This window comes from Helicoverpa zea, chromosome 3 (genome assembly GCF_022581195.2).
Source record: "Helicoverpa zea isolate HzStark_Cry1AcR chromosome 3, ilHelZeax1.1, whole genome shotgun sequence".
In the NCBI taxonomy this organism is placed as follows: Eukaryota; Metazoa; Arthropoda; class Insecta; order Lepidoptera; family Noctuidae; genus Helicoverpa; species Helicoverpa zea.
In genome coordinates this window covers 11,299,107-11,362,168 of record NC_061454.1, presented here as the reverse complement: position 1 = coordinate 11,362,168, position 63,062 = coordinate 11,299,107, and the positions used below count along the sequence as shown (strand labels likewise).

The 63,062-nt window shown below is 38.1% G+C and overlaps 1 protein-coding gene across 1 annotated transcript; it reads right to left on the bottom strand.

The window, feature by feature from the left end:
- Positions 1–3,541: 3,541 nt before the first annotated feature.
- On the bottom strand, positions 3,542–56,700 carry LOC124645619 (myosin-VIIa). The gene is made up of 14 exons (XM_047185419.1): positions 56,493–56,700; positions 27,109–27,157; positions 18,601–18,861; positions 17,384–17,662; positions 15,889–16,173; positions 13,949–15,544; positions 13,533–13,760; positions 9,899–10,138; positions 9,061–9,225; positions 8,562–8,846; positions 6,013–8,481; positions 5,718–5,917; positions 5,166–5,433; positions 3,542–5,006 (listed from the first exon to the last, which is right to left on the bottom strand). The coding sequence occupies exons 2-14, from the start codon at positions 27,124–27,126 to the stop codon at positions 4,800–4,802; spliced, it is 6,501 nt and encodes a 2,166-aa protein (XP_047041375.1). The 5' UTR covers positions 27,127–27,157; positions 56,493–56,700; the 3' UTR covers positions 3,542–4,799.
- Between the last annotated feature and the right edge of the window lie 6,362 nt (positions 56,701–63,062).

Genomic DNA, 63,062 nt, shown 5'->3' with positions numbered 1-63,062 from the left:
ATTATGAAAATGATTGCTGACATCAGGGGGGATTTTGCCGAATTAACAAAACCGGATCTTTGTTACCCGCGACGGAAAATGGTTTTTCCGATGTTCATCTTCGATGGTGTAATTTGATAAAAATCGTTAGTTTTCCTGAAAATTATAGAATAAACGTAATGCGGACAATATAGTAGGGAGATCATTTGTTAATTCATAATACAACGCTTGAGAGCAGCAGCTGTCACTAGCAAGCCCAATTATTGATACTATGTGTGTTGAAAACTCACAAAACGGGAAAGATCGCAGTGTCCGGATTACAGTTTTAGCTAAAATTAAGGGAAAGATTAAGACATGGTATTGAGAAAGTCTTCCCGTCTATATGAAGCAGCCTCTAGACATAAGGCGAGTGAAAACTCGGGAAAAAGCAGCTGTAGTGCTATAGGTACGACGTCTTCTTGATTGCGCTTGTCTTTGTTCTTTTGACAACGTTAAATGTGCGCCTTACTATAAAGTAGGTTTCGCTATATTTTCATATATTTGGCTAAACATTTTATTTTTGTCCCTAGTGAAAATACATATAGGTATCTCATCTATCTCAAAATGTCCATTGGCTAGAGTTGCGCCATCTATGTAACATTTATAGAAAGCTATTGTACCTACACATTTGACTTTTTTATGTTGCTGATCGCCTAGAAACAAAACTATAGCATTACTCCGAATTGTACCAGTCGGCGAATTTCAATTGTGTGGGAACTTATCACACATCTCAATAAAATAACAGACGGAATATAACAAATTTGTGAGTACCTTGCAAAATTACGAGAATCTACCTACTAAGATATCACCTAGCTCCATTCATTGCAAATTATGCATCGGTCCTAGTATAGATCCCAGGGTACCCCTGGACCGATAAGAATAAGAATAAGAATAATTTATTGTTTATAAATTACAAGCAATTGTTTTGATTCCTGAAACTTACACTAGGATTCCCTGTGTCGTAAGTTCCAGGCTCATTCGTTGTCACTTTTACAATTCATGCACAGATTTTGAGGTACTAAAGAGGAGACAGGATTTCATACTATACATTAATACACAAATCATATGCTCATCCGTTACAATAAATCACATATAAAGAAAAAACAGAAACAAAAACAGTAAGGCTTGCAGTTCGGTCTTGAAAGAATGTTGCTTATATATAGGTTAATACAAATTTTATAAATACATAAATATAGTGTAATTAATTTGTGCAATATGAATATGAATAATTGATGTATATATATCAAATAGTGTAACTATGTGCCTATAAAGTCTTCCGTCATGTCATAGTCCAATGTAAGAAGCCATTTCGTGACCACAGATTTGCATTTAGATGGTGTAAGCTGCAGAATATTGTGTCGATCATTTAGTTTTTTATAGATGTGTGGTCCCATAAAACCGAAAGAACTTCTACCTATTGTCTTGTGGCAACGAATCTTTTCCCAATATACCCTTCTACTTGACCTAATACAAGTATTAGGGGAGGTCTTGTGAAATCTTAGAGTAACAGATAAGATGTAAAGCTGTCTGACTCTTAGAACTCCCACTTCAGTGTATAGTGTGTTAGTGGGGTATCGAAAGGGTCGTCTATAGGTAACTTTGAGTAGAGCTCGCTGAGCTCTTTCTACCTTAATAAATGAGGTTTTGCCTGTTGCGCCCCATGCTGTTATGCAGTAGTTTAGGACAGATTGACAGAGGGAGTAGTACACCATCTTTAGAACTGAGTCATCTGCAATCCTACCCAGTAGTTTAAAAATACGGAGCATCTTTCGAACCCTACTCCTTAAGGCACTCAATTGTTTAGACCAGGACAAACGATTATCTACAAACACTCCAAGATATTTAATCGAGTCTGTCTGTTCTATGCGTGGGCAACTACAATTGTCTAAACTGGAGCAGGAGTGCAGCCGTAGAGAGGTAACACTGTGAGGAGACGTGCGTTTGGAGACGGCAAAGCTTATTGCTTTCGTTTTGTCTACGTTTAGAGTTAGGAGATTATGTTGTAGCCAGTTCGAAACAGTTTTAATACCGTTTTCAACACAGTGCTGAACATTATCCCACGTTTCCCCATAAAACACAATTGCGGTGTCATCCGCATAAGTAAAGATTCTGGCTTGTGGTATTTTCAAGGCGCATAGTCCGTTTATATATATAATGAAAAGGGTGGGGCCCAACACACTTCCTTGCGGCACACCAAAGTTCACCGTGGTTGTGTCACTTGCATATTCCCCGAAAATGACTTTCTGAATTCTATTATCGAGGTACGAGGTAAACCAGTCCAGAGCAATGCCGCGAACTCCCAGAAAGGACATTTTTTTAATCAGGAGTTTCCTTGAAATCGTATCAAATGCCTTGGCGATATCCAGGAAGATGCCGGTACATGCCTGCCCTTTCCCAAGTTTGAGGGAAATGAAATCGGCTAAGTCAGTTACTGCGTCCTCCGTGGACTTGCCTACCCTAAACCCATATTGACTGTCCGAAATTAATTTATTTTTCTCTAGGTAGCCAAGTAGTCGCTTGTTCACAACTTTCTCAAGAATTTTTGAGAGAGCCGTTAGTAAAGAAATCGGGCGATAGTTTGCAGGGACCTTGGGATCTCCATTTTTAAATATCGGACATATATTTGCAATCTTTACGCAGTCAGGTACTTTGCCTGTAATAAGACTTAAGTTGCATAGATATGCAATTGGGCTGACCAAGGAATGTGCACACTGCTTTAGGAAAGTATTATTAATGCCATCATAACCTGCAGCTGACGTCTTTTTGAGATAAGAAATAATATTAAGTATTTCTTTTTCATCAGTCGGAGCAAGGAAGAAAGAGTTAGTGTCAGGGTTAACGGTGCTGTACTGCTCATTATGTCGTGCTAATTCATCTTCAGTTAAGCCCAATAGACTGAGTGTTTTAGCAGCAAGGTTTTGTCCAACAGTTGAGAAATAATTGTTAACATTATTTAAAGTGGTCACAGGGTTTTCACTACATGTCAAAAGCTCAGACTTTTCAGATTTTTTATTTTTAATATTACATATCTTTTTAACTTCGTGCCATAGCTTTTTACAGTCTCCTTTAGTTTCCATAAGCAGTTTACGGTCATGTTCTTGTTTTAGATTTTTTAATAAATTGTTACAGTGATTTCGATACTTCTTATATTCATGTTGAATGACTAGATTATCACGATTTTCTTTTTTCTTTGCATTAATGTGCATTAAGTCTCGTCGTCTTATACACTTTAAAAGGCTTTTAGTAATCCATGGCTTGATAATAGCCTCTGAGCTATGGCAAACGCGGTTAGTGGTATGTTGTTTAATTTTGGCTGAGAGGATTTCGACAAACATTTGGAATGCCGTTGTGACATCTTTCTGCTCACTAAGCCATTCCCAAGGCAAGTTTTCAATATCGGTTTTTAATTTTATGTACCGATGCCACTTATTTATTTTATTTAATACTTATTTTGTGATAGTCAAAATACTGTCATGCATAACATAAGGTAGGTGGGTTTTAAGGGTGAAATGAAACACTCAAAATCATTGTGACTCATGTTTACAACCACTCACAAATGCAACTTTTAACTTTAAAGCGATATTAATAAAACAAACAGTTGAATTGTCACCGGACTCATGGCATGAAACTTGACAATCAAATCAACACAATACTTAGAATAATTCCTTTACCTATTAAATAAATACATTGATGTTACCTATGTATTTTATATAGATGTTATGCTAAACGGTTAATTTTATAAATATATAAACATCTAAATTCAATGCGACATTTGTAAATTGCTGGGAATATATCGATATTTCAAATTATCGATAGTTTAGTTTATCGACTTTAATTTTGAGTTTTATTCGTTTTTTATTATGGTTATTGATATAATTCCAACAATATTACAAATGCCAAGTGCTTTGAAAATAATCGAAGCATTGTTAATTATTGTCTTTTATGTCGGTAATATAGACATTTCTTAATCTAATTTCTGAGCTGTGAATATAACATTCTTTTCCTGCAAATAGCGCTAGAAGCTAGGCACGTAATAAGGCATTAATTTGCAAATGTAAGTAAGTACATAATTTTCACACCAAGTTATTGTTGCCGAACACCTTAAATAAGTTGTAACAGATCTTTTTGATAATTAATTAATTGTTAAATTCAAATAAATATGAGAGAATATTTTCCAATTTGGATTAAAATGAAAATTGTATTAAATATAAATATTATTTTTTACTTAATTCTACATTTAGATACGTATTTCAGTTAGCCATTTCCATGGAGAGTACATTTTAGAACAAATACCTAAAATTAGGTCGTTGTACTTAACATCTATAGTATGGATTTGGATTACCAGTAACATCGTTTTATATCTAGATACATATCAATCTTAATGTATGGACGGATACATTGATCTACAGTTGATTTTGTTTCGAAAAGAGAAGTAACGTGACCTCATTAATTGTGCATAATTTTATCTACAATGATACGACTCACTTTTGTGAATCTTGTGATTGATACAGTGAGCTCAGTATATTTTGACAGGCACCAAGGAACAAACCTTATTTTTTTTTTTCAATTTTGCAACCAGCACCATTATCTGCCTCGATATACTGAGCACACTGTATGCCATAACATTGAAAATAAGCATTCGTTTTGACTGCATGTAAATGCTACATTATGTTAAGTTAAATATACTAACCGCTAGGAAGCGTGCGAACTTAACGGTAAGCGGATAAAAATAATTGTGTCTATATTCGGAATGTTTGACTACGATAAGGTGTGGGACCTCCTTACTTGACGCGGACGGAGCGCTGCTTGTTCATGTTAGTGAGCATAAGGGAGATGTATGACGTCAGCAGGTCGTCCATTTTGTATCCCAAGGAGGTCTCGCACAGCAGCTTGGACCCCCGCACAAGATTGCCTATCGTCATGTGGAAGTACGTGTTGCCAGATGACCAGTTCGATATCCTTGTGAATGGGTGCGTTACTAAGATATCCTGAAACATGGAAAAAAATGCATTTTATGACTAACTTTTATTTTTCTTGAAGAATCACTTCTACCACAGTGGTAAAGGACTCCCAACAAAGGTGAAGTTAAAGAAAAAGAAGAAAAAATTTGAAGATAATCACTAATCAGTTTGAAACCAAATTCTCACCTTAGACTGCGGATGTATCAAGCTAACTCCATGTTTATTGATAGCAATCAGCAAGAGCTCAGGATAATTTGGTTCTGTGGTCTGCTTAACCTCGAAGAAGGCGGAACCGAACGTGGGCCAGCGGTAGATGACCTTCAGGAAGGTGATCTTGGCGTCTTCGGGCGTCATGCCGGCGTCCGTGTTGTATGAGGCAACGATCGCTCGCTTCCAGTCGGCAGAACTTTGCAGCTTTATCAGATCTGCTGGGATCAGCTCGCGGAGCATTTGCCTGGATAATTATAATGTTATTTATTTATTTAATGGTTTATGTATACAGTTGACGAGACAAAAAAATCTTGAAAAATTGTACAATCAAGTTCTGCTTATTTACAAAGACGTTAAATAATTGAATGCAGTTATTTGAAGAAGGTTATATCGAATGAATAACGTCATGTGCAAAAATTGCAAGAATATCCAACAGTTTGGTCATCAGCAGCATCATTCAGCAGGTTTGCCAAAGCATACATGAATTACTTTGTTTATAAAAAATCTCATTATCAATGATGAACTCACGGTATCGCCTGCAACTCCTGCTTATTATCTCCGAAGCGCGCTCGGTACGCCAGCGCAGCGAGGCGCGCGGCCTCGTCGCGGCCGCAGCGGTGGTACCCGCGCAGCAGCTTCGGCAACTCCTGGTGGAAGTGGAAGATCACGTCCGCCGCGCGGTCCTTACCCGGCACTGTGTTCGTCCATAGCTTCTTCATGAAGAACACCTGCGTTGTGAGAAAAAATTATGGTAAAGCTAAACATAGAAAGAAATTGGTCATATACAACAATTTTAGTTTTACGAAATGAGGTCCTGTATTACCTGGTATGTAAATTGTGGAGTGATGCCGTCACGCGTCGGCCGCGCCTTCTTGATCCAGTCCGTGAGGTGTCGTACGAAGTCAAAGAAGAAGTCGCCCTCAGGAACCGATATCACCTTATCAGCTATCTTAACGAATAAACTAAACCCTTCACTAGATCTCAGATTCAATCTCTGTGCTATGTTTTGACAGAAGTCTTTTGCTCTAGTAGACGAGTCCACTTCAAATGCTTCATCTGTATCATCAGGGAAGTAAACCTTATGGAATATCTGAGTAGTCTTATGCTGAATGGCTTCCACCTCTACCTGATGTGGAGGATATTTCCTTTGGCCATTCCTTAAAGTCTTTTGAAGTCTTTGGAGTGAGTCTTGAGCTATTGGATATCTCCTAGTCCTCAGAAACAGTGTTAATTCTCTAAGCAACCCTTGACTACATGCAAACAAACCCGTGGCTAACCACATTAGCTCCCAGCCTCTTTCTTCTGACATTCTGTTTCGGTTGTCAGTCAGCTGTTTCATTATTTGGCAATATATCTCGTCCCGCAAGATCTCGTGTTTCAGTGGACCGTCGAAGATGTGGTCTGTGTACTCATTACCAATACGAGGACGCTTCGAAGGCAGGTCGCTCATGTATTTGAGAATGGCGGTGAATGCGAAACAAGCTTCTTCAGCTAATTCTTCTTTTGCTTGCAGTTTCTTCAACAGAGGCTGTTTTATCGGCTCTCTAGAGTGCCGCCAAAGTTCTTCAGATCCTCCCCTCTTTGCAGTGGAAAGTGTAAGTGCCTTGGATACAGTGCGTTTCGGTGGCAACCGGAAATGATCCATAGCGTACTCTAGCAATGTATGAGGTTTGTCTTTAATCTCTGTTCCATTATATGTGGCGGTTGGTGCTCGGCGGCCATGTGATGCACCTTCTTGACAGAACAAAGTTAATATGTCCGGAGGCGGTTTCGTCAGCGCTGGTAATACGTAGACGGTCTCCGCGGGGAAATCACCTCTTTCCATCGTCCTTTCACAACGACCGATACACCAACCATTGTTCAAAACAGATTCCCCGGTGCTGTCTTCTTCTAAAATTATCAGATCTCCTTTGTTGAATGTTAAGAAACTAGAGCCCTCTCCCGGGGCCTTGTAATCTTGTAATGCTATAACAAATTTGGATCGTTTCTTCAGACCTTCAAGGAAATATACCACTAGGTCCCGAATGTCTTCAGCGTTCGGACTTTGGAATGTAAACTCCTCACCCCGAACCGTCGACAGACTGAAGGTTTGAGTAAACACTTTGTTAGTTTTCTGACTGGCAACAGTTGTAATTTCAGGGAATGACAATTCCAATAACACTTGTTCTTGATCATCCACAACATACACACCGGTCCAATTCACTGCTATTATTACATCATTTTTAGGAAGGTTTGGCCCAGAGTTTCTGTAAGCTTCGTAGAATCTAGAGAATAACAGTGGCCACTTGAACTTTGCATAACTTACGACGTCTTCTTTGACTCTATAAGCAGGAACTTTTTCTTTTACATAATAACTCTTTTTGTATGCTTGCACCACTAGAGCACCCCACCGATCAACCGCTTTCTCGACACCGGTTAGACAATAGTCCGGTATGTAATTTGGCAGTAATGTATACAGTCTTTCAGTGTTCATGTCTTGACCGTATTCGATGTAATACTGTTGAGCGGCTATCATAGCTAAGTCTTCTTCTTTATCACACCTGTATTCACCGAATTTAACTCCTCTGACCACTTGCTGATAAATCAGATTCGTGGCTACTTGGTCCTCTGTAGGATCATGCCATGGAGCGAATATTTCTTTTCTGAAGAAAAGTCTCCATGGTGCATTTCTTTCTTGAGCACCTTGCTCTTTAGCGTACTGTTCACATTGTGATATAGCATCCATTACATGATCGCCACCACTACCGAGGGAACTAACTTTATCGAACAGAGCAATATATAGAGAGAAACCGAATTGGTCTCTCAGACCAATTTTATCGGATAACTGATTGCATAGTTCTCTCGCAGTTGTTGCAGAGTCCGCTAACAACGTCTTTGTGTTACCATCCATGAATGTTATTGGTAACATTATAGGCTTTTTGGACTTTGTTGCTTGAAGTTCTAACCATGAGGGAGGTTGGTTCCTGGTGCCGTTATTAAATGTGCGCTTCAAACGGTCTTCACAGTACGGTGCATATCCAGGCGGGCCCTCTCTGATGAAAGCCCGCAGGTAGTTGACGAACTTTTCGCTAGGAGCAAAGCATCCAACACATAACGAAAGTAAAATCCAACCTCTGGCATGAGAGGACTTTGATGGATTATTTGTCAGTTGTTTACAGATCTGACAATATATTTCGTCTCTTAACTCAGCACGTAGAATACCGTGCCCAATAATGAAATGCAATTTTTCTAGATTTGAAGTTGGGCGAGATTCTAGCCATGACTGATAGCTGTCTGCTGTGTACTCCTCATCCTGGAAGTAAGAACATCATTATTATAAAATTACTTCATAATAAAATACTTCATTCAATTGGTGAAAATAAAATAACTAACCTGCAATTTTCTCCTCACATCTTCTCCAAGCTTGTTCTTCCTCTTAAGTGTTAAAGACACAAGCTTATGTCTAATGGATCTTGGTTTCTGTTTGTTCAGATACGCATCAGGGTCAACTCCCATCATCTGAGCCTCCTGGAACTCCTTGGACCTGATGAAGTTCCTGCCAAGGGTAGCTGTGACTTTGGACATGACTGACGTATTGTCCCGATCCATTGTGTGGTACCTTGGCTCTGGCAGATCTCCAGTAAAACGGAGTATTGTGATCCATAGTGCTTGAGCAGCCTGGAATGCGTTCAGAAATTAATTTCGTAAATTGAATTAAACTTATTGCAATCAGTGAAAGTTTGAATAGATTGGACTGATTGTAGAAGAATTCAATTTCGTTATTGATTTTTATCTAAAATGTCGTCATAATTTTTAAAAAGAACTGGTAGTTTTATGGTAGTTGCACAACATACTATTAAGTAATAAAGTTAATGAAATAATTCCTCCTTACCAACTGGTCTCCTTGCGTGTGAAGAGGCAGGAGTGGATGTTTCAATGGCTTCCTGGAGTACTGGTGAGTGACATTCCCTTGGAAGTACGTCGCTGCGAATTTCTGGAACTTGAACTCTGACAAGTCCTCTTCATCTTCTGATGTGGTTTGCATTGGTGTTACCATCTGAAGGTAGGTAAATGATGACTATAAAACTTGTAGGTACTTTTTATTTAATAAACTGGTCTGTTCATTCAAAGCACAAACTTACGATGAAAGACCAAAAAAAATACTGACTAATTTCAATGCAGACGATGATAATGAATATGAAGGCGATAGGTAGCTGTGATTCGATTGCGATGCGATATTTTTGACTGTTTGAATGCGTTTCAAAGTATGTCAATACTAGATAGCATCAATATTGATAAAAAACAAAAGACCGGGGTTTATGTGAACTTTGAGATATGCATCGATATGATAGAGATCGGAGATTGAATAGCAATGCAATGACGGGGAATTTGAATATCTTAATTAATTGCCTTTTTATAATTGGAATGCCGGCTGATAAGGTTGTGCGCTATTACCTATATACTGTATTTGCACGTTGAGTAATACAGTATCATTTTGATGACTGATGATGTAATTTTCCAAATTCTGATTAAAACAAGGTTTTATAATTTCAGTGTTAAGTTCGTTGTATCACTTTACAACTTCTAGCATTTACATTTGTTTTCAGAAGTTCCAGTACGGTATGTTAACTTGCAACTTACTTACACCCCTTCTGCTTAGATAAATAGAAGCGATGGTGCTATTTTTGGAATTGTTGTACTAATTATTTCTAATTTTAAGATCAAATTACCTCCTGCTGATCAGCTCTAGGCTGTGGCAGATCGCTGAAGACAGACGTATCTTTGGGCGCAGGGGCTTCACTGCTGGAGTCAGGTAGGAAGTCGAACATGGCTTCCACGAGCTTGCTATCATCTACAGGCTCGTCCTGTTTCCTCGCCGCCTCCTGGAGTAACGTCCTCTTGGCTTCTAGCTGCTTCTTCTCTTCCAGGGCCAGTTCTGCTTCACGCCTTTCCAATTCGTACATGCGCTCCTGTGAAAATAAAAGTCATATTATGAACAAGCGCCTTTCATTATGTATGTTTTTTCTTCAATATTATCGGTTTTCTGTACATTGCCGTTTGTTGTGTGCACCTTTTAGTATTATGAAATTATGATTTATTTTTGTAATGACTTCATTAATAGTTTATTTCTCAACAAGAAGCTAAATTCCACGAAGACGATAAATTACCACAGTCTTATCTCTATTAACATAATAGTTGCACTGTCCCTACTTCCGAGTAACATATCTACCTTCGTGAGATTAAACACCAATAACAAATACACTTACAATGAAACTGTCCACACGCTTCATGTCAATATAATTGAAATCAAATACGACATTGTGACAAAACTTCTCAAACCACAGGTTCATCATTATGGTGCAAGCAGTGGACGCGAACACACGTCTGTATACGATAAACGATTACTCCACATTACTTCATATTACAGGTACGGGTTGCGGGTTACGTTAACCTGGGTTACCGAGCTCGGTACGGCTGCGTTTGCGCAAGGCCTACGCTTGATTGATTGGACGTTATTACTCAATTACGCAAAACTTGCGCCGACATTAATATAGCATAATTTGTAGCAGCTCATTGATTTCGGTAATTAGTTGTTTGGAATTTTGTTTACTTTGTAAAGTTGATTATTTTGCAAAACCGCAAATATGTACACCGGCTTACACCGGTCTATTATTTCTTTTGTATTTCATTTTTTGTAGACAAAGTATAATTTGGAGTCCATATAATTTATTACGAAACTTTACCCTTGAAAGATAGGCTTTAGGTAAAAATATTAAATAGGTTTAATTAAATGTAGCTAGTACTTGAGTATCTCTAAAAAACAGGCAACATTCTGACGGCCTATTAATGCTACGCCGTAGCGCAGCGCGTAGCAAAAATATCACAATGAAATAATTTTGATTAAAAACATAATTAAGAATTAATCGCTCTTTCTTATTTATTTTATACAAATAACTCACCCGGTAACGTAGAATATACCAGAGGGCAGTGTAAGGCTGGCACTCCTCTATTTTAAGTGGCATATACAGAAGGGGATTCAAACATATTTCTTTAATTCTTTGATTATATTCACAATTCGTCATTGTTTACTTAAAAAATACTTTAAAACTGTCACTATATAAAACCATCGAACCACTTTCACATACACTATTTTTATAAAAAAAAAAAACTTTTTTCTAGGTATGCGGCATCCAAATGAAATCGGTGTCTAAATCAAAATGAATTCATAAAAAGTTTAGATATCTATCATAGAATTGATTATCTATGGAGATTACACAATGGCGGCTTTTCTACTTTGATTTATTGTTTGGTTAATTTAACTATCATTTGATCAGAACTGATAACTATTTATGTAACTGTTATCGAGTAGGCGCATAGACTAAATTATATATTTTTCTAGAATTTCCCCACTATTAGGTCTTGTAACTTCAAGATAAACAGAGATAATTAAATATAAAATAATATCAAGATAATAGGCATGATGACAGTAATCAAAAATCATTAAAATAATATATTTATTAAATTAAATTTGAAGCTTGGAATATAAAACGCGCATTGTTTTCTTTATTAAAAATGTGATCAATATGTATTTTTATAAAATAAAATTACGAAATAAGGCAATCCGCCATGATATCTTGAACACCAATCAGAGCTCGTGACGTCATTTCTCAAAACAACTCGCGCGAAAGCGCGCGAACGTCACATTTCGTTATTGTGAACTTCCACTGCGATCTTTGTTTTTAATTAATTAATTGTTTATAACACGAGTTATGGAGCCCGGATTTATCAAGGCAAACAGCGCTAATTTGTCTAGAATTGATATCATAATGCTGGGAAAGTTTTTGGCATCAAATAAAGATTTTTGTTCAGCTGAATTTAGAAATGTTAAAACTTCCATGTAAGTATACTAGTTTAATTAAAAAACAATGAGAGATGAAACCTAACCTCGAAATAGTTATTTACATTATAAACTATGCTAGAATCTAGAGAACTATGTAATAACTTACATCAAGGCGATCTTCACAAAAATAAAGTTGTACCCTGGGCAATATTGCTTTTGAATCTCGCCTTGCAAGTTTAAGCCACTTGTTTCGTATTTTTTTATTGTGAGGAACGTACACAAATAACTTATCCGGAGTTGTTTTGGATGTGTTCTTACACTGGGGGACCCCACAACACCTATGCCCTTTCGAATTCATATTTAATAACACAAAAAACTTAATTATTGCACGAGCGTTGTTTACTTGCGTCTTGTAATTTCAGTCGTGACGTCACAAGTGACGACATGACACTGACACGCGTTTTCGCGCCGGATTCAAAGTGGACAGAGAAAAATGCAATTATTTGATAAAAAAAACTTCGCATTTTCTTAAAATTAATAATTTTTCATATAAAATAGACGTATACCTACATCATACAAAGGAATTTAAAAATTTGTCATCATGCCTATTGATGATTGAAATGATTTAATAGTTATTGGGCCTAATCCAAAAGCTCTAAAATGTAGGTAACATTCAATAATATTTCATCCACAATGCTTGAATATCTTTTTGGGATAATCCAAAGATATCGAAGCTTTCCATTAAGTACGTACTTATTATCGGCAAAGCTACATATTTATTCAGTACCTAATAAAAAAAATGAAAGCTTTACTTGACGTTGTAAATAAACTATGATGTTTTATGATATTTATCAAATCAGATTATAATCAGATTGATTACTATAATCATAATCAGATTATCTTTTTTTATTTAAATCAGAACTTAGATTCAAACTAACAATGATCTTGATAATATTTTTTATGATTTAACAAGACTTTTCAATTGTGAAATTGCATAAAAGCGAACAAAACAATATTAATAGTTAATCTGATCGGATAAAACATCGCTTAAAATGAATAAAACATTACCAAGTTTATTATTAATTTTCCCTTTTAATTATACCGCTGTCAGACAACAAACAGTAAATGTAAAAACTTTAACCGATAAAAATGTTTAAATCTAACATTGTACTTGAACTATGCGATAATGTTAACGTTAATTAAATTGAGTCAGTTTCTTCGGGTATTTACCTAGTGTACAATTTCCTACTCTGTTTTTGGATATAATTTTAGTATTTTAGCTTTTATTGCCTATGTATTACTAGACTGCTCTTGAATTAATGAAGAAGATCAAGAGGCTCGAGACAGAAGATAGCGATTTCAACCTGAGGAAATAATCTCTTCGGGTTTTAACTAATCTTTTTGGATTAGGTAGGTACAGCTTAGTATTTCAAGCTGAACCTCTTTGGTCGAACCTATATCGAACGAATTGTAACATTGAACGGTATTTTAACATTTTCCATTTGTTTACGTATTCAGCTTACCCGATAGTTATGCTCAGCGATCTCCTTAGCGCGCGTGTTGCCCTGGTGCTGCAGGCGCTGCTCCTCCTGGCGGCGCAGGCGCAGCGCCTCCGAGTGCGCGCGCGCCTCGCCGCGCAGGCGCCGGTAGCGCCGCATGCACAGCAGCCGACGCGCGTGGGACTGGATCTTTACGATAGCCCACATCTTGTGCCCGTACGAACGACGGACGAGGTAGCCTCGGGCTGCCGCCTGGTGAAAGGTAGTTGTTTTAATTAAAAAGGATCGAAGCTATTATTTCCCTTGGTAAAAAAATAATTAAAGTCAAAGTCCTGTCAGTTAGTACTGTAAATTCTAAATGTAGGTACTATAGCGACTAGTCAGTTTAGCTCTCAACCTCAAAAATGAGTACCTGTATGAAAGTTATGCAGTTAACTTACCTGTAAAGCCACAATGTGTCCACGAAGATGTCTGAACCGATGAGCCAGCACTCGTGCGCGTATCAATGCTTGCAGTCTCGCGTACCCAACCTTCATCTTATTGTAACGAATCCTCTGCAACTTGCCTCGCCAGTGACGTTGGATCAAAATGGCGGCCGCTCGCATCTTCAAGAACCGTCTGCGGTACACCCATCCTCTAATAGACCTTTGTAGAATTAATATCTTCCGAGTTAGTACACGATCTCTTTCCTGTTCTAAGAATAAGTCGTGAGCATCCTTCAGAAAGACTTTTGTGTGACCCAACTGGTAGTCAGACTTGCCAAGGACTGTCGCACAGATCTTTGCAGTTGCCGAACGACAGTCAGTCTTGTGTGCAGGGGGGACACCAGAAATTAAGAATCGATATCTCTCGACGAATTCTTTGAAACTGTGTCGGATGGGATACCCAGCTCTCCTGATTCTGATAGTCTCCATCATACCAGAGTACCTGAGCTGCCTGCAGCAAAGACCACGGTCAAACATCATTGGTTTCTTAAATTCATTTGGTTTTATACACCTAATGAAGAACGGCTGGCATGTTCCTAATGTTCGCATCAATAAGTCGAGAGACTTCTTGAATTGAGTTGAAAGAGTTGGAGTTCTTTTCCTTGTCTCGGATCCCATCGCAATATCATCTTGGAAGATGTGCTGCAGGAATTTGTTCGTCGATATATGAATTAGTTGCAATAAATCAGCACTAAACGTGTCACGGTTTTTCTCTAAGAAACCTCGTGTATCGTAAAATACTATTCCAGCAAAGTGGTTGAGCCCAAAACTGGTGTTTATATCTGACTTTGGCTTGAGGTAGTTTCTGTGTAGACCGTGGGTCTTGTGTAGCTTGGCTAACATCGTTTGGTCAGTGCCCTTTGGAAACTTCGACTCTTCGTCAATTAAAGCCATAATGTTCAGTTGTTTCAATGCAATCAAATCTAAGGCATCTTGGTTGTCCACGAATTCGATATGCTGCCAATTAATTCCTTCATGATTATATTCTTCTTGTTCCAATTTGAATATATGCCTAACGAAGAATTGCTGCAAGTTCTCATTAGCAAAGTTAATACAGAATTGTTCGAAACTGTTTTGATCGAAGTTCTCGAAACCGAATATATCTAGGACACCAATAGCTGTTCGCATGGTCGACTTTGGTCTATAGATCGCAGCGTTGATCTTCTTAACGATGGTGACGAACAACCGTCCATAAATTCCTTTGACGAAGGCATCTCTAATGTCGACGGATTGTGTTTTGCTGAGGGTCGATATGACGGTTTCTCCGTGAGCGAACAGGGTCTTTCTGGTCAGTGCGTCAATGAGCGACTGCATCGGCACTCCAAGCAAGGTCGCCACTCTCCTAACATTAGCTTGTTCTATAATTTCAGTAGCATCTAAGTTGTCCACGACTGTCGCCTCGTATTTAATGTTACCAGTGTGTAAGACGGCAGCCAACAGTTTCAATATTTCCCATATTTCTGGCTCAGTGAACAACAGAACTTTCATGGCTGACCGTATATCAGCAAATTCGGCGGCGTCGTCACGACCTTCGCAAGTTAAACTTCCTCCCTGAAAAAGACATTACCATTAAATCCTATTTGTTAAAATCATAGCGCCAAATTACATCTCATCATTGTATGACAACATTATTATCTATTAATATAAAATTCTTATCTAAGATACAACAATCTTCTATCATCACGTGTAGTTTTTCATATCATTAGTTTGAAAGCCCAACTTAATTATGACTCATTATAACGATGGCGATTAAAACCGGTACAGTTAAAAATATCAAACATTCTTCTAGTTTTTGTTTAAACTAAAAAACAATCTACTTATACACAATGACGTCTTTATGATCGTCATCTGTTTAAAAAAAACTAATCGATTATATTGTGACAGCAAAAACTCACCCCAGACAAATATCTGTATTCAGAAGGTTCAGTTAGTTCTAACTTCTTTTTCTCTTCTTTGGACAACCCTGCGAGTAAGCAGTAGAACACATGGTAGTTCCTTTCCTCTGCTCCCTGGGACACTATTCTGGATTTTTCTAGAAGATACTGCTCAATCTTGGCGCCTTCAATGACTCCACTGTTGTTGAAGTGAATGTCGATGTATTTGCCGAAACGCGAAGAGTTGTCGTTTCTAACAGTCTTCGCGTTACCAAAAGCCTCGAGGATGGGATTAGCTTCTAGAATCTGGAAAAAAAATGTTAATGTTTTTTTTTTTATACATTTATTTAACTTTAAATTAATTCTAAAAATAAACAATTAAAAATAGTGTCCCACCGACATCGGGAACATGGTTCAAAGTCCAAAGTACCGGCGTCCAGGGCTCCATAGAGAGTGACCCCCTGACTATGCGAGCCGAGTCAAGTGGTACTGCTTTCTGTATCAAGTACTTGATCCAACCGTCTAACGAGAGCCTCTTTAGATGTCATGTTGATAATTGTTTAGACGATTGGATCATAAGTTAAAAAATCTTGTGTGTTTACCTAAAAGCGACTCTATGAGCTATAGTTCGGCCATTCAGAGAATGCGTTCCTGACACGTCGCGATTGAACTGACGACGTAACTACATTCATTGATTATTGATATAATAATGTTGTTTTAATGCTCCTCAATTGTTAAAACGGTAAACAACCAGCAAAAATATTTTTATCGTAACTGCAACGCCATTGCAAAGTTACGTCGTCAGTTCAATCGCGACGTGTCAGGAACGCATTCTCTGAATGGCCGAACTATAACAGTATTATGCAGTCTAGTGACTAAATGGCTATTGTTATTTTTGGTAAATCCAAAATTCTTATGGTATGCCCTTTGTACCTCCATTACGTAATATTTATATTAACTTCTGAGGTAATCTGGTGATAATACTTAATCATGTCGGATCACAAAAGAGATCCCATTCTTTAATTCTTCAAGACATATTTTGATATCTAATCTTAATTAATTACAACCAAAAAATGTGTTCTGATTGTAGATTTTAATCTAGTTTAGTAAAACACGAAAAAACACAAGTTTGTATCAAACATACCTAATAACATTAATTAGTTTAATGTCCTCATTTATAATGATATTTTAAAATAAATAAATCATTGTGTATTTGACATTTACGGCATTTTCTTTTATTTTAACATCCAATAAAATTTTGCAAAAGAAATGACTAAATAAATACTGAGTGTGATAAATATTTACGAGTTATTTAAATAAACAAAAAAAGTAGACTATTTCTATCAAGAACATTAAATCTGAACTTCTCGAAAGATTTGCTTTTTTGCTCGCAGCAAGGACTTCTTAATTAACGGATTCTTCTTCAACGACTTCCCAAAAAGGTGGAGGTTCTCAATCCGTATGTTTTTTGTCTCCTGACTTATCCTCTTACTTATTTTTCCATAAACAAACCAACCTGTTGTTCAATCCACGAATGCTTCCCACTTATAGCAGCTAAGTACTGCAAGATCAGCTTCGTAGATTCCGTCTTCCCTGCCCCCGACTCCCCACTGATCACAATACACTGGTCTTGTTTATACCGACGCATATGCGCGTACGCATTGTCCCCGATCGCGAAGATGTGAGGGGGCAGCTCGCCTATCTTCCTCTCCTTGTACAATTTGATCTGGTCTGCCGTGTAGATCGGCAGTATTTGGTACGGGTTTACAGCTACTAATATGGAGCCGGTGTATGTCTGAAATTTAAGGTATTTTAGATTAAAAACAGTTTAAAAGACATCTGATGTCGCTTGAATTGATTTTGAACAACTATTTATTGCGGTATGTTGTGATAAGAAGAAATCAAAGAGAAATGCATATCAGTATTTGCAAATACTGATATCTAATTTGGAATCTAGATTTCTGTTGTCATTAAAAATCACAGGCGTTTTTGATTTCTCTTAAAGGCATTTTTAATTTCACATCAGAGGTCAAATTAAGACAAGATTTATTTCATTTTTATTGCAAAATTGACATGCCTCTCTCTATTTTGCTTATTTTCATACTGTAACTATTTATTCTTGTGTAACCGGATTTGGTTTACGTAGTCAAATCAATAAAAATGGACATCCATAAGAATAACATGTAAACTAAAAAACAGACTTTTTTTGGTTAAAAAGGATTGAGTTTCAATAAGAATTTAGCTACACAATTCAATTTAAATGTTTAGAATATTCGGATTTGAGCTAAGTAGATTCCAAGCATATAAATCGGTAGTTAGGGCTACCGATTTCAATATGTCCATAGATAGTTATAATTTAAAAAACTTAAACAAACCACTTTGTCAAGGTAAACCACTAAAAAGTTGTCACATAAAAAAGCGGAATTTCTTCCGAACCAGTTCTAATATTAGAAATGTGAAAGTTTTTATATTTATACATTTGAACATTAACTAATAGCTCCACGACTAGACTGTGGAAACGATTTGGATCAATGTTTTCGAGTAAGTACCAAGAACACAAATATTTTGTTATTTCTAGGTATATCCTTTTGTTTTTAGGTAAAATTGATTCAGTCACATTCCTTATCCAATAGAAATGTATATTTCGATGATGCAAGAAAAGTATAATGTGTAGGGCAATCGCAAAGGCATGATGGCAGGCAGTTGAAACTGGAGTGACTAGACAATACTTACATAAATGAGATTCTCATTATATCTTATAAGCAGATTCCTCAATATGCCAGCTTCGTGCAAGTCGCCGAGTGAGATCATGTCCTCGACGCCATGCACGGAGGTGGCGTGCATCGCCTTGATGCGTCGCTCCGGCGGCAACCATTGTTCGTGACCGTCGTCGTCGCGAACGCGTATGCGACGCCCCTCGGCTGCGAGCACTCTGGCGCCGATCGCGACGTCGAACTCCCGACCCGACACCGGCTCGATCCATATGTAATCGCCCTGGAAATGAGAAAAAAAAACATGTATTAGAATATAAATCACTGTTTTTATTTGTAAAGGGAAACTATGTAATAGGAAATTATTGTAAAAAAGGTGAACAATGAAACGGAAGCTGGAAATTTTGGTAACGGATCCTCGCTTTGCTTTGTATATGATTGGGCAATTCCTTCAAGAGCGTCAGTTCATTATACAATTAAAGTCGACGTTGTTGGACAAAGTTGTTACTTTATTAATAGCTAGCAGAATTTACTGATATTTAACCTATCAGTTATCAAAAAGGATCTCCTACATCCAGTTTGGTCGCTTGTTATGTATAGATTGCGTATTGTCTGATGCCATCGACGCAACCTTTCTCAGAAAACAGATTAATCTAACTAGTTAGCAAATATCAGGTTTATGACTACTCTCCATTTCGGGTGAGCAATCATGTTCGACAAATGTACCTAGTTTGGTCCATAGATAGACAGACAACCCGTTCAACAACTTTTTTTTTTACAATACCTAAAGCCGCGTACGCACGTACGAACAAATTTGTTGCGTTACATGATATGCAACAACTTGGTTCGCACGTGCGTACCACTATCGAACATCGAACACTCTGTTCGTCAAACATGTTCGCGGCGATCCTTGTAGTGTGTTCTGTATGGACGGTGTTCGAAGAGCTTTAATAAATGTTACGCAACAAAACTGCGAACATCAAAAAATTCTCCGCTACTTCACAATCGACTACTTACAACGGCGCCGTCATGGCTACTAAGATAGAGTTCACGACTGTTGTTCGCGAACTCGACTCGAACTATGTTTGCGTTCGTGTTCGAATATGCCGTCCATACGTACGAACCAAATGTTCGGGTCTGGTGTTTGTGTTCGCTATGTTCGTGTTCGTACGTGCGTACGCGCCTTAATGGTATCTACAAGTCCAAACACGTTTTTTGTTCTGAAAAAGTAGATTTAGAGAGCGTCCATTAGTTGTCTTTGATGTCACTGGGCAGCTTTCGTAATACTGCTTTCTATGTAGTCCAGTTGCATCAGAAGAAAGACCACACATAAACGGGATTTAATCCATAGTCATATAAATATTAAGTATGCCTGACTACTATAATTTATCATTACCGTCCTAGTACCTATCGATGTCTTAATTTATTCAGCGTCACGGAACTCTTTAAGACGTTATCCAAAAAGGGCTTAAATTAATCCGGTATCTAAAAGAAGATATTAGGGTCGTATCTTGGACCCGTATCTTGAACGCTTCACATCTATACTAATACTATAAAGCTGAAGAGTTTGTTTGTTTGTTTGAACGCGCTAATCTCAGAAACTACTGGTCCGATTTGAAAATTTCTTTCAGTGTTAGATAGCCCATTTATCGAGGAAGGCTATAGGCTACTTTTTATCCCGGTATTTACGGGAAGTAGTTCCCACGGGATGCGGGTGAAACCGCTGGCAGAAGCTAGTTGACGATATTTTTAGTCTTAATATCTTTTAGTGTGCTGCGGCCAGGGGGGAAATGGAGCAAGTCTTCGTAGAATTAAACATAATTTTCCCCTTGTTGAGGTTTAATTTTTGTTCCAGTTAGAATCATAGAACATTTTTTTCCGTTTGAGAAATCGTGAAAGAACTTTTCTCATAAAATGTTACAGGTAGGACAGCGTCACTACAACAAACATACAACTATCACTCGGTAAAAACAAGTAACATTATAAAACTCGTAATCCACTGGAGCCGGAACTAATATAAAAACAATGGCTGTGTCTGATGTGTCAGTTTAAACTTATAGAAAGTGTGCCGCGTCCCTATTCCGCGCCGTCAATACTTACCGATGCCTATCTTAATTAATGCTCATTCTTTAAACCACAATTTTATTATAACATCGACGATAAAACTGTTAAATAATATTTGCGCTATCTCCGTCTTAATGTACCGTTTTTGTTCTAGAATCAGTCATGGTTAGTTGATTCTTTATTCCGTTTTATTTTTTTAAACATCTAAATGTTCTAAGTGGGTAACGTTGTATGTAATTGAAAATGTTTGTTTTTTGTAAATATTCCTGAATAAAACTAGCTTATTTTATTAATTCAATACCTGTTGTCAATTAAAGTTCACGAAAAAGAGCTGAGTGATAACATAGAACGTTTTGATTTTAAAAACAAACTAAGCAGAGAAGAAAAAATCTACGGAAATACGAAAATATTTCACGCTATGTTTTCCACCGTTAAATGCATGAAAAGAGGCCTTTGCCTATAAAAGGACAATAATTACAAAATGGTGCGCAAACAGTATGATTCAAGTGAATGGATCATGACTGAGTGGACTGAATCATAAAATCTACTACAATTACATACCTACCCATAGCATCTACCTACATAAGTACTATTTAATAATAACTTTTGCTACTCACTTATTCTATAACCGGCATTTATTTCATAACAAGCCTACATGAATACAATTACAACTTGACTGTACATTACCTCAAAATATATGGTTTCCATGGTAACACATCACCAAAGTTACACCAAAGAGTCCTACAGCAAAAAGTTTCAATTCGACACACACTTGACCGCGCGTAAGAAGTGTTGATCGATAAGTTTATCACTGAATGGCCGCGATTCTCTCGGGGCAGTCAGTGGTTAGTTTATTATTATCTAGTTATCAATCACAGTTCGTTTATTGAGTTCAAAGTGACGTGTAGCTTATTATTATAACTAAGTATGTGTTAATGTGTGGCAAGGCCATGGCAAGGCTAAATCCAAAAAGTTTGCAAGTGTCAAAACTCTATGGATGAAATCGCGTTTTCCAATTCATGTATTGATACCTAAATAAATGTATTTTTTAATAGTTATCACAAAAATTAAGATCTTTAAATTAAAAACGGTTTTGTAGAGTGTTTTATTAGTGAAAAGTGCGTTATTATACATGAAATGAAGGCATTAAACTTTCGTGTTAAATCAAGTGCAAGGCTACATTAATTAAACTTTGATGCGCGTGCACACTATAGGCTTTCTTTGCGCATAAAAGAAGACGGATCACAATCCATACAAAATTTCCTCACGTCCTATAACAATGTGACGTATCTCAAAAAAAAGATAAAAATGTTAAAAAAAATATGGCATACTCTCTAATTTATTTTTTTCACACCTACATACGAAAAAACTGCTTTAAAGGTGGTCCCATAATCATCAGGTCAGGATCTGATGATGGAAACCCTGAGAAACCCAGGGCAACTTTTAAAAGTTGTAGGCATGCGCAGGATAAAAACTTGACTATGAGGTGTATGTCTGGTAACACTATGCAACAGTGAAGGTTTGGAACTGACCTGATGATGGAGACGAAAAAAGATCGAGGGAACTCAACAACTGAATATGTAGGTAAACTACCTCGTGTTTGGGCTTATATTATTCGAATTGATGAGAACCTTCTACTAAAACGAAAAAAATACTATTCTTAGGTGCATCGGCCTAGAAGTCAGTGTCTAAGTCCCCAACGACTTCTAGGCCGATGCACCTAAGAATAGTTTTATCTTGCTTTTAAGTGTTTTTGGGAGTCGGTTTTATTTTATTGTAAAAAGTTTTTTTTTTTTTTGGCTTTTCTGTGACAAGCATAGTTGTCACTATCCGGATTTGTAGAAAGTTCTCATCAATACGAATAATAAAAGACCAAATACGAAGTAGTTTACATATTCAGTTGTCGAGTTCCCTCGACCTTCTTTGGTCTCCATCATTAGGTCAGCTCCAAACCTTCATTGTTGCAAAGGTCTATTCAATACAAATAATATAAGCCCTAACACAAGGTAGTTTACATATTCAGTTGTTGAGTTCCCTCGACCTTTTTTCGTCTCCATCATTAGGTCAGCTCCAAACCTTCATTGTTGCATAGTGTTACCAGACATACACCTCATAGTCAAGTTTTTATCCTGTGCATGCCTACAACTTTTAAAAGTTGCCCTTGGTTTCTCAGGGTTTCCATCATCAGATCCTGACCTGATGATTATGGGACCACCTGTGTGGTATACCCTATCAAACAAAAAACATATTTAATAAAATGGTCCATAAATAGTCCTACGAACGATGTTTTCATAACAGCGCCTGAACAATTTTTAAAGCAGTTTTTTCGTATGAAGGTGTGAAAAAAATAAATTAGAGAGTATGCCATATTTTTTTTAACATTTTTATCTTTTTTTTGAGATACGTCACATTGTTATAGGACGTGGGGCAATTTTGATCCATCTTCTTTTTACATAAATATTGTTTTATTATTTTTACTGTATTATCGGGCATCGGCCTTTTAAATATTTTTTTGTATCGATTATCATTAATTAACTTAAATCTGCATTTTAATTATAATATTAATTCATAGGTGTAGCTATAAAATCGATTTTTTTTTTCGAAAATTCAAAATTTATTCACAATGGCATTAGTGTAAGCACTAGGCATTATTTCGGTATTATTCTAGACAAAAAACATTGATCATCTACTTTTCAAATAATTTACACATCATTAGAAAATCACGAAAAAACTGCGTTTGTCGAATGGTAATGTTAATACAGCCGCGTTCTTATTATAATACTTTCTGTACCGGTTTATTAAATTGCTTTCTAAATAATGTATGCTCTTCGCTTGTTAGAAGAAAGTTAAGTTTAAACTGTTTAATATTTAACAGACAATAAAGGAAACTTGTCGTCTTACAAATGAATTTCATTACATTTCCATGATATGATTCTGTTAAATTCTCTTCATTAAACAGTAAATTTTTCAGTTTTCTAACTTTTCTTGCTCATTCTTAAGGTAGATATCGATTAATTCTTGTTTTGGAAAACTTTTTACAAAAAAATAAAACCGCCTCCCAAAAACACTGAAAAGCAAAAAAAAACTATTCTTAGGTGCATCGGCCTAGAAGTCGGTGTCTAATGGATGTAACTAAGTTTATAACGCCACCGACTTCTAGGCCGATGCACCTAAGAATAGTTTTTTTTTGCTTTTCAGTGTTTTTGGGAGTCGGTTTTATTTTTTTGTAAAAAGTTTTTTATTTTTAGCTTTTCAGTGACAAGCATAGTTGTCACTATCCGCATGTCATATCCGCAGTGGAAAGTTCTCATCAATACGAACAATATAAGCCCAAGCACGAGGTAGTTTACATATTCAATTGTCGAGTTCCCTCGACCTTCGCTGGTCTCCATCATCAGGTCAGCTTCAAACCTTCACTGTTGCAAAGGTCTCGTCAATACGAACAAAATAAGCCCAAACACGAGGTAGTTTTTTACACATTCATTGTTCAAGTTCCCTCGACCTTCTCTGGTCTTCATCATCAGGTCAGCTCCAAGCCTTCACCATTGCATAGTGTTATCAGACATGCGCCTTAGTGTCAAGTTTTTACCCTACGTATGCCTACGATTTTCGAAAGTTGCCCTCGATTTCTCAGGGTTTCCATCATCAGATCCTGACCTGGTGACTATGGGACCACCTGGGAGGTAAACCCTATCAAACAAAAAAAAAATTTTGCAAATCGGTCGAGGCGTCTCTGAGTAATCGGTGAACATACATAAAAAATAAAAAAAAAAGATCCCGACGAATTGAGAACCTCCTCCTTTTTGGGAAGTCGGTTAAAAAGTAAGTACATTGTTGTATAAAATTTAAATAATCTAACTTTAGGTAAATAAACCACGGATTGACCAACTGAATCAAGTTCAAATATACAATGCTCAAGGCTGAGTCACTCACTGCTGAAAGGTGAATATCCGAAAACAAATATTTCAGACATTAGGCACGCTATGGATATGTTTCAACTTTGGCATGAGTCGACTGAACAAAGTCGGGTATCCAGGTGCCTACTGAAAAGTAAGTTTCTTTAATGTAAGGAACTCTCCCTGATGAAAAAAGTGTTAAACCGATTTTTCTACTTCCGAACGAATTATTATGATATCGTATCATCACTCGTTAAAGTTAGAGATGCCAAGATACAGGTAACTGACATATATTCCTATTTTCCTTTAAAAATAAATATTTATTCCGTTTGTCGTCAGCAGTTGGAGAACGCATAAAACCGCTTGTTTCCAATATAATACTTATTGCTAGGAAGGCTGACAATCAAGTTTGTTTGAAACTATGTGCACCGTCATTGCGTTGTCATTGATATAACTGTTATATCTACTTGCATACTTTAACAATGTCTTCAAAACTTCAAGTATTTAAAATTGATTGGATTGTAAAAAAATATTTATGAGACAACCATCGCTCGGTATACAGTTCGTATCAAAAGTTTAATGACGGAAGGACCAAAGGATTGACTAAGCTTTAGTAAGAGGGTCGTTTATGCAATTTCTCGAAAATTTATTAAGACAAAAGCAGATTTGTTAGAATCGATATCAAGCGAGTTGGTTTTGAAACCCGTCGGTCCTAGTTTTGCTCCCACTCGCGACATTTTACGATTCATTGTGTCCACTCTCCCTCTCGTTTTGGTAGTCGACTGGCCGGCCTCACCCATGTCTGCTCACTGTCCATTAAATAGGCAGGTTACATGCGATTTAGAAATTGTTTCAGTCCAAGCACCGGCTAAAGCAAATAAATCGCTATATAACCGGTTGTACTAAACAATTAACGCGATCTTATAGATACAGAATCACAGACGTCTCATCTTTTCTCCGTTGCTACATCGTTCCGAATTGTTGAAAAAGTCCTCCAAGGCCAAACCACGCCAAAGTCGCTACATATAAAACCAGCCTTTAGTATAATATTTCAATCATTCCTTTTACGAAATGTCAATGTTGTGTACTGAAAAATCTAGTTTACCTGTATTAATGACGCCGAATTTTTGCAATTTAGGTGACCAGGAACTTAAAGCAAAACGGAATAAAAATTGTGCGTTCTTTCTAATTTATTTATAAAGAATTTAAATTAGCTTTTCGTAGCTACCTACCTACTACCTACAGCGTCAGACGACTATCAATCAATTTTAAAATCTGTGAATGGTTGTCACACCCATGAATAAAGTGACTTCGTTGACCAGAATTGACGCATCGATTTGTAGAAATTCTCACGTTAATATTTTCCAAAAAGAGGTGTTATATTTTGAGTGCAATTTGTGTATGTGTATGTGTGTTTAGTGGGTATGCATGTATTGGTCAGCAAGGTGAACGCCCTCGGATTCTGTGGCGGGCTGACGGAATGTGTTGCCAAACGCACTGATCGGAACTCGGTGAGAATGTACCGCTTTGGGCGCAAGTAGGTAGCTCTACGTCACCGTACATAATGCCGACAGACCATTTTTTAAATTTTGTATAAGTAAAAAGATTTTACGATTTGACAGCTAATCAGCTTTTTGTGTATTGGAATTGCCAATTTATGGATTTTATTTGCACTTGGAGAGGCCTATGTCCAGCAGTGGACTCCGATAGGCTGATGATGATGATGATGATGATGATGATTTGCAATTCTATCAAAAATAGCCATTCGACCAACAGCTTAATACTTATTCAGAGATTTAATCACTGAGTCTGCTGCATCGAATTTACTCTTATACAATTTGTTTCCCATAAATATCAAAGAGTTTACATAATTTTAAAACAATCCAAAAATTATATTCTAATTCTATACAATTAAAATCAAAAGGATTTGAAATCAATCTTTTTAAGCAGTTCAAATACCCAGGAAGGCAAAAAGGACCGATCACAAAAACCATAGACACACATCATACACACAACAATACAAATCATTAAAACGAGCTATTCATAATATTCATGTCAAGTGTCAATTACTGAACCTTGAACTCCCAAGTAGATGCCACTCCCAAGTAGATGCCACTCCCAAGTAGACTCCACGCATTGATGGAGTCTCGACATCTCTACATACATCATTGCAGCATCCGGTTAACTCGCATCCCATAATTGTATACAAGACAAAACTGGAAGCTACCTTCGACAGGCTTTCTAAAGATTTCGAACTTAAACACCGTACTTAGTGAACATCATACTTCAAGTCCCGTTTCTGAGCTTTTAGAAAAACAGATGCGTTAGAAGTGTAAAGAGTGATGAGATGAGCTTTTATTTACTCTTGCATGTATTATCGAAGAATGGTGTTTTCTCTTTAGCTATTAGATTTGAGGGCCAAAACAAAACACAAATACTTTTGGTCCTTCGGAACACTGCATCCAGTTATCTGGAAGCTGACCACATAATTGAAAAAATGCTAGGCAGAAGGTGATTCTAAATATAATTCTATGTACCTATTAAATAATTTAATCATTTGTGATGCCTACCCTGGTAACGATCACCATGATGTCGGCGGCATGTGGTCACCGGCACGATCTGAAACAAATGATAAAACATTCATTATCACACGAGTACTTAAAGCATTCCTAACAATCCTACTCAGTATAAAAAGAGACCTATGCCCTGAAGAGGGACAGTAAAAAGACTGATGATGATGTAGTTAAGATAGGATTTTCTGCCTCATCAAAATATCTTATCTAAGCCTATTCTCTTAAATCTAAACCAATTTTCTTTCACTACTTAGTAAAAGGTAACTGATATTTTATTGTTAATAGCTAGATAACCGTATTGACAAACACACAATATTGTTTAGAAGCCTAACAGTCAACAACTGATCGTAAACACAAACATTAATTTTGCTTCCATAACAAGGACGTACAAGAGAAGGGAAGTTAATTACTGTCAATATTTAGTCAAAACGTGTCTTCTGGTACCTAAAAATAGCTTAGTGATTAGTCAAAAACCTAACAATACCTATTGCCCGTAAAACACGTGAAGTTACGTCATGATGACCACGCTGCAACTTCAAGGAAGTTTATTAGTCACAGCTATATATAGAGACTCTTTTTGTATGTATCTTATTTAATTATGAAGAGGAGATCCTTGATATTAATGATGATTAATAGTTTAATTAAAGACTCAAAGATCATCACAGTTTCCCTAAAGATGCAGGTCGATTAAAATTCCTCTCGTATAAAGTAGGTACTCACCGTTTCCCAATTAGTAGATATCAAATTAATAGTTTACGCATACTAAGGTTCAAGGTATAATAAACAGGGGTTAATCTTGGTAAGCTAAAACAGCCAACACCGGGCCAGGAGCCGTCAAGTATTTATAATTAGCAGAAAAAATAATGCAGTAACATTAAAACCGACTCCCATAAAAGAAGATACATAGCTACAATAATTATAAATGTCAAGGGAGAAGTAATTACAGCAACATCGCAGAATTTCGCGGACTGCACTTGTTTTAATAACAGGGGCAGGATTACTAGCAAAAAATAAAGACAGACAGACACTGCAAAAGGGACCTAACCCTGCAATCAAAGTCAACTTGGTCTTATTCTTCAAGTTTTTTGCTGGTCCTTTTTGTGTAGGACTATAGAACCATTTTTTTCCGCTCACTTTATGGCCATTAAAATCAACAGTAACCGTACTTTGCAAATCTTCAGTTATTTTAGATAAGCCTTGTAACCAGTCTTCAAATTGCCGCATATTGGTCAAATCGAAGATTTGACAGCTGATTTTGGTTTGGCATACATTGTTAATGCTCGCCTTAAAAAATAAAATACGCTAGAAGTGCAAATAAAGCTGACAAGCTGGCTACATTTAAGCGTTCTCTTATCAAGAAGTCAATGACGAGATGCGAATTGTTTTGTCGAAATGATCGTCTATTGTTTGGTGTTGATGTTGTTATGCTCTTATTGAGTGCATTGTTCTATGCAGGTATTGGCCCATTGACACGGGCTGTACTCGACCGGTTTAAACTAGAGTACGTAGGCAAGTATCCTTGTAGAGGTTTATTGTAGTATGATATATTGAATTTTGTGAATACATATTGCAGCCCTTTATTTACGTAAGGAATAGTGAGTTAAATAAACAAAAAACCTAGTACCTAAGTAGGTAGGATACCTTTTGATGAAAATTACTGAAACTCTGATACCTATCTAGATCAAGTAAATTGGTTAATTTAACTCTGTAAATGGAACGATTAAATCTAATTTAATTTATTCAAACACTAAAACCATTGTTATGTTAATGTAGCAATCAGATCAAGATAGGCAAGCAAGTTAAATAAAACATAAGTTATTTATTATGCCTCACTCTTAGTCACAAGGAAGGAAATGGATTCCTATGTTTTTAGGCACTTATTCAAAACTCAAAGGCACTTCACAATCAGGACTCAACGATTCCAAGAAAAGGCATATAATACAATTTGTCATATTTCCTCATTTCATTGCAGCCTTTGAATAATAGGTATTAAGGTATAGAAATTAATAATGACTGAAAGAAAAAACCTAACAGCTGCAAAACCTTTAAGAGGTCATATCAAATAAAGGTACCAAAGCATTTTCTAATTAACACGTTTAAAACGAACCCTTCAAACCTACTTGGCATTCATAAAAAGGCTTTTGTTCATCGTCACAGGGCACTGCAATGTATGTAGAGTCCTGCAAATTAAGTGGTGTGGAACAACAGAATCAAAAGGGCGCGACACACATCTCCTGGGTGATTCAACCTAGAATTTAACCTAGGGTTACCTCAGACGACATATGGATAACAAAGACAATAATGGTTCTAAGGTTTTATTTTTATTTAGGTACAATTTCCATGTTCCAATTTAAGATGCTCAAACCAACATATAAAATAAAATTTAATTGGGTCAGTCCTCATAAGTTAAGAAAAAAATAAAATACTTATGTAAAGATAAACACACTTTTTTAACAGTTAGTTTTATTTATTTTTTGGCATACTTTTTACTTTTCCATCGATTAACCCTTATTATATTACTCGTGAATCATTCTTTGAGACTTGCACTATCAGAATCTTCTAAGCTACCTTTTTTAAAGTTCAAAGTTAAGAAACGTGCGAGCCCTAATCGCGCAGGTGTGAAGTGATCCATTGTTCAGTTATTAGTGCTCCACGTTGTTAACACACGTTGTTATTTACGGAGAGGTTTTCAGTCCTGATATGAGTAAGCTTGAATTGAACTAAAGGGTATCCATAAGTTCTAGTTTTTATTTTTATTATAAGTATGTAGTGGTCTTAGGTTGGCTAACTATGTGCTTAAATTACTAGCTTCTGCCAGGTTTTACCCTGCCCCCCGTGGGAACTACTTCAGGACCAGCACGCACGGTTTAAGTACAATCTCAAATAGTAGAAAATCTAAAACCTACTGCAAGACTGCTTAGGGCCTATGCACACCACGTTTTTTAAACGCGACGTCGACGCGCGTCTGTAGCGATACAGACGCGATACGCACGCAAGACAGACGCAGCCTGTAGACCTTTGCACACCTGTATACATACAGACGCGCGTGTGTAGCGATACAGACGCGATGCAAACGCGCGTGTGTAGCGATGCAAACGCACGTTTGGACAACAAACTGCTCTGCAGGATAAAAACGCGCCGTCGACGCGCGTCTGTAGCAATGCAGACGCGATGCAAACGCGCGGCACCGGCGCGTCTGTATCGATACAAACGACAACCAAAACGTGGTGTGCATATGCCCTTAGGACTTCTTGGACTCATTTAACCAAACAAACTCTGCAGATCAGATAATTTTGCAGCCACCTGAATTTCAAACGTCCTCGTGGTTCTTACCATAGCTGCGTGGTGCTGATGGTCAGACCATACTTTAAATACAGGGTGTATTAGTTGTCTTATGAGTACTGATACGATTAAATTGCATCAAGTGAGTTTTAAATTTTCAACAGTATTGGAAATGCAATAAATAAAATGTAGTACTTACAGAATTATGAGCAACAATAGTTTGACGCGTTAGCTGGTGATTTATACCCAATTTCCTGATACAATACGATTTCTCCATGTTGAAATTGAAATACTGTTAGCTGTAACCTCCTTACAGCGAATTTATTGTAACATATTCACTCGCGCAACAATCGCGCAACGGTATTAGTTTAAATGGAGCAATTTTAATGCCTAGACATGGTAAAACTTGATAAGAACATCGGAATGAAAACATCAGAAGTATAGAAAATCAAAATGAATGTCATAATAATCACAAAAATAATGTTCACGAAAATCAATTCAATACGAAGAAAATATAATAATAGCAACTGTCAGAAACAATAAAGGAGTCATCTTGACTTAGCATTGATGAGTCAGCCGAAAACATCGATATATATGTACTACGTACTAGATAGAACGTTCCGAACAAAAAGCTTACCACACTGAACTGCACTGCAGACTAAGCAGTGCCCAAAATGGCAAATCAGAGCGATTTTGACACCTGTGTCAGATGGATGTCTATGAAACGACAATTATAAAATATAAAATACATATCAAGGTATAAACTTACACATATAAACTATTCGAGAGTCAAGTTAGTAAAATTACACGCTGTTCATGCTATTACAACGCTTGTATATCATACTTTTCATTTATAATTCAATTTTACAAATATGCATTAATTTGTTCCCGCCCGCCATCTTAAATTATGGATTAAGAAAATCGTGCAGAAACAGATGTGCCATAAAACTGGCAGTAGGTAAAATATCAATGAAAACAGACTTCACTTTGTCATGGTATGTTCTTACTTTCAAGAAAAAATAATTAAATTCGCGAAAATTTGTGGTAGCCCTCTTAAGAAAAAAAACATCGTAATTAATATTAAAAACTCTAAAAATAAGTTCCTGGTTTTAATATATTACATGATTTTGTATTCAATTAGATATAAATAAACTTTTTGATATATTACATGATTTTGAATTCACTTAGATATAAACTTTTTGAGTAATGAAAACTGTAGGCAAAATACGAGCGACACTTCAGCAATTAACATCAATGAGGATGACTACATGTCACAATACGTCAACGAGATGTCAACAGACGACATAAGCGGGTAAATTATTTGTATGGATGTTCTTGTCTATCGCTAGAATATACGTCAATGGCCGAAAACATTACACCGTCACGAAAAAAAACGAGACAGCTGACTGATATTCTATTCTTTGCTCTAAAGTACAGAGACGAAACGAGCATCATTACCAAGCTGCACAATTTACCATGGAATGGTAACCAGCACAAATATAGGCGTTTTGAACCAAACAGCTGGCAGTATTCGGTACTGTTTACTCAACCCGTCTTATTTCTTAATAGCAGCATTTTAAAGGCTTTAGGATGACTTTATAATACGCTGATCGTGCTCCACTCTGGCTCAGCTTATTAAGGTGCGTGCGCGCATATCTATAGAGAATACGACCACTATAAAGAAAGATGGATAGAAGGTCTATTTTGTATCATCAGTTTATGCTATCAGAGTCTTCGATGACATTTGAATAAATAAAAACTGTAATTGACTTTGGATAACTGCTCGTTTTTTGCATACCATAACACCTATTGTTATTATGAAGAAAAGATTTGTTTTGTCTATATCTATTGTTTTCTAAGTGAATATAAAATTGGTATTTCCAGTTTTAAACATCAAATGGTACAACGGTATAAAACATGAGCTTGGCTGGCTGGCATTTATTTATTTTATTAATTTAATAGTAGGTATATGTACACAAGAAGAAAAATAGAAGAGATTGTACAAAGGTACAGCTTATTTTATAAGAAATCTCTTCCAGCATTCTCGTATAATAAAGCCTAAGTTTTGTTCGTATTTCAACTTCTGGGTTATTTGTTGATTGGTTCAAACGCACGTGTAAGTGAGCGGCGGAACTAAGCGGCGGAAGTCCTTTATCTGTCGGCCGTTCATCTCGACAGAGCGACGTTAAGCTTTGCTATTGATGACGAACAGTTAACTGGATCATGGGTTCAAGTACGGTCGGGAAAAGTACATACTACATATTATATAAAACCTAGAATTTCAGGTAATGTTGAAATGCAATGTTTGGTCAATGTGATCACGCTTTATGTAAAAGTACCTATCCTTATTCCTTTCAAAATTTTCATTACGATGCCTATTTAGTTCAAACTATGATGAAGATGACATAGATGAAACTGAGGTAAATGTAGCATGTAAAAACATCTATGGATACTTCTTAGATATTGGGTTAAAAGAAGTTACTTTACTTCTCTAAATATGTAAAGCCTACTATTTTACACACTCGTGTTATAACATATTACGAAATAAATATTCTAAGATGTTGTCTTGCCTTTATGGCGCACACTTTAATGGTTTATTGCCATTACAAGCCGTGGGGCAATGGTAAGCGACCCAGATGCATGGCAATTATTTTATAGTACTGTACATCCTAACATGTTGCATAATGTTCCTGTATCATTGTTGCGTATGCAAATACGCGTAAACAAATAGCCGTGTTCTATAAGACGATGCACACACGATACGGTGCAACGGATTTCGAAGCAGTTCTTCGCGCTTTATACATGTTAGGATGATAAGAGAATCAATGTATGCCTAGTGCTAGTAGACCATACATAGTGCTCAATCAAGGGTTCGGTTCACTGACTCAAGGAAAACAATGCTACAATTGCCAATAGAAGACCGATATTGGAATTTCGTACGGTCAATGTACCTACTGCAACTTCCCCAAATTCTTCTGGGAAGGTAGTAATTATGTACTTAGGTATAGTAAGTAAAGAAGGAGCAAAAAAACATAAGCGTAGGAATGTATTCCACGAACTACAATTATTAAATGATAAAACGCCAACATACCACAGGCCACCAGGAATCGAACAAATCACATATCTTCACGTCAGGTCCTAGAAGCCCATACGTTTACTTCACACATATTTCTGTAAACTAGCATCCAGTTAGCGACGGGTTTTCTTAGAAACTATAGTAAAATACTCGTGTGGGCACCATATTTGTCACCTGAGCGAGACAAGCCGCTATCTAACGGAAAGGGGACGCAAGTGCCCGATCTCAGATAGCGAATGCTAGTACGTTTTACATATTTTGTGTAAGTACTAGCATCAGAATAGTTACGTACGTAGATTTTTAAGATAAAGGCAGATGTGGTATAGCAAGTATTTTTGTTGTAGACTGCTGATATTTTTTTGCGAGGATTTGTGCTCGTACAAACGAAGCTAAAATCTCCTAGTATCCCTTCTACGACTCATACATAAATAACCCTCGTAGGCTCCGGGCTGGCTTGAAAGGATTTTCCTCTTCAAACCTCGCAGCAGAAAGGGCAGCCATAGTGCCATCTTATTTTTATTGTTTTGGCATCAAGTAAAATTATTTACTTTGGTATTTATTTATTTTACATAAGATTACATTTTTTAATATTTTATTTACTCATTCCTTACATTCTTGAAATGGCAACCTATTGTATCAAGAATATGCCTGAAACAAACCATTGTTGTAATGAAATACCTCTGCCAGGTAATAGACTATAATCGCATTATGGTATGCACTGGCATTGCACTATGCACTCGCGTTGTAACTTATAACATTTCCGACTTCTTTGGAAGGCATAGGAAAAACCACGGTCTACGTAATGCAAATTACCTTCGAGACAAATTATAAAAAGTTGGACTTTGTACAATGTAACTTCGTGGAGTCAGATTTTATATGTTAGATGCATCTTGACTCCACATATTTTTCAAAATTGTATAAGTATAAGACATAAAAAATATTCATAGAGTTATCATCAAGTTGTATACATTCATCGCTTTGCTAACTGTACTTGCTACTATATCAAAGAATAGCGTTTGATTAACAAATAACTTGTCTGAAGATTCGAGTGGTCTGCCGATAGATTGCTGAATAAACATGCATGGAATATGACATCATTACACACATACACTTCACTTCCAATCTTCTTTAACTCAGGTACATAGATATCAAGCATAAAACCTACACCGTGATATTAACACTTACTCTATGTTACCCACTATGTTTCACATAGAAGTTTTTAGAGCATTACGATGTCAATTTGCGTATTATCAAGTGTTACCATACTTACCAAGTATTACCATATTTACTATGAATATTGATAGTCTGTAACAGACCCCTTAAAATGCATGAATAATTTGCATTATACCTACTTAATAGCGTGGGTGCTAATACAAGCGTGCACATATGATTATGTCGTTGACATTTCAAACTCGATGATTGTACGTAGATTAAAGTAGATCTCAATCGGTACAAATCAATTCATTTTCTTAGACCAAAGTTATGATAGTTCAACCTCAATCGTGCCCTATTCTATCGTGTCTAGTAAAGTTAAGTACAGTTTTTGGTTCTTGAAAGGTCCCAGGCAAATCTATTAGAAAACGAATTACCAAGGTACCTATGTTAGATGATAATAATTCAACTTTTTATCCACCTACATTTACATTTCTATGGTGTCTAACATAAGAATTCGAAGCAGCGCCGCGTAGCAATTGCCAATGACTTGCAAATTCCATATTTTTTTGATATCTAAGATAAATATACTACCATACAGTTTTGGTCATAGACATATTGTTCATTCTAGTTGTGTGTCAAACACAATGAAGTTATGTACTATCATGTCTCTTCTACCTCCTGCCTTTGAGGTCGGCATGTAACAATAATAATCACTCGTAAAGACGTAACGGTTGATTTTAGCTGTAATTTTATGAACGTTAGCAATCAACCAGTTAGTTGCGGGTCGCACCTATACCTATGTTGATGATAATCACTTTTGAACACTTTATTGACAGACACAGCCGTAAAATTTTAATAGGTTTGAGTATAAACAAGCCTAACGTTGTTTTGTTTTCCTTATGTGTGTGTACTTTTTTTTTCAAAATCCCGCATAGTTATTTACTCTTTCTTTTCCAAATTCTGTTATTGTTTGTATAACCGATGTTAGACTACTGACTTTTAGATTTCTTTGGCTATAACGGTTATTTACGCTTCTAAATAGTAACAAGAGAACCATATACTATACATGTATTTTCTCATACCATGAGCGAAGTGAACAGCTGTGGCAAGCGGCACGCCACGGTTCAGTGCGGGTCGCAAAGCGCCCGCGACGGTGTAAGTACGGGCTTCGGTGATCTGCGTGCGCGCATTCTAATGATTACTGTTTGTCATTCATTCCATTATTACTTTGGGATCTTGGGCGGGCATCTATACTTATAATAAATCTGTAGAGAGGTCAATTCTGTACATCGAACACATTTCCAAAATAACTATTAGGGGGTGGTTAGTGATCGATACTGATGCCAAAAATGCATTCAGTAAAATTGTTGTCTGTCTGTCTGTCTGTATGTTCGTTATGGAAACGAAAACTACTTGACGGATTTCAATGAAACTTGGTACAATGATTCTTCGTACTCCTGGGCAGGTTATAGGATACTTTTCATCACGCTACGATCAATAGGAGCAGAGCAGTGAAGGTAAATGTTGGGAAAACGGGCTAAGGGCTAGGTGCCATTAACAGAGTTGCCTATACGATATATGGAAATCTGTAAAAACTATGCCCTGAAAATGGAAATCAAGCCTGCATAATTGTTTATGTTTGTGATAAACGATCACCCAGTAACATAAAATTGTTTATGCAAAATTATGCATAGGTAATAGTGCACGCGCGTGGCTAACCTGTTGTTCACGATTGTCCACACTAATAGTTAAAGCACGATTGTCACCACATGTACTTAGGGCTACTGCATAAATGCCATTATATAGTAAAGTACGCATAGTACGTTGCTAATGAATAGTGCTATTGTGGTACATAGAGCTAGAGTTCGTTTACGTAGAACGTCTCATTTTCACATTACTCTATCACCAGGCAGCGTAAATACCTACTATCATAAACGCGTAACATACCATCTAATACCGTAGTAACAATAGCGCGTCACTGACTCGCGACCGGCAGGTGGCAGGTCACGGCCTGTGAGGAGTGCCGCGGAGGCACGGACGTAAACATCACGCACAATGATGTATGTAGGAGCTACGTACTTTGCCAGTAGTCGGCTATTCATTAGCCCTGCGTACTATGGAGGTCGTCTATTTGTTAGCCCTACGTAAGTGCATTTAGCAACAGAGTTCATTACTTATTATTTATGTACCTCTAACAAGAATTACATGTATGTAAAGTAAGAATTATATGTATATATTCATTCACAACGTTCGGCATGCACGGCCCTGAGTGAGGAACAATAACTGAAGAACCACCAGCTCCTATTGTAAAGCATGAAACCGAAAGTAAAACGGACCAACCATGTACCAAAGTCGAATCGAAAACAAAAGAAAACTATCAGTCACCAATAATCACTTGCGCATCGTTGCGTACATGTCGCAAACTGTCTGTTATGTAAACACAGCACAGTGGCGTTTGCGCATTGAGTCAGGAGGAGCGTTCACACGCCACTGGCCACCGCTTCCTGTCCGCGGCTAGGAAACGTGCCCATTCATGCGTGCGATGCGACGATTGCTCGACCCCTCGTGCGGTATGATGCAATGCTGTCGTTGGTCGGTTAGGGTAGGTTGCGATGTTTTGAGAACTATAGCTTTCGTTTGTTTGTTTGTATTTCAGGCCGATTCACGTTGAGGTAATATGTCATATTGTCAATAATTAAGATAATTTTGGCCCAGACAGGCACGCATTGTATCACTCTACGTGAAATGATCTAATATGTATCAAACATACAGGTTTCTATTCTAATCAGTATTCATATTGGATGCGTTTAAAAATGATTGAGTGATGAAAAGTCAACTTTTTGCTTGAACGTCATTGGAAATCCATCAAGTGATTATTTATTAAGTAACGAAGCAATTAAAACCGAAATCCAACACTTCGAAACTGTATTGTTTGCAATATTTCCACTTCCTGATTTTTAGCTAATATTTTCGTAACGCGATATGTTACCAAGCAATGTGTCTAGTAGGTATTGGCACTAAAATAGCATTGTATATTAGTTTTAAACGTAAACGTTGCGTTGTTCGTGACCATTTCTTACATTTATATTCCAAAATTCAGGATACCTACTACGAAAGTTTAATATCGCGCAAATCTTAAAGAAAACCATTGATTAGAAATCTTGAAATGTATAAATACTTTATATTACTTACATGTTGAAAGTTTAAAAAACCGTTGACTATATAATTATTTTATAGTCATCACAGAAATCTTTTTGTTTTTTCTCATTGTTGATAACCTAAATATTCTTCTCAGACATTATCGTACAAGATAAAAAGCTTTACAATTGCCGCAGAGACCTAATTAAGAGACACTAAATCATCTCAATTTGCACTGTCTCACATTTATCAAGATAACTGTTGGGAGGCAGCCGAAACATTGATAAGAGAAGTAAAGAACTACTGCAACACTGATTAGCACTTATTGCCATAATTGGTAAACAATCGGTTTTAATGTTGGAGGTTTACGTTAAGAAAAAGACGAAGTTAATGACAATGGCTATTGTATTGAAATAATACTGCAGAGTTACTAAGAATACGCTTGAAATGGTCACTTACCTAACTATTTGTTTGTTTGTGCTAGTAAAATGGACATATTTATTGACTTTAGGATATGTTATGTACCTACGTACAAAATCTCGAAAAAAAAGATCAATTTTTTGTGAGGAAATTCATAAACCCAAATACTCATGTCAAATAACATGATGATCCACAAAATCAGACCTAAAAATGTACTGCAAAATATGACGGTTAAAAAAAATACTCTTGTTGATGTTTACCTCAGAACTCGAACATGTAATGTGCGTCAACGCAATGTTATTAATTACTGTCTGCCAATAATCGCGTGGTGCATATTATCTCGATTTCCATTCACGTTGCAGTATCATCATCGATCAAGCTTTCAATCATCAAGAAATCAAGTCTCGTATCTTTGTAAGCATCTTAGTATTTAGGAATTTACCGGTTAGTTTTACTTCTGTCAACGTGTATGTTAGTTGAACCACAATCTTATCATGCCCCAGAAAAACTGTAGGATTAACTAGCTTTATTCTAATTGGATAGTGGTATTACTTCCTACCACTATACGCCGTTCATGTGCCTACCGTACACATAACAAATTGCGACTGAATATGCGACCCGCATCTCCAAAAGAGAGCGCCGCATGTTGATCTGATACGAGCAAACTTCGCTTTTTATCGGCGCGGGCGCATAGGAAAGTGGTTGATATGCGACACAATAGCCGCGCCGCGCCGCGCCACCGTTTGTATGCGACGCACATCATCTGACCCACATAACAACGTCGTATTCAAAAAAATCTCAACATAATTGGTGCGTTTTTTCTCAACAAGTTCACCGACTTTACGACCGGAACCGCGGGAGACAGACTTTGTTTTGTAAGCAAGACTCGTTTACAAATCAGCCATTACTTAATCCTTATTTTTTCACTTGTTCTCACTTTCATTTGAATGTGGTTAGCATACTAAAAGATGAGATTCTGTATTTCGGAGTGTTTACTTTAAAATGTTCAACATATGCTCGTGCATACTTATTTCATGATTATTCGCTGCTATCACGATAAAGCCCCGATCAGACAGCACACCGAGGCGTGAAAACATTTCAAAAGAATAACTACGCTCAGCACGTCAGTCTAACGCACAATGATCGCAATTTACTAACAGCAAAGATACATAGTTAGAAGTCAGTACACTGTATCCTCACGACAGCCACTCCGCGAACATTTCTTATCGCCTCGTAAAATAAAGAGAATAGGCATGATGACAAATTTTTAAAGGCTTATGTTTAACTGATCACCAGATATAGTAACAAACAGCAGACAAAAATAGTAAATGATCACCAAAATGAAACTCGCATTTTAATGTAAAACTATCACCAAAGTTTTAACACTTTGCTATCCTATTTAAGTGAAATTACTCCAAAATAAATCATGCGTAAGCCAAAAATAGTAAATGATCACCAAAATTAAACCACCATTTTAAAGTAAGATTATAACCAAAGTTTTTAAATTCTGCTATCCTATTTAAGCAAAATGAGTCCAAAAAAATCATTGTTATCCCAAAAGTAGTAAATGATCACCAAAAGTAGTAAATGATCATCAAAAAAGTTTTTACATCTTGCTATCCTGTTTAAGTAAACTGACTCCAAAAAAATAAGTTCGGCCTGATAAAATAAAAATGTAATAACATTATGGGGACCCTTTTCCTGCACTAGCGTGGAAAATTGTCTATTGCATGCCTCTAAACAGTGCGATAAGAGTGTATTGAGAAACACTTTCTTCTTCTTCTTTCTCCTGCCCTGTTCCCAATTTTACTTGGCGTCGGCGCAATATGTCATTTTCTTCCATTTTCCCCTGTCACTCGTCATACTGACACTCACGCATGCATTGCAAGCCGGACACATAACTTAATATGGCATCATAATACTTTATTTGGTAATAAGCCTACATTTTATGGCAATCACAGTGACTTATTTAGGCAAAAATAATACATTAATTTGGTCGTCAAGAGTTGGTGATCATTTACTAAATTTGGTGGTCGAATACAATTTAAAGTGAAGTCGTGACTAAAATAGCTGGTACTATTACATTTTTAGACTTTATTTTTCTGGTGTTCAGTAGATATTTCTGGTTGCAAAACTTAGGGTATCAAAGCATTTTATGGTGGTCATTATATTTGTTCCCATTTTTAAATACCTTTGTATGATGATGTAGGTATACGTCTATTTTATATGAAAAATTATTAATTTTAAGAAAATGCGAAGTTTTTTTATCAAATAATTGCATTTTTCTCTGTCCACTTTGAATCCGGCGCGAAAACGCTTGTCAGTGTCATGTCGTCACTTGTGACGTCACGACACAATTACAAGACACAAGTAAACAACGCTCGTGCAATAATTAAGTTTTTTGTGTTATTAAATATGAATTCGAAAGTGCATAGGTGTTGTGGGGTCCCCCAGTGTAAGAACACATCCAAAACAACTCCTGATAAGTTATTTGTGTACGTTCCTCACAATAAAAAAATACGAAACAAGTGGCTTAAACTTGCAAGGCGAGATTCAAAAGCAATATTGCCCAGGGTACAACTTTATTTTTGTGAAGATCACTTTGATGTAAGTTATTACATAGTTCTCTAGATTCTAACATAGAAGTTTTTTTAATTAAACTAATACACTTACATGGAAGTTTTTTTTAATTAAACTAGTATACTTACATGGAAGTTTTAACATTTCTAAATTCAGCTGAACAAAAATCTTTATTTGATGCCAAAAACTCTCCCAGCATTATGATATCAATTCTAGGCAAATTAGCGCTGTTTGCCTTGATAAATCCGGGCTCCATAACTCGTGTTATACACAATTAATTAAATAAAAACAAAGATCGCAGTGGAAGTTCACAATAACGAAATGTGACGTTCGCGCGCTTTCGCGCGAGTTGTTTTGAGAAATGACGTCACGAGCTCTGATTGGTGTTCAAGATATCATGGCGGATTGCCTTATTTCGTAATTTTTAACCGACTTCAAAAAAGGAGGTTCTCAATTCGACCGTATTTTTTTTTTTTTTTTTTTTTTTTTGTATGTTTGTTACGCGATTACTCCGCCAGTTATTAATCGATTTTGATGATTCTTTTTTTGTTTGATAGGATATACTCCCGAGGTGGTCCCATAGTCATCAGGTCAGGATCTGATGATGGAAACCCTGAGAAATCGAGGGCAACCTTCGAAAGTTGTAGGCATACATAGGGTAAAAACTTGACACTCAGGTGTACGCCTAAAAGCACTATTCAACTGTGAAGATTTGGAGCTGACCTGATGATGGAGACCAGAGAGGGTCGAGGGAACTCGACAACTGAATATGTAAACTACCTCGTGTTTGGGCTTAAATTATTTGTATTGACAAGACCTTTGCAACAGTGAAGGTTTGGAGCTGACCTGATGATGGAGACCAGAGAAAGTAAGTCGAGGGAACTCGACAACTGAATATGTAAAATACCTCGTATTTGGACTTATATTCTTTGTATTGATGAGAACTTCTCACTTGTATGGATAGTGACAACTATTCGTATCACTGAAAAGCTTTAAATAAAAAACTTTTTTACAAAAAAATTAAACCGACTTCCCAAAACACTAAAAAGCAAAAAAAAACTATTTTTAGGTGCATCGGCCTAGAAGTCGGTGGCAAAATTAACTTAGTAACATCCATTAGACACCGACTTCTAGGCCGATGCACCTAAAAATAGTTTTTTTTTGCTTTTTAGTGTTTTGGGAAGTCGGTTTAATTTTTTTGTAAAAAAGTTTTTTTGTTTTATAAAAATACATATTAATCACATTATTAATAAAGAAAACAATGCGCGTTTTATATTCCAAGCTTCAAGTTTAATTTAATAAATATATATAACACAGGGTTTGTTACAAGTCCAAACACGTTGTTAGAAATATAGTTCGTGTAATAAACAAAACACAAGTTTACAACAATAGGTATAACCAAAAGTAACTTAATCAGAATTTACAATAAAAACTCAACGCGGAGCACCGCGGAGGAAAAATCAAATCTCGCGTCCGAATCACACGGCGGTCGGGTGGCTCTCTTGCGCGTCACGGGCTGCGCGGGACCGGCGGGGTGAGGGTCGCGGGTGTCGCGGTAGTAGCGGGCGCGGGGATGCGGCCGCGTTCCGTTAGACGTATGGCTTTCAAAAACCCCGCGCTACAGTCTCCCCCTCTAGTCCAGCTAGCGTGCCCCCACAGCTGGACTAGTCTAGGTACCTGCGCGGCCTACCACGCTTACGTTTTTCGCGGACCGGCGGTTCTACTTCACCATGATAAGGCGTCAGGTTCGAGACGTGGAACCTCCCAACGCTCCCCCCGGTCTGGATGTGCTCTAAGCCGTACGTAGTGGGGCTTACGATCGTCCCGATCCTATATGGGCCGTCACGGCGCGGGATGAACTTTGCGGACTGTCCGCGACCCGCATCGTTCGGCCCTTGTGTCTTTAGCAAAACGAGGTCACCTACCTTATAGTCCGGCGGTGGCCTCCGCTTCTTGTCGGCATACTCCTTCTGCGCGGCTTGAGCCTCCTCGTGAGTGTCCCTGGCCTGATCCAGGGTGGCCGCCATCTGTTTTAGGTAAGGAGTAATGCTGGGTACAAAATTATCACTCTCCACGACAGCCCTCATGTCTGTCGCAGAGTCCGAGGGAGCTCGCAGTTCCCTCCCGAAAGTCAGGTATGCCGGCGAAAATCCCGTGCTGCTGGTGACGGCGGAGTTCATTGCGAACCTGACAGCCGCCAGATGCAGATCCCAGGTCGCATGGTCTACGCCGACAAGTACCGCCAGCTGAGACTTGAGGTCCCGGTTCTTGCGCTCTATCGGGTTAGCCTCAGGGTGGTAGTATGGCGTGAGTGCCTGGCTAATTCCCAGAACATGGCACACCTGCTGCATTACCTCACTCACAAACTGCACGCCGTTGTCGCTAATGAGGCGGCGTGGGACTCCATACCGCAAAAACACCTCATTAGCCAACGTCTGTGCGCACTCGACGCTGGTGGCGCTCTCTAGCGGGAATAGCTCGACCCATCGTGAGCAAACGTCTTCCACAATTAGTACCCACCTGTTCTTGCGAGGCGTCTCGACTAGGGGACCAAACAGGTCCACCGAAACTACTTCGAACCTCCTTGCCATGGCAGGGGTTTGGAGCAACCCTGCCGGCTTGCGGTTGTCGACCTTGTACCGTTGGCATGGTACACACTCTTTGATGTAATTGGTCACGAATGCCCTCATGCCCGGCCAATAGTACCTGGCCCGGACACGGCTCAACGTGCGCTCTACTCCGAGGTGACCGGCTGTAGGCGCGTCGTGAAGGTCAACCAATACTTGCCTGCGCTCCTGCTCTGGAACAACCAAACAGCAGTCTTCTCCGTCGTCTGATTCCAAACTGTACCTATAAAGGATTCCATCAGACATCACGTAACCCCGATCTGACCATGGTCTCCCCCTAGAGGGTTCGTCGGACTCCATGTCCTCGATGATTTTACGAACCTCTGGATCCAGGAGCTGATTGCTGCGGACATCAGCGCCGCTTCTCTTCGGCATGTCCACAATCGTCGTGCGTAGTTCACATTCATCCGGGTCGTCCGGACAAACGGGTCGCGATAGTGTGTCCGCCACCACGTTCGAACGACCGGGAGTGTATTCGATAACAAGATCGAACTCTTGTAATGTTAGGGCCCACCTTGCCAGTCGGCCGCTGGGTGACCTTTGACTCATCAGCCACCGTAGGGGTTGGTGATCTGTCCTAACTACAATCTTCGCGGTCTCAACGTAACCGCGGAACTTACCAAGTGCCCATACGACAGCGAGGGCCTCGCGCTCGGTCGTTGAGTAATTTCTCTCGGCGCTGGTGAGAAGTCGGCTCGCATATTCAATCGGCCTCTCGTCTTGGCCCTCCCCCTGCATAAGAACTGCTCCAAGGCAATACGCACTGCTATCAGTGCAGAGTACGTACGGCTTCGATTCATCAGCCTGACGCAGTATGGGAGCGGTCACGAGAAGAGATTTGATGCGCTCGAAGGCCTCCTGTTGCTCAGCGTCCCATTGCCAGACACTGGATTTCTTCAGCAGGTTCGTGAGAGGTCTCGCGACTTCTGCATAATTGTTAATAAAACGTCGGTACCAACTCGACGTCTGCAAGAAACATTTCAACTGCTTAACGTTCCTAGGGGCAGCCATGTTATCGATAGCTGCCGTTTTATCCGGATCTACCTGGATACCACCTGGCACGATGATGTGCCCCAGAAACTGAACAGACTCCTTGGCAAAGAAACTCTTGTCTCTATTTACCCTTAACTTAAACATTGCTAGACGATCGAAGACGACCTCCAGGTCTGCCAGGTGCCTCTCGAAGGGTCCAGGAGACAGCAGGATCAGATCGTCTAAATAACAAAACAGCTCAACCCCCTTTAGGTTGGAGCGGAAACGGTCCATCAACCTTTGAAAAGTTGCCCCGGAATTCCGTAGGCCCATTGGCATTCGTTTGAATCTGAATGTTCCAAGCGGCGTCGTGAAGGCCGTTTTGTCCTGGTCTTCTGCGCAGACGCTCACCTGGTGATATCCGGACCGAAGGTCTAGCGTGGTCATGTACTCACTGGTCTTAGCAGCATGCAAGACATCCTCAATGCGTGGGAGCGGGTACCGGTCTGGCTCTGTTACTGCATTGAGCTTACGGTAATCAATGCACAACCTCAGACTCCCGTCCTTCTTACCTACCAGTACAACGTTGGATGCCCAGGGTGACTCGCACTCTTCGATGACGTCGTCTTGCAGCAGTTTATCCAACTCCTTCTGCAAGGCATCTCTCTTGGTCTGGGACATCCTATATGGTGGACACGCAATAGGTTCTTGGTGTGGACTAACCTTTATCCGATGCGTAGCAAATTCCGTGGGCGGTCCGTTGCGCGCGAACTGCGGCGCACGACTGTCAATAAACGAGTCGAGCGAACGTCGCTGCTCGGGGGTTAACTTACAACCTTCATCCGGGCGCAGCGTCAACTCCGAAGGCGCGGCGTACATCAGCCCCGTGTCAGACGAGGCGGACCGCTGTGTATCCGCATCGCTTGCACTAAGAACATACGAGTAAACAAAATTGTAAACGACACCGGGATCATCCGCGAATGTCCAGACGCGGCGGGCGACGTCAATTATTATTCCCGCCCGGGTCAAAAAATCGACCCCTAGTAATGTCTTGGTGTTTGCCCCTGGCAACACTAACATCGGGCAAACGATTTTACGACCTTCAATGACAATACTTACCTCGGCCGATAACAGGTGCCTCCACCCTTGTGTTCCGTCAGCAAGGTGAACATACCTTTTCGTGTCGCTAAAACTTACTCCGGAGTCAACTAAAACTCGGTATAATAAAGGGCTCGCAAGACTATGTGTTGCACCCGTATCCACCACGGCCACGCCGTGACGGCCCATAACATTTATATCTACCATCGGGTATAATTCCCGTGATGTGACGTTATTGATGCGTACGTAACTCGAATCGTTATCACTAAAATTATTAAACGACGCTTCGACCGGCTTTGTACTTTTATTATTACATACGTCACATCGGGACTTCACGACGTCCGGCTTACCACAGCCGTAACACCGCAACCTACTCGCGAAGGGCGGTCCGCTACTCGGCCCCGCACCTGACGCCTTATCACCAGTCATCTTATCGCGGTGACGACAATCATCACTAAGATGCCCGAAAGAACGACAATGCCTACAACGCGATCTCGTCTTATTATTATGGTTGCGTGTCGCGGTCTCGGACTCGGTCCCCGTGTTATCGGTAGGTATCTTAGATAACGAATGTTTGTTTTGATTTTTCTTAAATTTAAAATAACTTTCCTCCGCGATTCTGGCGTTATACAATAACTTATCTAAGCTTACTATACTATCGCGGGGTACACGCTTAATTACACGTCTATGTAGTAGACCGTAACACATATCTATTTGCAATTGTTCGTCTAGCTTATATGGTAGCTTTGCGATTAATGCACGCACTTTGCATATGAAAGAATCAACACGTTCGTCGTCACGTTGCTCGGCGGCGTAGATCTCGCGAAGTACCTGATCCGCGGGCTGCGCCACGCCGTAGGTATCGCGCAGGCGCGCGAGCGCGTCGGACCATGTGCTCACCGACGCCTTCACGCCGCGCCACCACACCGCTGCCTCGCCCTCCAACAACATAGGAAGACCTCGAAGGGCGTGAGCGTCGCTGATGGCCGTGCATTCTTTATATATCTGCACGGAATCCAGGAACGCCTCCAGGACCTCGGCGTCCTTGGAGGCTCCGGTAAACCTCGCCGTGCACTTGGCGAAGTTGATGCCGGCGGCGGAGGCTCCGCTCGTGCCGGCGTCGGCGCGGCTCGCGCTCGTGTCGGCGCGGCTCGCGCCTGCGTCGCCGCTGCTCGCGGCCGCGGCACCCCCGTTGCTCGCGCCGGTGTCGCCGCTGCACGCGTTCGGTTGAAGAGAGGCCCCGATGGGAGTGGATGTCCTAAACTCGCCGGTGGACGTCAATGCTGTGATGAGGCTTTTGTTCGCCTCCATCTGCGCACGCGTAATCGCCTCGATTAGCGTGGATAAAAATTGATCTGTGGGCTGCATTGTGGGGTGCGGCGCTGTCGGTGCCGTGCTGCTGGATCTCGCGGCGTCCCCGCGACCAAGCTCCACGACGCTGTCCTCGTCTTCCGTGAGCGTGGCGTCGTCATCACGTCTTCGCTGCCGGAGTGCTTCCTGCCTCGTTAACGGCATTTTGGATAGGATAACGCGTGGTTGCACACTTCAACAGTTCGCACAAATCACACAATGTTCACAGCTTGCACGTGTTACTCACTCAGTCAGTAGGTAAGTTCGTGCCACGAGTAGGGCGCCATTATAACACAGGGTTTGTTACAAGTCCAAACACGTTGTTAGAAATATAGTTCGTGTAATAAACAAAACACAAGTTTACAACAATAGGTATAACCAAAAGTAACTTAATCAGAATTTACAATAAAAACTCAACGCGGAGCACCGCGGAGGAAAAATCAAATCTCGCGTCCGAATCACACGGCGGTCGGGTGGTCGGGTGGCTCTCTTGCGCGTCACGGGCTGCGCGGGACCGGCGGGGTGAGGGTCGCGGGTGTCGCGGTAGTAGCGGGCGCGGGGATGCGGCCGCGTTCCGTTATGCTCCTGCTCCACCTGCGTTAGCGTTAACGTTAATGTCAATGGCCAACTACACGTTACTTATTGCATTAAAAATGCGTGTTGGCTACACTTAGGTTACAATGCCGCAAGAGTTAATCCCTCATGAAGTAACGCGTTAACACACATTAAAGAGGTTAAACTTAGGCACACAAAATAATTCTAAAAACTAAAGCTTTCTCATTTGACCATTCCATTATCGTGCTCGTAAAATGCAGTTACCGCTTAAACAAAGTATCTACACTCGTCCTTGCATGCGCGCAATGAGATGGCATTAATGTAGCCAACATCACTTAGCGCTCTAAGCTACGCACTAAAACCCTTTGATGTGTCCAAAAAACCGACACCCGAGTTATCGCTTAACGTTTAATGCTATTAATAATGCCATTTGTATAAAATGCCATTAAAACGTTGGCCACATCTGCGTAACGCCAAAATTTTACGCGTTAAGACGCAGGTGGAGCAGGAGCATTAGACGTATGGCTTTCAAAAACCCCGCGCTACATATATTATTTTAATGATTTTTGATTACTGTCATCATGCCTATTGCTTGAGTCAACAACAATGTGACTGTAGACCGTCAGATATGACCAGCCAGGTATAACCCTTCCAATAACTGTTGTAACCACAGGGGAATGACTCGTGCTGAAAGTGAAGGTCTTTTTAAATTGGTGGATCATATCCAGACGATGCGAGCTAATTATCGCTTCACGAAAGTCACTGTTCAACATCACTTGCAGAACATTCGTATACTCGTAAAAGGAGATATTTTGTCACAAATATGGAGCAAGACTTGCAATCTTTCATATAACTGTGGACGCGAAGTCTGCAGAAACTCGTTTCGAAGCCGTGAAGCTAAATTGTTTGCTCATCCCTCTTAAGGATAAGATCAATATGTATTGTTTATTTATGTCTTGCGGAGCATCCTGTTGACTAAGTTATTATCCTATAAATATTTTTCATCCTGTAGCTCTGGAAGATAGATGTGATCCTGTTATAGGCTGTGAATGCAATAAATGGCTTAATAGCCATTATTTTGCCATATATCTTGTGGGATGTTTTTATTGCTACTTTATGGGGCCAGATGAGAACATAGGCGATGGCATCTCATTCAGTCTCAGGATCAGTTGGAAATAAAACATCTTTAGGTCCACATACATATGCCTCCAATAATGCAGTACCTGGGTATTTCTAGGTAATAGAGATTATAGTATTCCTGTTGCAAACCGGTCTGTGAATGCGCGACATGAGAATCAGCTTATCGATTACAGCATTAGGTAAGTTATTGAGCAGCAGCACTTGTGTGGCATCCTTGTGACTTCGTATTACACAATAATAATATTAAAATTGTACTATCTATAGGTACTCAAGGGTCTTGGAATATCGTTGGTAATTGTGTTGAGGAGATTTAGGCAGTTATTAAATACTGATGATTATCAGGCGATCATGGCAGTGATACAAAAATTTTTAGAAGAGCCTGAACTATCTATTATTCCATAAAAATATATCAAGTTCAGAAAATAATCATACAGCTAAAAGAACCATAGAAACAAAAACTTGTCCCAAAAAACGACGTCCAATATATAAGAAAGCATTTCACTGGACACTGGACAACACAAACTGAATAAATGCAAACTCCTAATCCAAGTCACGTCGAGACGGAGCGGTTGACAAAACAACTCGTCCTGCCGTGTTCCAGTGAAAGTCGACACAACATAAACAAAAACTGTACATATTAGGATGCCAGCCGCGTTTCGTCCCCTGTTTGTGAATTAGGACATTTCCAAATAACATTCCTGCAGGTACGGCTACTGTTTCCTGTGGACTTCGACGATGTGGACTTTTAAATAATATTTTAGGACTTTCTAAAGCCTTTTTAAAATTCAATTTAGGAACTGGTAACTAAAGGCTGGCTTTTGACATATGCCATCACTTTACCATCCTGATTGGCAATAAACTTTCGGGACAGATTGTTACTATTGTTATACATCTACTTAAAATTCATTTAACATTTGTTCTTGTAGAGATTGTAAAGCTACTCGACTTCATGTCAAGTTTGTTTGAAGGCAAAATAAAGTTATCATTATATCATTATCAGTAATGCAAGATTTCCTTATTACATCATAGCTGCATAGAACTCGTTGCTACAACCAGTTACAAGAGGATGTTCTAACGTGCAGTTATTTCATACCTGTTAAATTGTACATCCTTACATCCTTCTTCTGTAATTAAATCTAACATACAAATACTTTGCAACGTCATTTAAGACCTAAGTTTTGGATAAATCTTGAATTAATACTATAAACGAAAGTAAGTAACTCTGTCTCCACTTCTCCAGGTGTGTCTTTTACACTTTCTATTGAACCAACTTAAATGAAATTTGGGACACAAAAAGCTTAGACCCTGAGAAAGGGCTATACTTTTCGTGGAAGAGTGGAAAGTGTTTCCCTCGGGACGCAGGTGGAAACGCCGAGAACAGCTAGCGGGCACGCTTTTCAACAGTTTTGAATTAAGGTCCTATACTACTAACTATTAACCGGGTTATTTATAACTTGATACATTAGATACAAAGCCATAATAAGACTTCATCTTATTCTTATCATTGACAATACAGGAATCAATCAAACGCGAAGCAGCCTTGTCCGCTCTCCTCCATTCATCTGTCAGAACGCTCATACGTTCCGATATTTATCTCAAAACTACTATTATAATAAAATCTAAGAATTATTAGCCACTTGTATATAGCAAATTAAGAGTGTGCTACTGCAAACTTTTAGTGGGCTGGTAGTTGGTTTGGGCTCGTGAATCAGTATGAACATGAATGGGAGTAGGTACACACGTAACAATGATCAGGTATTTTTCCGGCATCAAACCGTCTAAAAACTTTAACTGAATTCTTCATTTTCTAAGATGCTCTGGGCCAACAGTCGGCCGACTGTTTAGTCTGTAGTATGTGCGAAGGCTAAGTCGAAAGAGGAGAAAGTTGTAGGCGGCAAGTCTAAAGGGATTCGGAAAGTTGCCATGTACAGAGCTCCCCCTTTTAAGGGATTAATTTGCCGTAAGTAGAAATCTTTGGAAGGTTTTTTATAACAGGTACACAGGCAGCTTTTACGGCAATAATGGACTGGTAAAGTAAAAGTATTGGAAGCTGACTGAAAGCCTTTTGTGGAACTTAATGTGATTTATAATTACTTTGGAAATAAAATAAATTTTAATGTAGATTAAGTATTTGACTTCTCCAATAATATCTCGTACAAGAAAAGAATATTTCAAAACTACCAAGAAATTATACACACATCAAAAGTGTCTAGGGATCAAGCATTTTTATGCGGATTTCTTGAGATTGAGATGTGGCTTTGTAATAAATTTATGATTTTATAAATTTATATGGATCCTTTTTGGTGCATTTCATAATTTGAATCAGGAACTGTGAATCAAATTCGAGTAAAAGATGAAAATCAGCTGTCAATATTTTCCCTATAAACACATACAACGCATTGAAGACATTATTAGTGCTACTGTTTCCCTACTACTGATTAAAACCAACGTTATTATGGAGCGGCGACGTCATTTAAGCAGGGAAGAAATGCTCAGAGCCGTGGGAATGATAGAAGCTGGTTCCCGGCAACGTACTGTGGCTTTAGCTCTGAATACAAGTCAGAGTGTTATCAGTCGACTTTGGACACGTTACCGAAGCACTGGTACCGTAGCTGAGCGCCATGGAGGACGGTATCGCTGCACCACACGGAGACAAGACCGATACATTCAAATCTTAACTCGAAGAGCTCCAACAATAACCGCCATGATGTTAGCCGTGAGGCTTCATCACTCTTCAGGGAACTTAATTAGCGACCAAACAGTCAGAAACCGCTTGCATGAAGTGAACCTTCATTCCCGAAGACCGCTACGGGTACCACCTATAGCAATGCACAATCGTAGGATTCGATATCAATGGGCTCTTGAACACAGAAATTGGGCAGAAGAACAATGGCGTTTCGTGTGCTTTTCTGATGAGTCTCGTTTTGGTATGAGACCGGATACAAGACGTATACGACACTGGAGAACCCCTGGACGCCAACAGCGATTAAAATCCTGCCAGGAAGTCCATCCTTATAGTGGTGGAACCATCATGGTATGGGCGGGTATTTGGATCGGCGGAAGAACTGAGTTGATTTGGATCAGAAGCAACCTCAACGCTCAAATTTATGCTGAGACGATTGTATCAGACGTCATCGTTCCTCTACAAGTGCAAATCGGTCCCTTATTTCAGTTAATGCATGATAATGCACGACCGCACACCGCAAGAGTTGTAAGACAGACTCTCGCGGCAGCTAACATCAATGTCCTGCCCTGGCCTGCTCAGTCGCCAGACTTGAACCCGATTGAGCATGCATGGGATATGCTACAGAGAAGAGCTCTGCCGAATATGGAGGGTATCCAGTCGCAAGAAGACCTTTTTTTGTTGTTGCAACGAACATGGGCGGCCATTCCACATCGTGATTTGGATGAACTCATTTTGAGTATGCCAAACCGATGTTCTTGTGTTGTTAGTGTTCGCGGTAGAAACACGGATTATTAATTGTTTAAGTTACCCAATAAACTTTTAAAGAAAACTGTTATTTCAGTCTTTTTTTTCGAACTTTTGTGTTAGTGTTTCAAATGTCAAAAATCCCTTTATTAGGAAAATGGCAAATTTCTTTATTAGTGCAAAGGTGACTTGGTTTATCGTTACTGTGACAAACGAAAACACTTTATTTGATGAATCCTTAAAGAAAATTTTAATTAATATCAATCAGGAGAAAAGTTATTGCAAAAATATATGTTGATCCCTAGACACTTTTGATGTGTGTATAAATGATAAAAAACCATTTCAATTTTAAATGCGACCAAGTTCAGTGTCGGTCACGGGCTCGGCGCTCTAACCGAAATGCTAAGTTCAACCAGACATAATTACACAAGCAGGTGCGATTTTGAACTTTATTGCTCAGATGACAAAGATTATTATCGTGTACACTGAAATTTATAGCTACGTTCGTAAAAGAAAATAGTCGTTGTCCGTTGTTAAATGCGATCGTGATAGGTTCGAACATAAATTTAATTTTTGCAACTTTTAATTTTACCTGTCATACTGTAAGTGCAGCATGTATAGAACTGTATTATCGTTACAGAAATATCAACCTTATGTATGAGGGATAAGGCTTGTTATCGTACATCATTTATTTTTTTGTAAAGGGCATTGAAACCTGCATTTGTGTAAATAAAAACTTTTTTGTTCGTAATTCACGTATTTTTTTGTCCGTGAAAAATTATTATATTTCGAAATATTATTTTATTCTTATATGGCCAATTATATCACAATGCATAAAGTATATAATTTATAACAACTAAACCGTATTTAATTAAGATTTTATTGGGCTCTATGTAAAAACAGACAATTAAAGATAATTTAAGTGATAAAATATTATGAACATTTTAAAATACATTTTATTTACTTCAGTATCTGAAACTGTTAATTATCATAATAAACTTTAAATATATAAACGTTAAATATTATAAATGTTTACCAAAAATAGATCTATTTCTATGAAAAAGTGAAATAGGTAGATACCAATCGCTATAAAATTAGAAATAATAACAAATCCTATCATTAACTCGAAACATAATTTTCTAGTAGTAGATATTTGAACATTGAAAAATAAAAATTATACAATTATTTATTTGTACCTACACACACACGTAAGGAAACCGTTTTTCTTGTAAATAAAATGTATTGAGAAATTAAGATTGCCCAAGTCGTTGATGTCTTTTGTAAGACGTGACGTAAAAACGTAAGTAAAAACTTAAAATTTTCTAAAATTATTAACATCTTCACCCCAAAGTAGTTCATTTCTGAGGGGTTCAAAAGACTTAGGTATAAGTATTTCGTTACACTGCCATATTAAATGTTAAGGCTGCAAGAGTTATAACCTGTTCCAAGTAATCGACTATAATGTTTTTGGAATACAGGAAATCAATCATAAATATCAAGGCATTTGCTTTCCTTCCTCAAGGAGTAAATCACTGACAATTACAGGCATTGTTTGCGAACACGCGGAAGGCGTGATTTAATAACTAATGCTAATTTAGTTCAGGTTGATGTGGTTAAGTCCATTCTTCTAAAACATCCCTTTTCAATTTTGATAATTTATTTGTATCCTCGAAAACATAAGTACAGGAAAAGAATTCAAACTAAGTAAGCCAAGCACCTAAGTGCTGGCAAAACCTGACACTATTTGGGTCAAATTGATATAGATAGCAACAATGTCTCATTAAAAACGATTTATAAGGTTCACAACATAATAAACCTATCGAACAAAATCAAGTATTTTGTGTTACTACCAGTAGAATCATTTCTCAGTAGTTCTTATCACACAGTTACATACTCGAAGTGATATCGACATAATACAGCTGAAGTGGCTGTCAAGATATTAAACTAATCGCTAGTTAAACAAGTATGACTTCATGTCACGATTATAACATTCAGGACATATTGAAGTACTTACATTATTGTATTTCTTCGGACTAAAACATGAACATAAAATACGGAGAAAATGGATTACATGAGTTACTATTATACTACCTGTACCCATGTGGAAAAAAATGGCAGACTATGGTCAAGCTTTGCAATTTATTTCAAACCTATCGTGTTTGTACTTTTTGATATAGGTACCTATTTAGCCCCTCTCTTCCATTATTTTCTGCCGGAATAATGCTGTAGCTAATTGGGAAAGACACACGATTACTTGAACAATAGAAAATCAATTGTGTCTCGCGTATATCGTAACGAATTAACGCTTTATTCCTTCTCTCTCCGTATGAGAAAAGGCCTGTGCCCAAAAGTTTTACCATCTAACATGATATTGCAGTAGTTGCAGTACACAAACGTCACATGACAGTGACCTGTTCAATAATTTGAGTCACGATCTCCAAGCAATTTAATAACAATTTGATCTTGACACGTAATAGCGAGGTGTTAATGAATTTGTCGTCGAGTTTTCAAATTGATGTTGGTTCTGGTTTTATAGATTTCTTTTACAGACTTTTCTTATCTTTTCGGCTGGAGAACGTAAATATCAACCACTTCTTAGATCGCTTACAACGATATTATCATCGACCAACCCCAACAAAAAAGGATACTTATTTCACATTAATATCTCCTGTTGGATATGGAGGAAAATACTTTAAACTGACAATTCCCTCCCACTCCTCTTTATTCAGATGTGAAGCCAAACTTCGATGCCTCGACGCCTCTTGTAAAAGCCTTTAAAGGCTTTGATTTTCACTTACCAAGTTATGAAGATCTGAACCTACCCGATAATAAACAACAATTACCAACCTATGCGGGATCATTTTGAAAGACTCTAACATATATCGCAAAATCACACACTTTGAAAACTTTTCGTGACAAATTCGCAATGTGTAAAGTTTTCTATAAATTAATAAACATTCAAGATAAATAGTTGTGTCACGTACATAACACATACGTGCTAAAACTTAACTGTTTATAAGTAATTCACATCTGAGACATGCAAATGCAGTTTGCAGTTTTACGTAAGACATCTTACGTGAAAAGCTGTTGTAAGAGAAATCGAAGAGAGTAGCTTTTGCTGTTAATATTCCATTTGAAAAGGATAATTAATCAATCAGCATTCATTCGCAGTATTGAAACTTGATTTAAAACGTATTTTTCCTTATCATAGTGTTTTCTGACTACATAGCTAGTCAATCAAATTTAATATCATCCATTAACGATCATAATTCTGACAGATTTTATGGCATCAATAAGAAATATTCAACTCGACTCATGACCTTTTGAATATGGTATTTTACGAACTATTCAACGTTTCCACTGTGATGTAGATGTTTTGAACTGACCAGAAGATCTATCAGACAAGAGAGAAAACAGATCGTTTAAAACCAATCGACTTAATGTGGTTTTCTATTAAGATATAAGTTGTCCATATGATGTAAGCAGACCCCGAAGAGTTTGATTTAAATAAAACGGTCAATAACCGTTTACAAAACAAGTTTTGCCAAAACACAATATTTTTGTTAGAACTTTATTGCAAGCCCTAGTTGTTTATATGGTTTAACTTGAAACTAAATCGTTGCTATGCCTCCGTTTTCTGACAATCAATGCATATTAGAGATCAATATTGTTTACAACTTTCTATGGGAACTTTATGCACCATTGTTTGCTCAAGGAGAGCGTTTATCGACAGCACGTCACGTAAAAAGTGCAAGACTACGATATGCGACAAGTTTCATTTTCATTTCGTATTGTGGGTACTTACTTACAACGAAAATTGTGCGTTGGTTTTCATTACGATAACTGACTAATGCATATATCTATTACTCGACCATTAGACAGTAATATTCGTTACTGGAATCAAAACGTAACTCGCAATGTAATTGATAGCTAAAATTGCATGTTATGTTCGAAATCACCTATTCTGTTCCACTTGCTTCATTTGGGATGCAGGCAACTCGGCTAACGGTTGCGCTGACTTTGAGGAATTTCACAAGTCTCCCGCATATGCGCACGGTTCATTAATTAATGTATCTTGAACGCATAAAATGACAATTAACCACTTCTAATTAATGTGAGTCATAACTTAAGTGTCAATTATAATCCAATAAGATTCTCGTGCGATATAATCGATTGGACAGCGAAAATAATTTTACCTACATATTTGTTAATCCTACTTTCTTTTGCAACGGTAAAATCGATTCTATGGTGTACCTGCTAACGATCCTAAACTAACAAATCTTTCTTTGAAGAAAACTTATTAAATATAAGATGGTTAGTGTCGGCAACACCAACTCATCCGCTACAGGTGTCATAATTCACGTGTAAACACCGCTACGGGCTACGTGGAAGAAATCCAGCGAGTTCTCGCGTACAAAGTGGAACAATGCGCGTGCGACTGTGCTCAATTCTATTAATCAATGTTCATCAAATATATTCACAGATCGAATACATATTTATGCACCATCACCTGACTAGTAAACACTCAGGTCATATTGTCACGTTTGACTAAATTTACCGTTAAGATCCGCTGAGTGGCGCTCGGTCAAACTCCGGAGCTGGTCCTCGTCATATCACAGACACAAGCACTTGTTGATAACTATCACTATGTTAGAATCACTTCACCGATCACCGATGATCCCGCACATTTCGTCGGTCGCGGTTCGTGTGCTGTATGCGAGGGCCGCGTCGTGCGCATAGGACCAGCAAATGCGACGGACCGTGAATCTTAACCTACCTGTTGCGCTTGCGTGTCGCCCGTCGACGGCCCGCCGACCGGCGCTCTGCTGTACCGACGCGCACCGCCGCCATGTTTTATACAACCTCCTTGCTACACTTTTAATTCAAATTATCAACTTACTTTTGTAGTAAAACCTCATAAATATAACTTAATTCATAAATATGTCATAAAATATCTGATTCGCACTGTAAACACTTGTAGAACACGCAGAACACCATAAAGATAAGCCTAAAAGCCTTAATCTGCTTTACCAACAGAAAGTGCTGCCATCTATAGAAAACCACTCGAGACTGTGGAAATCATTAAGTTGACGTTAGTTAACGCACAAGTCACAAGACATTGGTTAGGATTCATTAGAATAGCTATAAAAAGATTTTCATCGCCGTTATGTAAGAAAATGTAAATATAGGCGAATATTGCATGTTCTACCTTAATTTTGTATCAAAATAAAGAAAATGCTATAAAGTTCAAACTCTTTAGACTTTGATCTTTTTTCTTGTAGTGTCACGCTGCAGTGTCAGATGGCGCCACTTAACACAAAAGCCTTAAGGCTTTATTTGTATGATGATGATGACGAACCGGGGTTTACGTGTTGTTTACACAACTGCAAAAAATTGGGATTATCTAGTATCACGGGTAACTTACATTCATGTTTTTACATGTAGTGGAGTGTCCGAGGAGTTTGACCTCGGAAAATCTTTAATGAGAATGACATTTTTTTAATTAAGGTGGCATTTGTGCAATGTGATCATTAAATAATTAAATTGTTATGCGAATCTGAAAAAAGTAGCCTATATCTCTGTATACCAAATGTTATCGAAATTTGGTCAAACTATGAAACGTAGAGAATTTTGAACATTTGAAGCTCTGGGAACTCCACTAATAATATTGTTACACAGATGGAGAGTTTTTTTATGGAAATCTTAACATTCAATGACAATTTTCACTTGGCTTTCGCTAAAAAATTATCTGCGCGAGTCTTTCTTGTACTTTTAGGGTCACAGCATTATGGAGAGCGAGGGCCGTTTCCCAAGGGTGTGATGGATAATTAAATCTCTTCTGTCATCCCTCTTTAATTTTACTATGTAGAACCTACCAGCCTTAGCAGATACCTATAATTCCTCATTACTTGAAGCATCGGTCAATTGCCAAATAGTCAAATAGCAAAGCCACCCATACGACATAACATATGTAATACAGTGCAAAGTTCTAGTGTTAATTGCCACGTCACACTACGTACCAAGCCTCTTATTACCCATACGTAGCTTACACAGGTATTACCCAAATTGTATCGTAATAATTTGCACTTCACATTTTTAGATTAGACGTAGTTCACAAGGCTCAATAATGAATATGATGACGAGGAAAATTAGAATAAAATTCAAACAGAAGTTTACAATGCCCTCTATAAAACAGTAATTAAATATTTAATTTCTATTTCTATTCTGAGATTTCTGTCAAACTTAACTTTTGAATAGGACCCCTTAAAAAAAATCGACAATCGAGTTACGTCATAGACACAAGACAAGAGCAAGAGCAGACCGCCCGGCGGCCGTTATGACACCAAACAGGTATAATACAAATAATTAAAGTATATTTTAATGTAAAATTGATAAAACACGACACTAAAACTCGAATCAACGACGCAGATATAAAAGAAGGACATTATCATCAACGTTTTGAATGATAATTAACTACGAACACTTGGTATTGCTTCATGATTAACGGCCAGTTTCTTCATCAAACATAAAAGTCAAAGTAATGTCTAAAGTAAAAGTAACGGTCAAATTCATTTTTTCAAGGCTAAAGTGACAGCAAAACTAATGGCAAAAGCGAATTTGACCGTTACTTTTACTTTAGACATTATTTTGATTTTTACTTTGGATTTTACTTTTGATGAAGAAATCGCTGTAAATCATTAATGAAAGTTTGTATTTGACTATTTCGAACACCTGGATTTTTAATCTTCCCACGGTGATAAGAAAAAGAAACACGTATCTGGCAGTATAACTCGTCTATGGGAGTTCCTACATGGCAATATGTCGATACATGAACTCTTGAACTTAAATGTAACAATACCAGAGCTTGACAGTGGTACCCTCTTTGCAACGGCATAATTCCCACAAAGTATCTGTTTAACAAATTATAGAGAATATCTTCATAATCGGCCTATACAGATTCCATTCCAGAGCAGAGCAAATGTTCTCACAAAAGAATCTCATCGCACACAAAGAAGGCATGAGCTGTGATTTACACGCTTGCTCAAGACGGATGTCGATTTCGGAATTGGTGTATTTTTTGTGCAATAACAATTTTCCTCATAACTTTTCCTTTAGCCATAAGTCAGTGGCGCCTAAAATATCCTTCAAAATTAGATTCAGAGATAAGCGTAGGTACCTACTTTAAAAAGGACAATATTTTGCTTCTTGCAAAAATCTTGGCAAAATTCTTGATACTTGTGCAGACCCGAAACGATGCATTTACAAAATGCAGTTATAAAGTTCCTGCCGACAACAGACTTCACACCCGCCTTTGGACAGACTTTTGAATCCTATGCACTTCTCGTGTGAACCTCCAGCCATTCCAACACGTAACATTATTACATTTAATGATTTACCATTTATTAGTGTTCAAGGCATTCTTACATTGTAAACAATCCTACAAGAAACAGAGCTATTAATAAAGTTCAAGTTCACGTGTAAGTAATAGACACAGATTCATTCATGATTGCAACTACGACTGCAATGGCTTGTTATTGACTTGCTTTAAATTAATTGTTACAATAAATATTCATGGCTGTCGTAATTCACTTTGCTTTGCCAGTGTCACTGTTATCTATAATTTTATTCGCGTCTGTATATTGTTGTTGTTTTTCCTCAGTTTCCTGGAAAAGTTTAAACTTGTAAGATCTGACTGAAAGAGATGCTTGTAGTAGGTACTTAATATGAATTGAGTACTTTTTGGTTTCTTAGGGGTGAATAAACATATGTAATACCACGCAACAGGACATAACATTTCTAAAATTACATAAAAGTAAACATGGGATTTCGTCCGTAAATTATAAATATTAATTGTTTGTGTAGACTTATTAAAACCGGTATATTTTTTATAATAAACCAAAGTATATCAAAGATTTGTCTTAGTCCGCGACTTGAGGTCATGAGAATTAACTTTGAGATTATAATTATTATAATCGAAACGGAACTTATTGAAGATTAATTTGAATAACATTTATACTTGTGCACATCTTCTGTATTGGATCTCCGTCATTAAACGTGTTGTAAACTAGAATTATTTTTCTGTTTACGTATTTAGGTAAATATTTGTAAAATTATTGTCTGACGCAAGATGTCCTATATTTTTTGTAACAATTTAACTTAAAAATAATTCTCAAAAATGGTTGAAACGAAAACCTTATCGGATCAAAAACAAAATGACATCGAAAACTCCGCACTATACTCTTGGGCTAGAAAGAAACAAAAGAACCTAACATTAGCATTCAGCTTAGGGTGAGTTTAGATGACACGAACAAAAGACTGAGAACAAGAATTTCCTTTGCCACATTTTGGTACCTACACTTTTTCCATTAAACATTTTTATGTATATAGATGCAGAGCTTTCTTAGGTTGTTCGCTTTAAATGGATTGACGCGAGGGGGATGTTGGTTGCAAGCAAAAATTGGGATATCTTAGACATCCTAGAATGCACAGAGGTCTTTTCTGGCTTAAACTTGTCTTTATTGTCATGTTGAATATAAATAAATAAGACCTTTTGACATTTTCGTATACACGATAGATTATTTCCAATATTAGATATATTTATGATCCCCTATAGTTCACCTCTGCTTTGCGAAAAGTATAATGCCGTTGGTCGTATCCGGATATTACGAAATACACTAAAACTGATCACAAACAAAATAATATGGAAATGAAAATTATTTTTTAGCTTCTAAATTAAGTTAATAACTCACATGATAATAAGGATATAAATTCAAGTCGAATTAAAAATTTGTAAAAAGTTTAGGTATCCGATGTTATGTGCTTGAAGAACATGTGTCCCAACTCGGGTACAGAACGTCATTTGTGGATTCAGGCCCGCCGTAAGCGGGCGTGCAAGGCGTGCACCGCACGCGGGCGGCACGTCCTAGGGGGCGGCAAATCGAGCGAACTATCACGTAATATAAAAAAAATACAATATCTTTTTACCAATTATTTGATTTCAATATTTCCGAACACAGCAATAGCGCTAAGAATATTACTTACACTGCCGGTTTCAGTTACATCTGTTGATCATTTTCAAAATTAAAAATTATTAAAAACGATTTAAGATCAACCATTAGCGTAGCGTGGGGGGAGCGAGCAGGGGGGGCAAATGCCCTGGGCGGCACTATTTAGGGGGCGGCAAAATTAACCCATACGGCAAAATTAAACCATAATTACGTAATAAAAATATTTTTACTAAAAATAGATGAGTAGATTGGCAATAAAATTTCAGATAAATTCTATCAATTTTGACGGGTTCATCCTTTGTCCCCAAAAAAATTCGCGCTTTTGCGACGGTTCAGGGCGCCGGATATAAAGGGCGCCGCAGGCGCCCCCTACCAATCCTTGATCAGAATGTTACTCCTATTTTTGTTTTAAATTTCATCAAAGATTGCAACTTACAAGAACTGTATCCAAATGAATGGATAGCATCAGGGCCATCTTAACCTATGGTGCAGCTTGTGCGAATAACCCGGGCGCCGCGGGCTCAGGGGCGCCGAAGCGAATTTGTGTTTAATTCCGCGTTAAATTTGAGAAATACTCGAAGAAACACTACTTTTATGTCCCAAAACTCAAAAATTTTCGCGCTTGCTTCGCTCGCGATTTCCTTACTTTACGCTTCAATTTTTTATCGCATATAGCTACTTTTAATATCCCAATACTCAAAAAAATTCGCGCTCCTTTCGCTCGCGGTTTCTTCACTTCACAGTCGCTTTTTATTATATATGTTTAGGACTTTTAGTGATCCAAAACTCAAAAATTTTCGGGCTTGCTTCACTTTACAGTTGTTTTTATTTTTCAAGATTTTTTAGTCTACCCTAGCAAAAAGGGAGCGTCGTTTTTAAGTTCTTTTATTAATAAGAAAGTAACTTCTAGTTTCCATATGAACTTTCATATTTACGGTACTACTTTAAGTCCCAAAATTTTAATACATAGGCGCCATCATCAACAAAGAGTTATGTTTAATTGGCAAAATTTTAAGTAATTTTTGTTTTGAGTTCTAAAATATAACAAAAAATTTCGCGCTCGCTTCGCTCGCGCAATCAGAACACATACTCCAGTATTTTTGCATTCACCAACCAGCAATAACTTATGTACGATTGGGCTACATTTTACGTAATTTTTGCTTCGACTTGTTAACTATAAAAAAAAATATTCGCGCTCGCTTCGCTCGCGCAATCGGTAACTGCATACGTCTCTGTTTGTCGTATGGGTTTGAATTGCAGTTGGAGGGCACCGTAGAAATCTCGCCCTGGGCGCTGGTAAAGTTAAAACCGGCACTGATCGCAATTTATCTTTGTTTAATTGTTGAGGCATTCAATTCCGAAAAATCATTTTTCGCGCACGTCCGTTATAGCTTTTTGTTCACTTTGGCTTATTATGATATGTTTACTTCATGAAAACTCTAAGGAAAAAATCGCGCTCGCTTCGCTCGCGGCTTCATGTACATTTGCACTACATTTCTGTGCATATCTTACTTTTGGACTTTGCTTTGTTAATTTACAGTGGTTTTTATTTGTTTTCTGTCCTTACACTAAAAAAATTTCGCGCTCGCTTCGCTCGCACCTCCTTACATATGCAGTATGTCTCTCATGCGTTGACTTTTTCAACGGGAAACCCACCAAAACTATTAATAACATATTTAACTGAAATTAAACATTGCTATAGATATTTAAGTTCGTTACTTTAAGTTACCCATAATCTGTTCTAAGCACTTTGATATACATTATGTTGCTACCTACCCATTAATCACAAACTTTCAATACATAGGGGCCACTTGGGTAATGATTGCACTGCATTGATGCCCTAAGCAATTGCTTAGTCTGCTTATGGGCTAACCCAGGACTTCTTAGGTTACTCTAAGACTTAGAGCATTTCAAGTAAATAAAATATGTTATGTACCTATTGCAATATTTATGTATCCAAAAGTAAGTGCGTTTTCTGCAATCAGAGCGGTGCATGTACATATTTTTTTCTGTTGGACTAGTAAAATGGATATGAATTGGGTCCGGACCCCCTGGACCCCCCCCCCCCCTTATATATTATTTGACAAAACCCAGTATAATATGTAGTGGTAGGGCGGCAT

What these genes read in the sequence shown, in the direction of transcription:
- LOC124645619 (XM_047185419.1), bottom strand. An exon ending in ATTCGTGGATTGAACAACAG is followed by an intron (nt 16,174 to 17,383) that starts GTTGGTTTGTTT and finishes TTTTTTTTCCAG; the next exon opens with ATTCTAGAAGCTAATCCCAT. An exon ending in AATACAGATATTTGTCTGGG is followed by an intron (nt 15,545 to 15,888) that starts GTGAGTTTTTGC and finishes TGTCTTTTTCAG; the next exon opens with GGAGGAAGTTTAACTTGCGA.